We start from the raw sequence: 71427 nt of genomic DNA on the forward strand, positions 1-71427 counted from the left end.
TGTTTCGTAGAGCATGAGTTTTGGGTGTATGTTCGTGGCCTCTGCATGCATATCTAACTTGGCTTTCACTTTATTTACCCGATGACTTTATTTCCACCAATTGCCTCCTTTGGTTTAGAGGAATCTTGTAGGAATTTCACATGATATGATTTCTATAGGAAAAATTCCTTTAGAGCCCTTTGGTTTGTAGGAATGGAATCCTATTCCTATGGGGGAATTCTTCCTATCCTCTACGTTTCATAGGAAAATAAACATTAGCCCAAAGTCAATGAAAAAAATCTTATGATGTGAATCAAAGGACATCTCTTTTCCTATTCCTATTCATAGGATTTGAGATACATGTCATCTCATTTTCTATGACTTTCCTATTCCTACGATTTTCCTATCCTATGAAACAAAGGAGGCCTGAAAAGGTAGATCTCCTCTCCATTGTCGAAAGAAAATATCATAAAGATTTCCATTTTTCATTCTTTTGGTTAGGACATCTGAATTCCATCTTCTTAGTGTGACCTCTGAATTTCATAAGAAGGATTCGAGCCAACAAATCCTAGTTGGCGTCAACTAGCATGCGAGCGACTTGGGCAGGGCCAGTCTACCTTTTGATGTTGTAGGATTTTTTTTCTTTGTTTTTTCTATTGTGCATTTGTTAACTTTTTATTCATATTTCTTTTTTCTTCTGATTAGGTTTTTCTCTTGGTTTTTTGTTTAGGGTTTTTTTATGTGGTTCCCTCTTTTATAAAATGTTTGGAAATTCCATTGTTTTCTTAATTTTTAATAAAAAATTGTTTCAAACAATATGCCGAAAATTAATATAATTTTGATGCTCTCAAATTTTCAGAATTAAAAAACATTTCATAAATTGTTAAAAAATACAAAAAATGTCCCTGCTTTCAAGATTTGGTCACAAATTAAAAGATGTTTTCTTTTTTTTAAATATCCAAAAAATCATAAAATATTCATGTTTCAAAAAATGTTAGGATTTTTTTATTTGTTAATACTCGATGAACAATTCTTTAAGAATGATGAGTATTTTCTAATAAAAGTTAAAGGTTTTTGTAATATATATTGAAGATTGTTTTTTAAACACCCAGAACATTTTTACTCCCTCCGTTCCTAAATATAAGTCTTTTTAGACATTTTAAATGGACTACAACACAGGGATGTATGTAGACATATTTTAGAGTGTAGATTCACTCATCTTGCTCTGTATGTAGTCACTTGTTGGAATCTCCTGAAAGGCTTATATTTGGGAACGGAGCGAGTAGAATATAGAGAACTTTTGTTATTAGACGATGAACATATTTTTTGTTACAATGAACAATGTCTCTAATAAGTAGGTGAATTTTTTTGGTATACACTAAACATTTTTTCAAATTTATTAGTATTTCTTGAAAATTTGAACATTTTTTAAGTCAAAACATTTCTTCAAGTCTGTTAATTTTCTATTTTGAAATTTGGAACAATTTTTAAAATACAAGCTAAAATATTGTGAAGATTTTATTTAAGCACATTTTTAGAATAATAAACATTTTCAAAAATAAAAAATAAAAAAGTAAGAAACAACAAACTCACAGATAAGTTGGGCCGGCCATTGACCCTCGCTTCAGCGTCATCTTGACTTTTTCAGCCATAGAGGGCATTAGTTGTAGAATCGTGCAGGGGTGGCCTATTATTTATTGCCCATCAAACTCATGTTCCGACTTCGTTAAGATGAAGGCCATAAGTAATAGGCCACCCTACACGATTTTGTATAGCAGGCAGGGATGTCTCAAGAAAAAGTTAAGGTGAAGGCCACAAGTAACCATGCGCCCGTTCGGTCTGAACGACCAAACAATAAAGTAGTTGCATTTAATAGAGGGGGCATTCTATATGACGTAATATGTGGACATTTTTAAAAATTACAAACAATTTTATTAAACCTGATTTTTAAGAAAATTCTGAACATTTTCTAAAACATGTACTCCCTTCGTCCCAAAATAAGTGACTCAACTTTATACTAATTTTAGTAGAAAGTTAGTACAAAGTTGAGTCACTTATTTTGAGATAGAGGGAGTATAATTTTAGGAAAACAAACTTACAAATTCGAGCAATTGTTGAAATTTGGAGCATTTAATAGAATTATGAATTTATGTACATTTTTTGAATATGTTGAACTTTTTAATTATGTGATTTTTAAAATGAAATGAGAAAAAATGAACGAAGAAAAAATAATCATTAAAACTCAAAGAAAACATAGAATAAAAAAGGAAAACCAAAAAAGAAAAAACATAAAAAAAGGAAAGATAGAAAAAAAACTAGTAGAGAAAAGAACCAGGAAAAGACCAAGAGTGTTCCTAAAACCGGGGTAGCTGAAGCTACTAAATGGGTCAGTCCACATCCCTGCCTGCTATGTGAATCGCACCCTATTTGATACAGAACGCGTCAAATAGGGAGTTCCAAACATTATTTCTAATTCAGAACATTTTTAAAATCTGAAACATATTTCAAATATGTGAATAGTTTTCTTAATTTGGAAGCACCATTTTTAATTTGAATGATTTCTTTTGAATCCTAAACATATGAAATTTAGATACTTTTTCCAAAATGAAAAAAAAAATGTGCTGAATTGGGCCGAGACATTGGGAGTTAGTTCAGCGTCGTCTTTGACTTTTCAGGGCATTAATTGCGGAATCTTGTATTGGTGGCCCATTATTTATGGCCCATGAAGCTCCTCTTGCTGCTCTGTTAAGGTGGAAGCCGCATAAGTAAATGTGTACCCGGTCGGTCTGGAAGACAAAACCAAAAGTCCTTCTGTGTGGCGAAATCACTAACTGAGGGGTACCTTTTGTAAATCTCACTCTCACCTTCCCGGATTGCGACAAGTGCACCACTTGTTACCACCTGCGAGTTTTTCCTTTTTCGTAGATTCTTTTCTTTAAAAGTTTTATCTCTTAAACTGTGCATTCAAATCCGGAATCATTTTCATCTTTTAATTTCTCGCATCGATATCTTTGAAACTAGATCCCATGTTAATAGGTTTTAAAGAAAAAAAACACGAATACCTCGAGAAAAAACAGACAAAAAATCCGAGCCGGAAGCATGGGCTTTCTCCACTTTTTCCCTTTCCGAAGAGGTACAATTGTGCCTCTTGCAAAACAAATATGTGCATCTATGAGAAACAGGTCTGTGCATCTCGTGGAAGCAAATAACATGTTTTCTTCCATTTCCGAGAGGCCCGACAGCAAACATGTGTCTCCATAAGAAGCAAATCTATGCATCCTGCGGAAGCAAAAAAAAGTGTTTTTTTTCTTTACAAGATGTCTCTCACGGAAGCAACATATGCCTCCACGAGGAGCAAATATGTGCCTCCCGTGGAAAACCAAAGTTGTGCCTCTCATAGAATCAAAAAAATTACGCGCATTCTTTTTTGAGTTTTTTTGTCCAAAACCTAGGAAAATCAAGGGAAAAACAAAAAAAACATCTAAAACCCAAAAACACGTACAGAAAAATCAAAATAAAATCTCGACGGAGCGCTAAACACGCGACACGTGGCGGCGACCAAGAGCGCGTCAACTGGCGCGCTTTTAGCCCATCATAAGTGACCCTTGCGGGGCTCCCGCACGGGGTACCCCCTTTGTTAGTTGCTCTACCTACTTAGCCACCTGCAGAGGGGACAACTCACAAACATGCCACCCCTCACCTGTGAAAGATTATAGAAGATTCCGAAAACCTGTGGGAACAAAAAGGAAGCGGTAGGGGAAGGGCGCGTGTTAGCTGACTATCCACCGATCTACGCGATAATTAAGATCGGTCATAAGAGAGCAATTCCTCGTCCGCTCACCGGCACAAATATTATGTACCGCTCATTGCAGGTGTAGACGGTGCAATACGCTAGGAAGATGGGTCTGACCATTATAACCGAAGCATACAATCATGACAACTTGTTTTAGAAGAAGGTTCCAGGCCAGTTTCGGTAACGTTCTACAGGTTCCTCAACTGTTTTTCTTTCCTGGTTTTTCCTTTTTATTTATTTCCTTTCCTTTTTTCTTTTTTAGCAAAATTGCAAATTAAAGAAATGATTTCAGAATTTGTTCACATATTGAGAGGGATTTAAGAAAAATGTTCGGAATTTTAAAAAAAATCCTGTTTTTTAAATTTTGTTCACATATTCAGAAATTGTTTGTAATTTAAAAAATTATTCATTTTGGAAAACAATTGCACATTCAAAAAATGATTGGAATAATTTTCAAAAAATTGTTTGGGGAGTTAAAAAACCATATTTTTTTTAAACTTATTCTGAATTTCAAAAAATGATGTCGTTTTCAAAATTTGCTCACATTTTCAAAAAAAATTCTGTAACTTTTAAAAAATATTCACATTCTCAAAAAATGTAGGAAATTTCATAAAAAAATTCATTTTTAGAAATTGTTCACAAATTACGGAAATGTTCAGGAATTTTCAAATTTTGTTCATGTTTTAAAAAAACTATTCAACATTTTGGATTCATTCTTTAATACAATGAACATTTTTTAGATTAATAAACTTTTTTGGTTCATGACTTTTTAAAAATTCGTGAACTTTTTCCAAATTGGTAAACTTTTCAAAATCATCATTCTTTAAAATTTTAAGTTTGTAAGAAAAAGAAGGTAAAAAACCTAAACATTTTTTCGAGGGAAAAACTTAGATGAGCAGGTGAGCGGTTGCAGCCAGTAGCCAGCGAGCGGGGCACCCTAATGGGCTGGCCCACCATGCTAGAGATCTCTTGGGGGCTTTAGGTGCCGCAAGTTGTTTTTTTAGTAACGCGAGTTGTATTGCTCGCAACGAGAAATACTTAGCAGCACCCTCTCACCAGTACGAGCATGCGGGCGGCGTAAAGACAGAGCCGGTTGATGCGGCTACTTTAGAAGCAATAGCATGCAGGGAAGCTTTGTCACTTGCGGAAGACCTCGGGTTGCAACATCTTCACGTTGCATCTGACTGCAAGGCAATGGTAAATGGAATCCAGGATGGTGCTGGACGTGCCTTTGGAGGACCATTAGGGTAATAAAACAAAGAGAAAGATCATGCAACTAATTATGAAGCTCATTAGATAGCTAGGCTTGGTACTGCCCTACCTCAGGGGGAACGTATTTGGTTGTCAATGTTGAAGCACATAGTTTAGCTCGATTATCTCTTTCTCTAGCACCTGGTTGTTATGTGTGGCTTGACCAACCTCATGATATAAATTGTATCGCACTCCATTTGGCTTTTGATGAATAAAGTTGGTCTTAAACCTAAAAAAATACAAACAATTCATCCATTCCTCCCGTTTTCGGAAAACAAGTCGCCAACCCATGGCATGAAGTATCTACCATGTACTAGCAAGAAGCCCGTGCGTTGCACGGAACATCAAGATGCATTTATATGAGTAGTTTATTTTGTGGGAGAAAAGGTTGAACGAGGGAAGGTCTTATCTGCAAATGTGGAGAGAAGTGCGGGTAAATTGTCATAGTGGTGATTCACAGCAAACGCCTCCCCGAGGCCGACCTTATCCTCTCGCCCGACCTGCTCCCGCGAGCGGGGGGGGGGGGGGGGGGGGGGGGGGGGGGCGATTCCCTCGACCGGCCGCCGCCGGCCCCCTCTCCCCTCGATCTCCTCCCCCCGCCGCCGCCGGAGCGCGCCGCCGGGCAAAGCCCGGCCGGCGGCGGCGGCGGCGGGCCTTCTCACCCTTCGCGCGGGGCAGTCTCCTCGCGTGCTTGCGCGGCGCTGGGAAGGGCGCGGCGGCGCGGCGTTGACGGCCGTCCCGGCGATGGCGGGGGCTGTTGGCGTCGCTCTGTGGGCTGCTGGGCGGTGGTATGCCCTGTCGCGGCCGCGGCGGCGAGATCCGGCTCGGCCCTGGCCGGATCCTGCTCGTGGCGGGTGGTGGCGCGGTGGATGTGCCTGCTGGAGTCGGGGACGGCGGCTGGCAAGGCGTAGCTCAGCCAGATCTGACCTCCTGCGGGGAGGGCCGTGGTCGGCGCGGGTCAAGGAGGGCGGTAGTGGTGCGAGCCAGGGGTCGGGGATGGCGGCAAGTGGCTCGGCCAGATCTGACCTCTCGGAGGCGCGGGCCGCGTTCGGCTAGGGCTGCGGGCGGCTGCCTCGACCGGGGCCATCTCGGGTGGTCGGGGTGGCGGCGCAGTGGCGGTGGTTGCGGATCTGCCCGCGGCAGCGGCCGGCTTCTCCGGCGTCGGCTCGTCTGCTGTCGGACCGTCTCGACCTTCGCCCCATCTCCTCGTCATCTGGGCGCTACTCCCATCAAAGGGCTGGTCCTCACCCAGCTGCGGTCCACCGCTCGTCTCGCGCCCGGTGCTGCAGGACCGAGCTCGTCTCGCGCACGGTGCAGCGGGATCGAGCTCGTCTCGCGCATGGTGCAGCGGGATCGAGCTCGTCTCGCGCACGATGCAGCAGGACTGACCTCGTCCCCCTCTCGGTGTTGCAGGACCGCGCTCGTCTCGCGCTCGGGGCAGCAGGACGGGTCGGTGGATGCCAGTTATGGCCGGCCTATCGGGTCTCGACGCTGGTGGTCGCCCAGGGGTGCGAAAGGGGGGACCTTTCCGCTCGCCTCTTTCGTTGGGGTGGAGGCGGGTCTCGTGTGAGGTGGTGTCAAGATCTTGGATGCCGGGGCGGCGGCCCTGGTGGTGGTAGCACGGTGCTTTTGGACAGAGCCCGTGCTATGGCGCTGCCCGGTCACCATGGCCGTGTGGGCGGCGTGGTTGCCGGGATGTGGCGTTCGGTGGCGGTGAGTGGTGGCCGAAGTGAAAACCTGTTCTATCTTCGGACGGACCGGCGGCGGCGAAGATCGTTCCCTTCTTGAAGGCGTCATCGCGGCTCTCATTGCCCGTCATGCGGCTCCAGGGAAAACTCTGATCCTTGGATCGGGCGGTGGCGGCGCTCCGGTGTCGTACCCTTCCTGGAGGCTCCGCCTTGGAGCCCATGGTCCGTCATATGTAACTTCATCTCTTCGTTGTAGTTTTGCTAGGAGTGGTGTTGTTGCGCTCAGCGCCTATGTATCTTGTCTTGGGTGTGTGCGTGTGTTGCGGTGACGTGTGTTTGTACTGGATGCTTGTTGGTCGGTGCTTTATATATAAAGCGGGGCGAAAGCCTTTTTCGGTAAATTGTCATAGTTTCCTTCCTATCCGTTAAATATAGATCGGACGGCATATATTGCAGGATGGCAGACACTCCATCATCACCAACTCTGCTTTTTATAAGAATACAGATATGGGATTGTGGGGTAAAAGCCCCATTAGATTTGAACGTCAGGAGCAAACAGCCGGGTTCAGACTCCAAAGCTCAGCTTGGACGCTTTGATCGTTTAGGTTGGTCATAGTGGGAGTATCATAAGCGGTATCATGCATGACAACTAGACTTTTTGAATGATGTGGCACACAATTAAATGAGGAAAGAGAGGATGTGGTATCATACTATAATACCGTATCATAGTAAATGTTGTACTAGTTTGTGTCATGCATGGCAATTAATAAGACAATCTAAGATACTAACTTATGATACTACGCATTACGGAAGTAGTATCATATACTAGTATCGTATGCATGATAATAGTATATATACTTCTCGTTACAACCAGACTTACTCACTCTCCATGCTTTTCGTCATACGTGTCCATCGCGTTTGAATCTTCGCGCAAAATCGATCGATTCGCCATGGCCATGCATCGCGACTCGGCCGGGTGTCTTGGTCCACGACTCCCACAGCCCCGCACTCCCACGTGCCACGGCTCAGTCCGCATGCCGAAACACCCGCGATCGTCCACCCGCGCAAGACAAGCTGACATGTGAACCGCGCACAATTTCACCTTGCCGATCGCCCTCCGGCAGCGGCCGGCAGCCGCGGCGGCGACGTGCGTGCGCCGTGCTACCACCACTGTGCCTGCACCGTCGCCGTCGATCGCCTTTGGCGTCAATGCGGAGCTCGCGCCCCACACGGTTGACCGGTGTGCAGTGCGGCTGGGGCAGCCCAGCCCGGTGCCGAAAAGGAAACCGAGGATGGGGCTCATGTGTCGCCCCCTCGCCGTGCAGCGTCCTCTGTTGCGTGATACGCCACTGTGGCGTGTCGAGGAGGGGCCAATCATTGTAAGGACGTAAATGGCGACCAGCAGTGGCATTCGAAACCTCCAGCTTTTTGTGATGTGGTGGACGTGGTAAATTCAATCCTTGCTGCTGTGGCTTCAGCGCTTGCCAACAGTTGACTTGGAATGATACGATGCGATGCGGTAGCCGACATGTTTTGAAATTTGTCCGGGCGCAAGTGCTTTGGCTGCTGGTCGAGCTCAAATAGAGCCGGATTCCGAGTCCTCTTCAGGAATTTTACAAGCTTGTAGTAGCTCTAAGGCCAACTCCAACACGTGACCCAAACCGACGGCCGCTTCATCTTCTTTTCGTCCGTTTGGGGATGACAATGGGGCCGTGTCCGTCCGGATTTGTGGATGCGGCGGCCGTGCGCCCAACGCGCGGTTGCATTTTGGCTGCATCTCGTCCGTTCACCAGCACACTAGAATGAAAATGTGATGCATATGAAATGGTTCAAATCAAACATAGCTCCGAAATAGTCTTACAACCCAATCAAATTTTGTTTGCATGATAAGAAAACAATATCAAGTAGTCTTACAACCCAAGCGAAATTTATTTGCAAGACAAGAAATTAAACTGATAGATATACTGATTGCCAATGTGAGCCCACACGTGCTCAACCAAGTTATCCTGGAGCTGGACAGGAGTATGCCAATCACGCAATTCATGTTGGGGAAGCAGACGGATACTGCACGCCCTGCTCCCCTCGCAGACAGCAAAGCAAGGTTTTGGGGTCGGTGGTGCTGGAGGGCGCCCTGCGTCACCGAACGGCCGGCTGGAAGAGGTTGGGGATGACGGGCGACGCCGGCGGCCGTAGATTCTCTCTCACCGGCAACAAGGAGAACGCCGGCCAAATGCTTTCCGAAAAGCCGGTGCAAAGACAACTATGGCATGGCGCGGTGCTGGTTGGGACGGCCCTTGTGGAAGACGACGCGGCCGGGGAGGATGGTGGCGGTGGCAATGTTGGGGCGCGGAGGGAGGTAGAAGAAAAGAAAGGGGGGGTCTGTCTCCCCGACAGGCGGGCCAGGGCAGGACAAGGGCACGCGCCGCTCGCGTCCACACATGCCCGTTCTGCCGCAAACTTGGCCCAGACTTGGGCCGGGAATGGGTCGAAAGCGCACAGAAAACGGACACCGTCCGTTTGCGGCCACATGTTGGAGGGTCTGCTTCGTCCGTTTATCCTTAAACGGAAACGGACGTGGACGGACAGGATGAGGTCGAGCATTGGAGTTAGCCTAAGTGTTGAAGCATGCCATCCTGATTTGCTGTCATCTGTCCCATGCGCATTTGCAGCATCTAATTAAGATGAGCAGCATCGTGCCAAAGAACAGATTACTTCTGCTGTAAACGAGCAACAAGCTCATCATCGTGCAGCAGTACAACAGTCAACAGCATAGTGGAGTTGGTGAGAACCAGATGCTTAGGCCGTTAAGGGGACACTGTTCTTCGGCCAGTGTGCTGTGGCTGTGTCGCTGTCAAAAAGGCAGCGCGTTCTACTGCTCATGGGAGGTGAAAGTGTTCGCACACCAAGACGCCAATAATTTATCGCACTGGAATGTGCGAATATCTTGGCAAAATAACCCTAGCACGCCCTCGCTGGCGCTGATGTGTTTTGAATTGGGATCTCTGAATTTCTGACTCTCCGGCTTACCGCCTCGAGCTTCGGATCAGTTCGAGGAGAGAGCCATACGTACATGTAATGTGCTCGCCGGCCACCATAGAGGAACTGCTCTCTCCACATGGATCAACGATTGTGTGGTGATCAAAGCAACGGCCCATTTTTAGGTAACTCGTATAAGCCCCACTATTTTCTTTAGAAAAAAAAGTAATCTATTCATTAAACATCATGATAGTACAAAGAACAATAGAAGTAACCGAAATTACACAAGGTTCATAAATCATCTAGAGACGACCCCAAGCACTGGAGCAAGCCGAAGACGCATAGTTGTCATCGCCCCTCCCTCACCGAAGCCGGGCAATTCTTGATGTATGTTGCAGTAAATAGTCGAAAAGTCGTCGTGCTAAGACCCCAAATGACCATCACGCACAAATAGCAACCATCACTATTGATGAGAAGCGTAGATCGGAGGGATCCAACCTGTAAATACACAAGCACAAACGAACAATTACGGAATCCATATAGACCCACCGAAGACAAACACCGGCCGACTCCCGTGAGATCCGCTGGAGGCACAACTCCATACGCCCTCTGACGACGCTAAACGCACCGCCGGGCAAGGGCTAGGCTGGGAGAGCCTTACTCCATCTTCAGGGAGCCCCACCGCCCCGGCCTCTGAGCAGGACATAAACCCCAAACATACTCAGCAAAAACACCTAAAAACGGAGTTGGAGCCCTCCCACCCGCGAGGGTTGGGATCCACCGACCACCGCACCTCCATGGCCGTAAGGCCGGAGGAAACAAGGAAGATCGGCGGCAGCGCTGTCGGGAGGTGTGGAAACCATAGTTGCTAGAGTCGCTAGTGGGCAGAAGGAAAATGATTTGTGAGAGGCCCCAATATTTACAAAGGTATCATACATTATTACTTAAAATTATTTCTTTTTAGAAACCTTGAATACAAGTGCATATTTCGTTGTTAATACATCATCCTTTCGAAAAAAAAGGAATTTCTAGATTTATCCTTAGTCACACTCTGTTTGCTTTGATCAAGTTTGTAGAAAAACATACTAATATCCACAACATCAAATATATATAGTATAAATATATATTTTATGATGAATGTAATGTGAAAGTAATTTGGGTTGCATATGTTGATATATTATTTTATAGACTTGGTCAAACCAAAATAAAATGACTTAAGACAAACCTAGAACATTAATTATTTGGAACAAAGGAAGTATTTAGCGAAGGAAAATAACTAATATTCTCAAAAAAATGTATGTGCCCAGCTTTAAATTAAAGAAGCCCTTACAACTAATAGTACAACACAACACTATCGCAGTAAAGAAAGAAAAACATTGACATGATGTAAGGGTGCTCAGGAGCAACAACAAATCCTAAAAGACAAAAACAAAGAGTCACTGAGGCCTTCCAACATGATCGGAGGACTGACGTAGAGAAGGAGGCCAACTCGGGGAGGATACTAGCAATCAATGGAGGCCATGCCTTTGCCAACACCTGGGCGTCCGGCACAACATCACCATCCAGTTCCATCGCTGAAGGGACCCCCTCTGCTCCCTCGCCATGGCTCGAAGGGCAGTGCACCGTCAAACGATGGGAAGGATCACCCTAGAGCCTAGATGGACACCGACGCCAAGACCCAATGGGAGGCATCCGAACATAACCAATGATCTAGTGTAACATGTAAAACAATGATGAACAGTGGTCAAGTCACAAATTTCATGTCAGCTATATATGATCATGTAAAGCAAATGAGAATGAAAACATAAGTCATGTAAAGTAAAAAATGGAAGTTGCAAGGCAATATGTCTCGGCATAGCTATGGAAATGCCATAATAGGTAGGCAGGCATGTATCCCGCGCATGTATAGAATGCACGGCTACACAGGGCCCAACGGGATTGGGGCCCCACTTTTATCAATTCAGCTAACACTACTCTGTAGTACTCCCTCCGTCCCACAATATAAGACATTTTTGCAAGCTATGTTAGCTTGCAAAAACGTCTTTGTTGGGAAACATAGTAGAAAACAAAAAAAATATCGATATACGATCATGATCCTAGGAACACTATGAAGATGCATTAGAGGTTTAGATCGGATCGTTGCCAACTTCGAGTTGCAGCAGAAGAAGAGTTGGTGTAGATCATTGATGAAGTCCCACGAACCGTTCACGAACGATGCCTCGAACCAAGACCGAAAGCACAACCTGTCTACGGATTGCAGGCATACGGGCTTCACGATCCGGCAGCGCTTCGCCGTCCAGAGCTAATCGTCCCCAAAAAATTAAAGGGAGAAGAAGAGAACCGCACAAGGCTTCTCTATTATGAGGGTTATAGAGAATTAGGTCTAGCTCTAATCTAGATCAACTCTAAATTAGAACTAGAACTAGAGAACTAGAGGAGGCTCCAAAACTTGTGTGTCTCAAGGGGCAAAATCCTCTAGTATATGGGTGTAGGGAGAGAGCGAGGGGCGCCACCTCAAGGGAGGAGGACTCCCCTCCTTGGTGTGTCGGCCTAGGGGAGAAGGAGTCCTCCCAATAACTCTTCACCACTAAGCCTTTTAGTATTTTCTTTAGCCCGTTTATATTAAATATATTATAAAAGCCTCCTAATCAATATTAGAACATTTTAATATTTTCTTTAGCCCTTTGCATAGAAGATCGCAACCCACAACTCAAAACACTTTACTAATACTTTATAGTCTACACCGGGCTTACTATGAGACCATTTACCATCTACGGGAAGTGTTTTGCCAAGCCTAAGCCCGTTGTGCACTCCCGACCCATGCTACATGAGCGGTTACTTACAATGTCCTTCAATTTAGACCCCTTACAACCAGCTCCACTAAAATGAATAAAGAGTATTGACGTGTATGGCCTTCCAACACCTCTTCACTACTCTACTCAAGTAATTCTACCGACACATTCATTAATTACTCACATGTTATCACAAAACAATTGCAGGGAATCCATTTATAAACATCAATGGTCTACAAGCTCATGCAAGTTTACCACCGATGTATACCTATTATTCTTAGTACCAACATATAATTCATGCAAACAACCAATTGCTATTCAGATCTCTAAAGGGATATAAGTGAAGCAAGAGAGTCCTAATCTTTTCAATAAAAGTATGATTTTCCACCGTGCTCCAACATATATAAGTGAACAAAAATAGCAATATTATAATTACCACAACTCAAAAGATATAAGTGCAGTGCATAGAGAATTCTAAAAATTTATGACTCAAGTATGTCTCTCCCAACCTGTATGACCACAACATGATGATTCTAATGATGTAGGCAGTCCTTGCAGACACGGAGCGTGCGGAAGAGCATGTTCTCAATTTCAAGGGATCGATCAAGGGTCATTGAGAGCTCAATCGTAACAGGGAACGCGGCCATTTGACGTTGATGGACAACTACTTTGCCCATGATGCCCTATCCGCTGAGAATTTTTGTCGGTTCTTTCGAATGTGAAAAAGTGCCTTTGATGGTCTCTACCATGGCGTCCAGTCCTTTGACGTTCATCTTGAAGAAGGGTGTTGTAGGGAGGATTGAGTTATCTGGTTATCAGAAGTGCACGACCGCATTACGGATGCTTCCATATGGCACGCTCGCTGATTTGTGGGACGAATACCTATGGATGTCTCAGAGCACATGCAGAGACACCATGGTCATATTTACTACCGCCGTAGTCTCATTGTTTGGACCTCAGTACCTGAGAGAACCAACTGTCACAGATATTGAGAGGATCTCAACAACGCCTGAAGCGAGGGTGGCCAGATTTGCTCGGATCTCTTGAATGCATGCATTGGAGATGGAAGAATTGCCAAAAAAAGCTTTACAAGGGCAATATCAGGGTCATGTTAAGAAGCCCACCATCATTTTTGAAGCAGTTGCATCACATGATCTTTGAATTTAGCACGCGTTCTTTGGCATGCCCGGGTCTCACAATGACATTAATGTGATGCGGTGATCACCATTGTTTGCTAGGTCGACTGAAAGAAAGCTCCTCCTTGACACCATACAGTTAATGGGCATGAATACAACATGGGCTACTATCTGGTGAACAGTATCTATCCATCGTGGGCTACCTTTGTCAAGACCTCTCGGATCCAGTTGGTCATAAAGCTCAAAGACAAGAAGCAGTTAGAAAGGATGTTGAGAGGGTATTTGGAGTTCTGTAGGCCCGTTTTGTAGTTGTTCGTGGACCTGCTAAACAATGAGATCCGGAGACCTTGTGGGAGGCGATGACATGTTGTGATCATACACAACATCATCGTGGAGGATGAGGCTGAGGATGTTGTCACAACTCTTGTATTTGAGAACATGGATGAGCCTATCAAACTTCTAGAGCAGAATCTGGCCACATTTGATGAGTTTGTTCAAATGAATCAACAAATTTTGCATTGAGCAACTCATGAGCAACTGAAGGAAAATTTGATTGAGTATTTGTGGGCGGTTAAAGGGGACAACAAGTACCATGTGCTAGTTAAATTCAAGTTTAATACTTTTGATGGACTGTAATATTTAAATTGGAACTATTGTTGCATTTGAATAGTTTTTAGCTAAACTGAAACGAGATATTCGGTTATTTTGAGTGTGCGGACTAAAAAAATGGGGGCGGATGTATGCAGCTACGGTCCGCGAACGGATGCGTTGTTCGATAGTATCTTCTTTTGCTCCAAGTTCTTTTTCGTGCATTGGAGCAAAAGAAGATGCTATCTCAAGAGTTTTTACACTACCACTTAGCATCTCGAAAGATCCGTCAACGACGGAAGGATCAAGTGATCTGATCGAAGCAACCCCAATAGAAAGGCCAAGCCATCTCTCAAAACGATTATTGGTTGGAAGGACTATTTAGAATGAAAGGATCTGGCACGGCGGCCAGATGGCGGCGCGAGCGGGCGGCCAAGCCGTGGCGGTTGCGCGCGGGGTTGGCTCCGGGGCGGCGGCGCGGGCACGGATCCATCGCGGATCTGGTCCTGCAGGCGCGGTCTGAGCCTCCCCTGCTCGGCCGGCAGGTCTCGGTGGGGGGACTTCTCCTTGCTGAGATCTGGCAGCGGCGGCCTGGATCATCCAGTTCCCGGCAAGGATGGCGGCGACCCGTGCACGAGAGATGGAGGTCTTCGATCAGATCTGGGTGAAAACCTGCTATTGGCTATTGCCAACGCCAGCGATGGCGACGTTGTTTGCGTCGTTCCCTTCCTGAAGGCATCGCCGTGGAGAAGTTCAAGGCCACTCTCTGCTACCTCCGGGGGAAGCCCTAAATCAGTAGATCGGATGACAGCGGCTCTCTGGTGTCGTTTCCCCCTTGCGGGCGTCATTCTTGGAGGTGCACACGGGCTCGACGGACCGGAGGACGACGTCTTTGGTGGAGCGGTGCTTCATCTTACACATTGATGGTGACGGATCTCGGCGGCGTGGCGCTGTGGAGACTCCGCGTCTGATGCGCTGAGATGAACTCGCGCAGGAGGAGGAAGCTGTATGGCGTCACGGTGGCGTTGATGGCAGAGAGGCCTGGCAAGGTCGGTGCTTCAGTTCTGATCTGAGGATGGACCGAGGGATGATGGAGGTGACGGCTCTTGCAGCGTGCGGTGCGCATTAGGAGTGTGCCAGACCGGTGTGGGACCCAATCTAGGTAGTGGCTTGGATGGGACACCCGACTTAGATGTTAGGCTTTGGTGTGATGTTTGTTTGGTATTAGGCCCGGACATTCGGCATGCCTTCATCAAGGGGATAGGAGTAGCAACGGTGTTGCCAAGATGATGGCTTCAGGCTTATTGATGTATCACCTTGTATGATCTTTGTGAATAATAATAATATTGCTGCATGCATCGTCCAGATGCAGAGGCCGGGGATACATCCTCCTTTTCTAAAAAAAATAAGAATGAAAGAAACGTCCGGATCTTTCGCCACAAGAGCGGGCACCCGAATGTCTGGTTAAATAAAAGAGTCAGTTACACCACAAGTGTTGCAACTTTGGCACGAAAAATCAGTTTAGTGCTAAAACTTGCAGCATGTATTGAACTAGTGCCACAACTTGGTTTTGACGTGTATATATGATGAAAATCACGTTTCTATATGAAGAGAGTGCTGATTAGGCATGCGGGCTTTATATGACATGTCATATTCACCGTATAGGAAGGCATGGTTAACAGCGGGCTGCAGTCCCAACATCCCATTTTGCACTTTTTTCAGAAATTTATAGAGTATATGTAAATTATAATAGTGTGTTATAAATAATATATATATATATATATGTTTAAAATAAATTACTTTACAAAACAATCACGTATGGATTTATCATTTATCTATATAATAAATTCTAAATTACAAAGTTGTTCATGTAATAATTTGTATATTTAATAAGAAGATATATTCAATAAATTCCTACATAAGTTTAAAATTGTTCACAGTTTTAACAAAAAAATAATGTAATATACAAATGTATTCATGCTTTAAGTAAGTGTTTAAGTTTTTACATATTTTAGTAAATGCGTATATAAGTTTAAAAATGTTCACAATTCTAAAAAGATATTCATGTAGTGTATAAAAGTGTTCTGCTTTAAGAAAGTTTTATTATTATACTATATATTTTCATAGATTCTTAAATAAGTTTTAAATATTCAAAGTTCTGACAAAATATTCATGTAGTATATGAAAGTGTTCATACTTTAAAAAACATATATTCATATAATGTAAAAATAGTTGGCTAGGATTAGAAGCAGTGACACGTAGTCATCATGTGCGAGTGGCCACCATCCAGCAGCAACCTTTTTGTAGGGATTTATAAATATATATTTTATTCCAATAAATTCTAATATAAGTTACAACTGTTATTTAAAAAATTATTTTATTTTAACACACAGTTACAATTTAGATGTTTTTTTTACAAAAAATAATAGTGTAAAATTGGTCGCTGGTACTCCAGCCCACTTAAGTCAGAATGGAACGATGTTGGGTAACATGATCGAATCCCATGGCGAAATTTTTTCCACAATACTATAGCCTCCATCTGTGAGGAAAATATGGGTCCCTGCTAGGGGCTTTTTCATGAGAAAAAAACACGAGGTCCAGTCAACGACAGCGGGGCCCATGCCATGTTGGCGTGCCTAATCAGCACCGTGTTCGTATAGTATCGTGATTTGCACTGTATTTGCACGTCAAAAACCAAGCTGTGGCATCAATTTAATGTATGCCGCAAGTTTTAGCACTAAACTGACTTTTCTTGCCAAGTTATGGTATTAGTGGTGTAATTGACTCTAAATAAAACTGAGGACGAGGTCGAACTATGGATCACCGCCGGCGCGAAAAAAACTGGGAATAATTGTACCAGGAGAGTAATTCCTTTTGTTTCTGGGGACTTGTAATGAAACCCTTTTCTCCTCTTCAGTAATATATGATGCACATCTTTTACCTCCATTTTCATAAAAGGATTAGTGATCGGTGAAACGAAGCAAGAGACTGTTTCGAGATTAGCAGTCAATGCAATTCATTTATCGCTTCAGAAACAAGCCGACATAGATTATAAGTATTGAAAAGTTGAAACTATAAGAAAGCTCGGTACAACAGTGGCGGCAGGGGATGCCTAATTACTCGAGTTACTAGTGGCCATCGGTGGAGATGATGAGCACTATAGGATAGGCTTGGGTTAAGACCATAAGGCGACACTGTTCTTTAGGCTGATATATAGCGTGACTGTGCGAGTGTGAAAAGTCGTGCGTTCTACTAGTACTGCTCATGGCAAAAGGCATTGCGTGGTGGAACTTGTCAATAATTTCGTGCCAATTCCCACAAACATCCTCTGAAACGAAGAATCTACGGACATCTCGGCAAGCGGTAAGAATGCTCTACCCCGTCGGCTTCCGTCCTGTACGTCGTAGCCCCGGTAACAATTCATTAACCTTCCCCCCTGGACTCTCCCCGGCGCCCAGCATCCTTCCAAAAATCGGGATTCGTGAGCCGTGACTCCAAGAACAACTGCGAGCGGCTCCCCAAAAACAACAGCAAAAGGTTACATCTACAGCCCTGAGTAGCCACCCATTTGTAAATGACACGGAGGCGATCGACGGCTCACCTGTCACCACTCATGCATGGAGCACATGGGGGCACAATGTAGTAGTACTACCTAGATTAGAGCACGAGTACATGTGTCGCCGCCGAGCACCGCACAGGGCGCAAGAAGGCCTTTTCCCCCGGCCGCGCTACCGCTGCCCCTCCTCCACATAGGTCGCCACCAGTCAGTCCTCTAGCGCCAACGCATCGCCCAATCATCAACTGGGCAGGTAAGTAAAGGCCATGGCAAGGCAGCAAGATAGACACTCCTACTCCACTGCGCCAACGTTTTCACCGAGACGCGGATGCGCAGCAGCAGCAGCAGCAGCACGAGCAGCTTTGCAGGGGCCAGCGCAGCGTAGAGCCCGAGTGGTCACAGCAGCCGAGCCGAGCTAGCTCCTCTCGCAGCGTGCACAAAGGCGAGTAGATAGATAGATCGATCGATATGGAGGTGACTGGCGAGCGGTGAAATTTAGCCCCTTTTTGCGCGTGTTTGCATTGACCGAGCGAGCAAAGATGATGAGGATTAGGGGGTGGAAAAGGGTCATCGAGGAGCTCTCTGCGGCCTCGACACGGGGGAAAAGCGAGATCGGTCGGCTTATGGATGCGTGTCAGTGCTAAGTACTACTGTTTTGGTCCCGTTTTTTGACCTCCTTTAGGGGGCTCGCTCTGTCCCAGGATGGTTTGGTCACTCTTTTCCTTTGGACCGCGCTTTGCCGATCCATATGCCTGATTCATCTCGATGCATGTTACAATAAGCTGTAGAGTACTACTAATTCAGACTTGAGAGTTCAGAGCGCTCTTCTTTTGATCCTTCCCTCGCTTCGATAGATTGACTGATCAGCATGGATACAATCAATCCATCCATCCATCCATCTTTAAAGTGGTAACAAAATCTATAACGTCAGAAGGCCACTCTCCAAGAAAATCTTTAACGTGGCAAGAAAAAACTACCCTAAATCTCCCTTGCTAAATCCGATCGAACTCTTTAGCACCCCAACAAAGCACATTTTTCAGAAGCAATCTGCACCGAAAGACCAAGAACCTTGCCCTGTTTCCTCTCTAGATAGATTCGGGGAAATTTCGTAGCATGCATGCTGATAGTCATAACACTCCTACTACTACCACTTCTGCAATGTTTCAAACACAAACAATCCAAGTAAGCAACTGGTCCATCCGATCATCATTATTGGTGATAGATATGTGAACCCCAGCAACAGCAAAGTAGCTGGGCCGCCAAGCACTCCGGAGTACATGGATCCATGATGAGATCGTCGCAGTGGCTGTACTAGGATCGCAGTCGCAGCAGCAGACTGCTGCGCAAAACTTATCCTCAAGTAAACAAGAGAGGGAAAAATATATGAAAGAAAACAGAAATTCCTGGCCTCCCCCAAAGATTTTCATGGAACGACGCTAAAGCCACTGGCGCTGTCCCCGTCTGCTGCGGCACGAGGATACGACCAAAACTCCAAACAGTGTGCATGCTATGCCATGCTCGCAACTTTGCTTCTTTTTACCCCTACCCGGCACATTTAACTCCACTCTCACGTGAACAGTGTCGACCACGGCTTGACAAAGGACGAGTTGAACGTGGAGTGCCGCAGAATCTCTCTAAAATGACCCATCACACAATCTATATATATATATATATATATATATATATATATATATATATATATATATATATATATATATATATATACTGTAAATCTTGCATTTCATAGATTTACTTTAGAATTTTTTATGATGTTCATTCCGTGGGAGACGACATCTCGTCGACTATAAAATGCAGGTGGTGACTTCATCGAAGGTGCTCATAGGGGTACTATGTGTTCATCAGGTTGAGTATAATCCACGTTGATAAAAGAAGCATCTACTCCCTCCGTCCCAAAATATAAGAACGTTTTTAACACTAGCATAGCGTCAAAAACGTTCTTATATTCTGGGACAGAGGGAGTAGTTTTCTTGCGAGAAGAAATTGTATTGTATTTACATGGTTTTTAATCAAAATCGCTTTCCGCTTTCAATCAGCCCGAAAACTTTTGTGCATACTCGATGGGCCCGTAAACATCCGTCCACCGATGCCGATGACGATAGAAAAGGCCAATCAAACGCAACGAATCACGAGGAACGAGCCAACATGCATCAAACCTTTCCCCCTTTTCTCTTTTGTTCGCCCGTTTATTGTTATTCCTTCTTTTCCCATTGACCGCTTGCCTGCTTTGCTTTGCTTCCGTTCGAGAAAAAACACGATCCAAGCCGCTTTGCATGGAGGCGGCAGCCATTTCGTGTCGTCGCCCAAGTTGAAATGGACGCGGCTTTTGGTTTGGCGCATGCCACGAAAGCAGCGGCCCCGGGAGAAAGCCCGGCCTATTTAAGCCCGTCGCCGGCCGCGTGGGAGGGAGGAGTGGAGAGGGCGCGGCCACATCACTTCACTCCACTCCAGTCCCAGACTCCCGGTCACCTCACGCGGACGGACGGACGCAGACGCCGCCCATGGCGCTCCAGAGCTGCCACCACCACGACGACTGCCGCGTAGCCCCTCCCCCTCTCCCGGACTGGGGCTGGGAGTGGGAGTGGGACTGGGAGGAGCTGGTGCGCTGCCAGCTCGGCGACGCCGCCCGAGACGGCATTCACGGCGCCCTCCCGGGCTTGCCCTCGTGTAAGAAACCTACCGCCAACCTTAACTTCACTGCGTGGGACGCAAGACTAGACTAGTCTAGTCCACTGCCACACGCATACGTACGTGCGTCCGTGCGTGCCCGTGATGGTGCTGGCCTTGGCCCTTGGATGTTGTCGGTATTTACTGAGCCTTGGATGTTTGCGGCGCAGTAGGTGGCGGGGAGGAGGAGTCGCCGGTGTCGTCGTCGGAGGCATCGACCGGCGGGGGCGGCTACCTGGAGGACGCCGTCGCGCAGTGGGGCGACCGGAGCAAGCGGCAGAGGACGGCGGTAGAGGGTCCGCCGCGGTGCCCGGCCATGGCGAGCGAGGACCTGCAGTGCCTTCTTCAGGTGAGCTCTCGCTCCGCTTCCCATGGCCGATGATGATCTCTAGAGGTGCATTAGTAGTAAGAACCTATGCATGTCCACTCGCCATGGCTCGCTCGGCGCTGGAGCTAGCTGCTCGAGTATTCACTGCTGAAACTTTGGATGCATCATCTCCTAGACTACAAGTAGAACAGCATTGGCCGTGTGACGAACATTGAAATTTTAACCCGAATCCTTCGTAGGAATGTAGCCTATTTTGCTTGCTTTTTTTATTGAGGGAAAAAAAAGGACCAGTTCAGTCGATAGACACAAAGGTGTCCGGTCTCACGTCAACCAGAGTACATATTCTCTAATTATTAATCCTGGGTAGTGCTACTTTAGACACAAGCACAGTTAATTAAAGGTTGTAACCTCACTGTCACGCTCACGCTAATGGACGTGAAAAAGAAAGTGCCATACTACTCTTGAGTCGTGTCCGTGTCTCCTCGCAGAGAGCGGGCAGGCAGTGCAGTGGTGCATGCTGTCTTGTTCCACCCTTTTTCTCTAACCCGTCGTCTTGTGCTTGTCTCTTGCTCGGCACGACGCCAACGCAGAGCTTCTGGGATTCCAGCAGCGGCGAGGGAGCCCTCCTCCATGATCTCAACACCATGGCCCCGGCCCCGGCCCCGGAGACCAGCGGCTTTCTCTCAGGTGATTAAGCCAAACTTCCGTCTCATTCGTGGTAACAGCAAAAATCCCAGAGCGGCATTCATGATTCACTGGGAGCACTGATGAAGATCAGTAGTAGTCGGAGACGATGATGGCAGGGCGCGCTCTACTGTAATAATGCTGTATTCAATAACTGCTAAATGGAGCGACGTTGTCTTTGCAGAGGAGGGCGCCGCATCGGGCAGGGGGCAGCGGCAGGGGGAGGAGGGGGGCCGGAGCGCGCCAGCGGCAGCGGGGCAGGGAGAAGCTTGTGGAGCGGCGGCAGGGCCCCCGCCTCCCTCCTCCGCCACGGCTGCTGCTGCTCCCCGGCCACCGCTGCAAAAGGCAACTACAGGGAGCGGCAGCGGCAGCGGCAATAACTGCGGCCCGGCGACCTCCTCCTCCTGCTCCTCGCTGGCAGGTGGGTGTGGCCGACCGGCGAGCAATTAGCACTCGCGCATGTGTGCAGCTGAGCCACTGAACTGGCCCTGCGGCGCCAGGGGCTGGCCGGCTTCTAGGATGGGCCGCCATCTCTTTTTTTTTGTTTCGACGTGGGTGGCTGACGACGGTTTTTTCTTTCTTTTCTTTTCTCTGGCGCAGGGAGGAGGAAGGAGGGGGTGCTGTACCCGTTCGCCGTGGTGAAGCCGCTGGTGCTGGACGGCGACACGCTGAACGACGTCAACCGACGGATCCTGAAGCGGCCGGCGAGGCCGGTGCGGCACCCCGTCGGCCAGTTCGCGTGCGGCCCCGCCGTGTCGTCGCCTCACGGGCCGGGTCTGTCCGGGAAGGCGGTCGTCAGCCTCACCAAGATCAGGACCGGGGGGAAGGGCACGATCACCATCATCAGAACCAGAGGCTAGCTAGGCCGACTGACTCTAGTTTTTCAACAAGAAGAAGATGGTGGTGGAGCGGATGGGTTAGATGAAGTGGACAAATCTTCTCATGGTAAACCTAGTTCTTGTAAATACATAGGTCTTTCCCTAACCTCTCTCAAAATAAGAAGCAGCCTAGCATTACGGTGTGTTTGGTTCGTGGGAATCAGAGATGAAGAATGGGAGTTTTGATCTCAAACCAGACACCGTATCGGTCCCAGAGCCCGTCATGCAAAGTTGTCTTCTGAATATTCGTACGGTCAATTTAAAATTTAAATTAGCCTGATCACATAGCTCGCTCCGGATCACATAGCTACCGAACATTAAAAAAAACGTAAGTATTATAGTTTTTACGAACCCGGTCAAAAAAGAATATCAGTCCAACAGTCTGTGCAAAAAATTGGATATTCTGCCCTGTCAGACCGGCAATCCAAGCCTCCACGCCCACTCTGCCACCGCTGCCGTCTCGGACGCCTCCTTCTCTGCCCTGTCTAGCTGATCCTTCGTGTGCTTCAACATCTTAATTAAGACGGACGGCTTGCACAATCATTCTTGCATCGTCATCCAAATCCCTCATCTTCAAGGTCAACATCTTCACGTCCTTCGAAGCGGTTGTGATCTCTTCTTCTCATCGAGAATGGCTTCTTCTCTTTGAGTTTGATCTTCCTGGTCGTCGTCATCAACATGTTAAACCTTTTGGACCTTACATGCCTCCTTGACGTCAGAGCGCTTGATGTATGCCTCATCTCTCTTCGTCAAGATGTCCTCGAACCTCTCCGTCTCCTGGGCAACCGCCCCTTCTCACTTCGGTCTCTCCTCCTCCCCCTTCTTTTCTCAAAACCCTCTTCTAACCTTCTTGGGCGGCTCTTTTGTTGGGTAGATCGGATCACCGATTTCTTCCTCAGTGTCCATGCGTGTGGTCTTGGCAATGAATATATTTCACTTGGGTTGCCCATTCAAGTTCAATCAACAACACATGTCAGTTAAGTTCTTATTCTCCAACTTCAAGAACACATTGCACACACGGGAAGGCTACCAAATAAAACATTGTCAAATGACCAACACAACAATGCGAATCCGGCCAACAAGTTGCATATCCGGTCAAATGACCAACACAAACAATGCATATCTGGTCCAATGACCAACACAACAATGCATATCCGACCAACAAGTTGCATATCCGGCCAAATGATCAACACATATTAATTGCTTACTTGCTTGAAGATTTGTGCACCACTTGCCACTGTCCGATGAGTTGCCAAGTGGTCGCAATACTTAGACACGACCTCTTGGATGATATCGATGGTTGATAGACTTCACCCCATGGTTGTGGGTGAGACCGTCGGCGTAGGGCTTGAAATACTTGTGTTCATGGAACCAAGTGTGAATGTTGGTCCAAAATGTTGAGCCTTTTGTTCTGTGCCATGGATCAAATCGATGCTAGTGTCCAAACACGCATCACACAACAACTCGTCTTCCCGCATGATGAAGCTTTCTCCTATCCCCTTCTTCTTTGGATCGGTAACAAATTCATCATGATCATCGTCATCACTGTCCTCCTCCTGCTCCTGCTGGTCGGTGGCCCAATCCGGATGTTGTGTGTTTGTTCCCGTTTGTGTGTACGTGTCAGGCTGCGTGTACGTACCCGGCTGTGAGCCTGGCTTGGTGTACATGCCCTGCTGCGTGGACTTGAGTCATCCACCTGCCCGTCCTTGCAGCAACCTCCGCCTCCGTCCCTATCGTGGATCATCTCAAACATGTGCCTGTCTGCATCATCGTACGACGGCTCGCCCGCTTGAGGCCTACCGGCGAACAATGTGTGGGCACCCAGATGCTCCACGCCCGACGTCCGCACCCGGACAAGTGCAGCGATGCAGACTCTAAGAAAAGGCAGCGGCACCACGTTAACGTCCACACAGTAAGGAACGTGCCCAACAGTGGGCGTCCGGGACTGCCTACCGAGCTGCTTGGCGGCATAGAAGTGGGGAGCCTTGTACTGCTCCGTCCAGGGCGGCGTCTGCACGGACGGCGACAACGCGCCGAGGTTTCGCGCTGCACCACTTCCGCCACCTGCACGTCCACCACCTCCACCTCTGTCGGCCTTCTGCTTCTTGAGCCGCGCCACCTTTGCGTTCGCTTTCAGGCGGTAGTTTTGCCGTGTATTCTAGTTGATCTTCCGGGAGAGCGTGTTTCTCAGATCCTCCACCACCGCCATCTCTGGCATCTTTTCATATGGGTCCATCTCTGGCATCTTTTCATATGGGTCCATGTGGCGGTGATAGGAAAAAGGGCAGGAATTGGATGGAGAGGGGCGGGATGGAAGAGGAGAGTGTTGAGAAAGGGGGATTTTGCCACGAAAATAGTGCGGTCAACTACAAAAGCGCGACTCCACCTTAGTTTTGGGTGGGCCTGAGGTGTCAAGGACCTAAGACCTACGTGGTTGATGTCCGGACTCCACAAAGCCCTCTTGTTTGGTTCCGATTTGCGGAAAACGGTGCTCCAGACTCCCAAAAGCCCTCCCTGGTTTGGTTCCGGGTTTGGGAAAACAACATTGCAGACTGCTCCGCGGACCGTTGAGGGACGCCGTTGGATGGCTTGCAGGGTCCAAACAGCTGGGTCAGGACGGATGTGGGAGGTTTGGGGTTCGGCGTTGGAGATGCCCTTAAAGGGTGTGGAGATTAAAAGTCCATTGTGAAAAGGGAATGTGAGTTGAGTGAAACAACTCTCGCCAATTTCTTTCCATGAGGGTCCTTTTTTTGCAGGGATTTCCATGAGGGACCCTTGTCAATTCATGAGCAAGTTGCCATCCCGCATTAATTTCCACGGGCACCAAACAACTCCCTCCATCCCGGCGAACCAACCTGTGATTGAATGGTTAGGAGGACAGTGGTATCCCCTGCCCACCAGAGTTCAAGTCCCAGTCTTACATTGGTGCCCGCATTTTTCTGGATTTATTTTAGGCCTTTCAACGATGTGCGTTCAGTGGGAGTACACGTCCCCGTTGACTACGAAGATGTCTGTAGCGAATTCGCCAATCTCAAGATGATGTGCCGCTCATTCTCTCAAAGGAGCTCATAGGAATAGGTTTTGCGTGCTTCCATAGGGGTGAGTGTATGTGAGCGACTTCTATTATACTGTCCTAAAAAAACCACCTCCGTCTCAAAATGTAACATGTTTTTTTGACACCAGGGAGTATTTCCCATGCCTAATCCCTCCATAAAACCCCCATGCAAACTCCTCATGTAATCAACATGATTGGAGCTTCCACCTTCAGAGGCTCACAATTTGGCATCTGGAGACTGACTGCATTGCGTTGCCTGCCAGTGTATCAATGCCCCTATCTCAATATCATGTCTGAGTACCAAGCTGACATGAATTGCGAGTTCGTAAAATACAACCACTGTTTCTGTACCTAGAACCAAAGCTCTGACGAGGCTGATTGAACTGTGCACGCCCAGGCGAGCAATAACAAGCCAACAACCGTGTATGTGTGTGCGCGCGCTGAACTGCTGAACTTCTGGTATCACTGAAAATCGGGACCATCAAGTAGGACGATATCTGTCTACCGTATACGCACAGGTGAAGCGGTGGTACGATACCACATGGTGTGGCGCATACAACTTTACCCTCTCAAAAATTCTACCCCCGTTCCTACATATAAGTCTTTTTAGAGATTCCACTGCGGACTACATACGAAGTAAAATGAGTGAATCTACACTCTAAAACATGTCTATATACATCCGTATGTCGTCCGTAGTGAAATCTCTAAAAAGACTTATATTTAGGAACTGAGGGAGTAGATTTCATGCAATAAACCCCCAGAAACGCAGCACTTTTGATGAGGCAGATTGCTTCCCATTTCTTTTGCAGTTAGATCCATCTCCCAATGCTTAATATATGTGGTGCCCCATAGTGATGAATGGAGCAAAAGCAGGCAGAATTAGGAATCCAATTAACAGTCGTAAAAGAATGCACACCCGTCGTCTAACCATGGCACCTAAGCTCACATCAGGACATGAATTTGAGTTCGTAAAATCCTGCAACCTACGCTCTGACGAGCATGATTGAACTGTGCAGGCACAGGTGAGTAGTAATAAGCCAACAACCCTGCGCACTGAACTGAACTTCCGATATCGCTGCAAATTGGGGCCAACCGGGACCAACAAATAGTACTATACCTGGCTACCGTCTATGTACAGGTGAAACAGCGGTACCACATGGTATGGTGCATACAACTCAACAACCCCATGAAGTCGCAGCACACATTCCTACAAGAAATTGAAGTCGCAGCACACATTCCTAAAAAAAGTTGAAGTCACAGCACACATTCACTTACTGAAACAGCTCGGTTAACAGTCACGAGGGGGCGCACACTCGTCATCTAGCCACGGCTTTTCCTTTTCCTTTTTATTCCTTTTCTTGGTCTCAAAAGGTCTAATTAAGTGGACCAGTTAATTCATTGTAATATGGAGTGGCATTCTATTATTTCATTTCATCAGTTACACGCAGAACCCAATGCCCTCCATTTTAGTTCAACCAGGGGCCGATTCAGGTTAGCGCAAAACTAGTGATGTTACAAGCAAGTGATTTTACAAATTTGCAGAGAAACCAGGCCTTCGGCAAACTAAGATTTTCTTTCGACAGCCAAGATCCTGGCATACCTCACGAGGCCCGCTTAACCTGATTCACCAGCAGAACCATAAGAAAAATGTAAAATGTAGCCAGGCAAAGAAAAACAGGAAACCGTGCCCCCTGCAAGATACATGACTCACTCACTTGCCTGAGGTTGCAGTAATTTTGCACTTTGTGAACACGAATCTCTAGCATATTTTGTTGCTCCATTCTTGCAAAACAATCTGAACACCAAATTTATATTCACTGTGCTTTGTAATTGCCTTCAGCAGTTGCCATAAGACATTTTCAGATTGATTATGTCCTGTGGTTTAAACAGCCTAGTGAAGCCATTGTGTAGCTTCAATAACCAAGGATCACATGGGAGTGTTGAAGTGGCAACAAACCTGGCAAAAATGTCTTGGAAGGAACAGAAAGTAAGGGACAGTTAAACTCAGCAACATTGACGGTCCAAAGATGTAGCCTTTTATAAGATGCATCCATATCTCATTGGATGCATTGTGAGCTCAAGACTGCAAGGTAGAACTGACACTGGTTGACGGCTGTGATCTTGGAATCTACCAGCTCAAATGATTGCCATGAGGGACAGATTTGGAATTTCGAATACGCATCTAATCATATGTCATCTTCATCTTGTAACAGTATCTCATAGATATCAGTGCGAATGAACAATTCCTTGCCATGCATTACTTCCTGGAGATCTGATAACTCTTTCATAGTCAGAACTGAGCTCAATTTTTGGAACCCATCAAGCCATAATCGTTTAGACCTGCGAAGTACAGAGTGTTAGACACTTAGATGTCAAACACAATCATCCATAACAGCAAAATTAAACCACAAGTCTAAGCCCAAGAGACAATAAAATATACAGTTTAAAACTTTAAATAGTGGCTGCTAAGAGAAATATGAGAGAATACACATGGAACAAAAAACACTTATGCATTCACATGAGAAAGCAAAGAAAAGAAAGCAGAAGCTGCTAACATTTCATAAACTAGTCAAATTTTGTGACATCGCCAACCAAACTTGGAAACACTGTTTGTCTAAGATGCGCTTTGTTTAGAATACATGCTCATTATTCTTACATATTGATATACAAGGGATTGAGTGGATAGCAATAAGTAAAATGACATCATTAAGCTCTGATATCCATGTTTATGTGACTCACATACCATGGGCAAGCATGTATAGCTCTGAAGAACACACGTCGTGCCGCAGAAGTATTACAGGCTATCTCTGCCTCATAAGCTAGATAACAGCGCCACAACAGAACAGACTTCTGTAACTTATCATCAGCTAGAGCTCTCTCAAACAGACTGTGGATTCTATTGTAAGATCCTGCTTTACTCCATTCAAAGGACAAAGCGAACAGCAAGGCAACTATGGAAGGGTCCCTGTTGAAAAAATAATCAGTCAATAGAAAGCAGCACGGCCATCTACAGTCATACATGCACACAACAAAATTGCATGAAGACAATAAAAGCTCGTTTATATTATTTCCATCTTTAAACACCATATATGAGTACAGACAAAAAAATATGATAGAGGATCCACATTAAAGGAGAACTAGACGGGCATATCCTTTAGAAGTTATATTCATATCACACTATACTAGATATACAACACAGAGTGTTTTCATGGAAACAAAGCACCCTTACCTTTGACTGCATTTGTCAAGTGTAAGACGCAGATTGTTGGGAACACTGTAAAGACAGCTCAGAGTTAACATGGATGCATATGATTTTGGATTGTATGGATATGTTTGTACTCCTTTCAATATGCTCGGCCAAACCCTTGAGAGACTCAACTGGTTCAGATTCTTCTGAAGCAGTTTGATGTAATACATCCACAACTCTTCAAATTCCAAGGTATGGCTCTCTGAAAAAATCAAGTTCACATAATAAGAGAATGCTTTGTTGAATGCAAATTTGACAAAAAAATAATTATAATTATAAGCATGCAGAAAAATACTTAAGACTTTATCCGATTCAAAATAACAGCAGAACAACAAATGCAGAGGTTAAACATAAAGGTAAGTTCAACAGTAAAATACAACAAGGTGATTTTAACTTCTAGTGAAAACTGAAAAAGACCCTTGAGAACAGTCAAAAGGATGCATCCATCTTGACCCTTGAGAGCAGTCAAAAATAGGCTGTTACGTCGGGTATAACAACAGTATAATTTGTTTATGCAAGATAAATGAATAAATAAAATATCTTATAGCTTAGACAAATACATCTAATATAATTTAGTACTCCCTCCAACCCATATTACTTGTCTTAGATTTGTCTAGAAACGGATGTATCTAACACTACCATATTACTTGTCTTAGATTTGTCTAGATACGGATGTATCTAAGATTTGTTTAGATACAGATGTATCTAGACACGTTTTAGTGTTAGATACATCCGTATCTAGACAAATCTAAGACAATTAATATGGATCGGAGGGAGTAGTAAATAACAATTGATAACAAAAGTGAAATTGCACTAACAGAACCCTAAAGATAAGTGCATATTTCGTTGCCAATACTCAATAGTTAACAAGGGAGGATAGCCAATATACATCAGCAGAAGGAATAGAAATTAGTATGCATGACATAGGACCAAGGTGGCAGTTATTAAGTTGTTGCTTCAGCAGCAGTTTCGACCAACAGTAACTGACATTGACAAATAGAGGTGGCAAGCAAAAGAATAACAAGAATAATTACCATTTTGTAAATGATAGAATGATAAAGTAAAGCCACTTCACACAGGAGCAGAAAAACATAATGGTTTGAAACGATATCATCCATATAGATCCAGAACAAAAAAAGAGAGGATGAAGAACCTGAAAATGGACAGGCCTCCTCTATCACTTCAAGACCAGAAGAATAACCAGAAGTCATACTCTCGAACAAGGAAGCACAGCAAATCAGAGCAACTGATTCTTCTTTCAAACAACCACTTGCAAATGCAGACCGCAGGCTTCTAATCTGCTCTTTAAATCCTTGACGAGCCCTTAATACCAGCGGGCGTGATATAGGACCGCCAAAAGAAGAATACTTGATATTGCTACCCAAGCAGGAAAGAATGTATATTGCACGATGTGCCGAGTCAGAATTGTTTCTTGAAGTAGATATTGATATTTCCATCTCAGCATACCAAAAATAAAGAATAGGAACCTTCCTGACGAGATCCTGTCAACAACAGCAACAACCAGAAGAACCTTAACAACAGAAAGCCGGTCTCTTAGTTCTTACTACATCCGAAGTCATCACGAAACGCATGCAATAAAACTCTAAAAGCTTGGCCACAAATAAGTATTTAAAAGTTTCACATGGAAATGATCGCATAAGGATGATTGTGTCATAACTTATTTCCAAATCGTTATTTTCTAATATAATTGCTGACTAACATACAATTAGAAAAAATATTGGGCAAACTTGTACATGGGAGATAATGTCAATGTCTAAAGGCATCTATTTTAGACTGGAGATGGTAGCATGCATTCGAGAGGCAGATCTATGTTTATGCACACACCAAAGATGCTAGAACAACAGCATTATGCATTATACAACTAATATCAGTAGCGACTAATACTGATTGGAATGAATAGATATTAAAGCTTCCATAAAATATATTCGTTTTATGGTTCTATAATACCTGTGTAGCTCCTTCTGTAGATAACAGTGCCATGTCAAATATCTTCCTTGCTTGGTCAATGTTCCCATGCCTAGCCTCAATTCGGCCATATATACCACAAAGCAGAAGATCCTGACCACAAGAAAGGTCATGGTTTACATTTCTTCTAACAATACGCAATACTCCAAGTTACATATGATAAGACTGATAACTGATACAAGTAACTCATACATAAAAACGAAACATAGACACGGAGAATTCTCAGAAGAACACCACTTAAAACAAGATAATGGATGGAGCATTAACTTGGTTAATGCAAAATATGAGTAACCGCTATTGAACTGAGGACTTCTGCTATATTTACGGATTGCCTTGGCTTAATTTTGGTTCCATAACTGCATGGTGTGTTTAGTTTGCTAACTGATGCAGATTACGCTGAGTGATATCACTCGGCAAAACTGTATCGTGTGAACTAGGTGGCTACTGGCTAGAAATACATGAGCATACTTCTTTGTGGTTTATTGCACAACTAGCTAGTTGCTTATAACTTTTATGCCCCACGAAAAATTTATGTGAAAACAAAGAAAAAGGAAAGAGGATAAAGCATACCTGTCTGTCTTTCTTCAGCAGGTTTTTGGCCAAAGCCCGCGATGCATTAGCTGGAGTAGACAAAGTGTTCTCTTGTGCCGTATACATTTGGGTGGTAACAAGGACAGCTTCCTCCAAGATATGATTACGAGGGAATATATCAAGGGAAAGCAATATTGCATTTTTTAGAAATTTCACCAGGCCAGGTCTTTGAGAAAGATCATGCATACTTCCTAATAAAGACTCCAAACTACAATGACTTGAATTTTGTGTCTTGTTTGCAAGGTCAGATATAGCGATAAGATCTTCCGAAATATCATTTGAAATCATCTCAAGGCTCATAATTCTATCAAGCCAACTTGAACTGTTGCTGGATGTCCTGGAATTTAAGAACATTGATTAAAACTGAAGGATGAGTCCTGGAATTTAGGAATATACTGTAGTTAACACCAAAAGCTAATTATACAAAAAATATAGAAATCAAAATAACAACCGCAACCAACTTTCCATCGTGCAACCCAGTGCACAACTTCTCAGTAGGTTTTCAGGATGAACAAGTTGGTGTAAGTTCTGTATAACCAGGATAAATTTCAAATCCCCCAGCTGTCGACTCAGAATCCACTCTAGGATGCTGAAATGTTCGTGATGAATTAAACTAAAAGACTAACATGCTACATGACCAAAATAATGAGGAAACCCAGCTGGGTAGCTGCAGGTATAGCCATACATCTCATAATTCCCATTATATGGTAACAGATTTGATCAAATTGTACTATCCAGTTTTCTTGTCAGGCTTAGTTATAAGGAGTTGCACACTGAGCAACAAAAATTGAAACAAGTTACAAGGCAATAAAAATATACTACTCCCACTGGTCCAAATTAATTGACGCCGCTCTAGTACAACTTTACTAGAGCTGCGACAATTAATTTGGATCGGAGGGAGTATTTAGTTCTGTTCACATGAGGAGGATGACCAAAGCTTAACAGGATAGAAGTGCAAGAATTTACCATCTAGAAATTTTGCCACCATAGAAATCAATAAATTGGCATATCAAGGAAAAACGAGCCTCTTCTGACGATAAAGAGAACAGAAACTCAGTTACATCCTCAAACAAGATTACTCTGGAAAGCTGATCATTGACTTCTCCAGATGAGGCATCATTAGAATGATTTGGTCCTGCTCCTGGAAATAGCATCCCAGTGTTAGAATTGAGTTACCTAAACAAATCTCAAAGTCACTTCTCAATCTTACCAACAAAGGGGGAAAGGGAAGTACCAGAATTTTCACGAAGGGGCATCCATTGTTCATTCTCCCTTGACAGCTCCATTGTGGACCATCTATTCCATGTTTTTGCATCCTTAACTTCGCTACTGTACTCAGTCTCTACATCAATGCCGAGCTTTTTTAGTAAAGATTCAACATCATCTTGTGCAGGTGTGTCCTCAGTATCAGGGTCTTCTGGATCAATTCCATCAGCAGCTAATTCTTCTATTGATTGGTTAGACACATCATTTGTTTCAGCATTTGCTACAGATGGATTAAACCAACCACTCCAGCCTCCCCCTTCAGGCTCTTGAGGATTTTCTTGCATAACCATGTTTTGTCGACTCTCCTCATCCTTTGCTAACCATGTAGACCATCCAAGAGCCCCATCTTCTCCAATTCTGGCACCACCACTATTCCAGAAGTGCTCAAAGAGTCTTTGCTTACTGCTTGTGGACAGGGAAAGGGGAGGCGAGAATAGGCTAAACTCAATTTGAGCTTGAAATAACCCAGTTGCTAATTCTCGATGTCCTGTTTGCCATTCAAACCGGCAAAGATTCACAAATATATCCACTAAACCAAGTTCAACCTGAACTAAGGAAGGATGTGCTTTGAGATCAGCATTTTCACAATCCTGTGGAAAATTCCAGAACAAAACATTTTAATGACTATAGCAAATTCATGCAAAGAGAGGGAGAGAAGGGAGAACAGTTATGCTGAAATATGTTCAATGAGACACTAAACCTGCCTACATAGCTTTGTGCAAGCTGCAGATAGAGCCTGTACTGCATATGAGTAAGACTTCCGTGTATCAGATACTTTGAATCTGGAGAATTCCCCTTGGCACAGAAGTAGATACTGTTTCCACAACTTACAACTGTCAGGGTGTTCCATAAGTATTTTCTCCCATTTACCAAAGAGACTCTCAGAGCTATCCCTCTCACCATATGACTTCAGAAGGCAAAGCAACAATTCCTCGTTATCTGGATTGAGCTCCACAGCCTTCTCCAATATACTAATTTTTCTTTCAGTTGTTTGCAAACGTGCTGCTTTTTGTGGCTGACTACTGGCAACTTTGTCCTGCAATGCAGAAGCAGAGGAAATCAATTCACTAGATTTCTTAACAACTATAAGGTGGAAGGGGGAAAGGTTAGCTGAAGTAAAACTCTAGTCAACAGTTTCATAGCTTAAGATTCTGTTAGTGACTTAACTGTATGCTGTAAAAAAAATCAACTGTGCACTACGCAATGTGATAGCCTGGTGAAAGAAATATTCTTCTAAAACTGTGATACCTGAAACTGAGCGAAGGCCAACCAGATTTTTTCATCATGAGGACATTCTCGTGTCATCTTATTGAATTCTTTTGTCCTCCGAAGTATTTCATCTTCCCAAGATTCCTCAAGCTCCTGTTGCACGGTTGTGCTTTTCACAGCAAGGGATGATGTCTCTACAGGGATAAAATCTTCAGGGAGAATTGCAATCATATCACTTTTCAAAACTTTCAGGTGCTTGAAACCCTTGTTTCTTTCTAAAACGGCATGTTTTGCTGAAAAGTAACGCCCTCCCACTTTTACTTTGTTATCCAGTCCATCCAAATCTGAATCTAGATCCATCTGCGATGAAGCATGTCCATAATTATAGAAACGTCGATTAAGCCCACGTGTCTCCAGTGTGTTTTGAGGCTTGTAACGTGCAATGTCCATTCTGCATATTACCATGTGGTGTTAGACTTGATTAGAACAAAATCAGTTACCTGAATAAGTTCGGCTTACAGAATGAAGTCTCTGCAGCAGGTAAAAACTGGAAAACTTCAACATGTTATTAAGCATTGATATTCTGAACAAAGTGACTACATTTAACTTTTCCAGCTTGATGATATACTAATTCCATGTATTGTTTACATTGTTACCATTGACAATATCAGCCGAATTGCTCCCCTGTGCAAGCTTCCATTGGCACATATATTGTTTATACGTTAATTTTGATGTAGCAGCCCAAGTTTGGACGCATCTACTTGAAGAAGAAATTGTTGAAAGAACAGAAAACAAATACTTCCTCCGTCCGGAATTAGTTGACGGTCAAACGGATGTATCTAGAGCGTCAACTAATTCCGGATGGAGGGAGTACTAACTAACGTCTAACAAAGGGTCGGGTGTATCATTTGGATAGCAGCTACAGGCCCGCCTAAGCCTATGTTGTTCTCTGACATTGTACACAAGTAAAATACTGAACTGGCAATCACAAGACACCACAGAATACTAAGCTACATAATGTTGCAGTTGATAAAAAAAATCTTCACAGTAACCGCGTAGATATATTCTACAATGTTTTGAAACAGACTGATATTAGTAACTTCCAGATGTGCAGCAAGTCCCAGAAGATAAATGACTAACTAGACAATAACAGAGAGTTGAGCTTTAGGTATAAAAAAACTGACAGAATATAAGAATTTCCTGTTTAACAAACTGATCTGATTATTCTAAAAATAAAATTGTTCCAACCCAGCTTCTAAGTCAGCATGGGATTAAACATGTGAAACTATAAGTATCTACACTGGGTTTAAAGCTTAAACTATCAGTCCATGTCCATCACTATCATTAACTCCACCTCACGATTTTTTGCAACTTAATTCCAAACTGCGCAGTTAGCGCTCTGGAAATTTCAAATACACGAGTTTAACCATATAGTTTATGCATCTAGGAAATCAAACTTGGTGCTAATAACTTTGATAAGACGCTAAACATAAGCAACTGTACACAACCTCTTACACAGGCCTTTGGCATGTGATCTACCACACCTGCATCCAATTGCAAAAATGAACAGACACTCTAATCGTTTCCTACTAGAACAAAATCGGTGAAATGTAGCTTTGACACCAATAAATTCACATGTGAAAGCATAAACAGTCTGCCCAGCATATTTCAGTACGACATAAGCATGAATTTAACACAACAGCTTCGCTATGCAACAATCCGTACATAAACATAAGCAAATACTGACCTGTAGATTGATCCAAATGCCAAGTTATCCTGGTCGCCCTTGGCGTCGACGTAGTAATCCTTGACCAGCTTGGTCTCCGACCCAGCCCAGGCACGAACCCCCGGCTTCCGCGAAGAGGCGCCCCCCTCATACCGCTCCTGGTCCCTCCTCCGCTTCCTCCTCTTCCTGTCGTCCCGCCTCGACCCCCTCTCCTCGTCGGACGGCGAGGACGGCAGCAGGTTGTACTTCGCGGGAGCAGGCTTCGGGGCCGCCTCCTCCTCGTCCGAAGAGGGGCTCAGCGGCGGGAGGGACGAGGAGGCAGTGGGTGGGATGTTGAGGGAGGAGGCGTCGAAGGAGAAGCTAGGGTTCGGGAGACACTGGGAAACCTCGGTGGGGGCAGAGAGCGGGAAGAGGGGGAAGAGAGAGGAGGAGTTGGAGGGCTCGTGCCCTCCTCCAGCGGCGGTGGCGGTGGTGGTCGGCGGCGAACGCTCCGGCGATGGCTCCATGACGGCGTTGCGAGAACCGAGATTACTGTTGGGCGAAGGAAAGCAAGAAAGTTCTGGCCGCTGACGAGGTGGAGCCCGCGGTCGGGTCGGGAATTGTCGGGCCAACCAAAACATGGCCTTGAGAAGTTGAGAGTTCTTTTCTTTTCATCATGAAGCGGCCCAATTCATACTGTATTTTGTAGTAAGAGGAGTTAGGGCTTATTTTTCACGCGAGGACTAGTTAATTCTCAAAAAAAAAAAACGCGAGGACTAGTTCTCAAGCAAAAATATTCACGCGAGGACTATATCTCGCATAAGCGGGCGCATTCTTCCATCTCGTCGAAGCTTTCCTCACATAATGTAGCAACTGGGCCCGCCCGTTTTCGCCTGATTTTTTCACTGGGTTCATTTGATCAAGTAATTTCACTGGTCTTCCAAAAAAATGGTGAGTTCGTTGATTCACTCACATCCTGTTTTTTTTTCATATTTCTTTCCTTTTTCTTTGTTTCCTCACAATTTTTATGTTTTTCTTTTTTTTAGTTTTATTAAATTTTTTATCGGTTTTCTTCCTTTCTTTCCTTGTTTTCACCTGTTTTTGTTGTTTATTCTTTGTTTTTATTTTACTTTTCTTTTCTTGGTTTTCATTGATTTTTCGTTTTCCTTTTTTCTTTGGTTTTTATTTGTGATTTCTTGGTTGTTATCAGTTTTCTTCCTTTTTTCTGTTTTCATCGGTTTTGTTGTCTTTTCTTTGTTTTTACTTGTTTCTTTTCTCGGTTTTTATTGGTTTTTCTTTTCTTTCTTTTTTCAGTTATTTATTTATTTATTTCTCGGTTTTCATCGTTTTTCCTTTTTTCAAATTTTTCCATTTGTTTCTTTCATTTTTTATTTCATTTTTATTTGGTTTATTACTTCTTTGGTTTTCATTTTTTGCATTTGTTTTCACGCTACATTTCTTGTATACATCAACAACAATTTTCTAATACTTGTTTAACATTTTCAAATATAAATTTAACATTTCTTAATACATGGTCAACATTGTTTCTAATAGACATTTTAAACATTTTTTAAATGCTTGATTGGCATTTTTCAAATACAAGATTAACATATTTTGAATACTTCATCAACATTTCCCTATACACGCTTTAAATCTTTTTAAAATGTTTGATTAAAAGTTTTTAAATAAAAATATCAAGGTTTTTTAATACATGATCAACATCTTTTCTATACATATTTAATATTTTTTCAAATGCTTGATTGAAATTATTCAAACATTTGTTCAACATTTTCAAATGCTTGATTAATATCTTTATATACATGGTCAAGTTTTTCCATCATTTTTATTTTTTTCAAATTCTTGATTAACATTTTTTAGATGATAAAAATATTCATCATTTTTTAATACATGATCAACAACTTTTGTATACACATTAAATATTTTCCAAATGCTTGATTAACATTTTTCAAATACTTGTTATCATTTTTTGAATTCTTGATTAATTTTTTTTCCAATACTTGTTCAACATTTTTCAAATACTTGTTCAACAATTTTGATACTTGTTCAACATTTTTCAAATACTTGTTCAACATTTTCCAAATGCTTGATCAACATTTCCAAGTACTTGTTCATAAATTTTGAAATGTTTTTATGTGTGTGTGTGTTGTATTGAAAATGTTTTAAAGTATAAACAAAAGTGCAAAAATAAAGCAAAAAAATGAAAACAAAAAACGTAAAAAAAGAAGAAAAAAAGAGGTTGTAGCCTCCCGTGCTTATGGACCGGCCCATCTCGTTCTCCCGTTCGGCGAGGGTTCCTCCCCTCCCACTGAACGCGAGATACAGGGCTGTCCTGTTTTTCAAGCTGTCAAATGAATTGGACCTTAGTAGAGGCATAAAATAGGCTTTCCCAAAATATATAACCATGTTATTTTGTTTTAAGTTAAACTTGTTTAAATTTATAATCAAGTAAATTTAGACAGGCCTATGATGGCTAAATTGCTATTTGTGTCATGCACCTTGTGTTGTCGCATGTTTGTTTAGATGCCTCGTGCTCATAGAGGGCTACTTTTTCGGAAAGCTTAGCAGAGCTATTCCCTCTATTTTGGTACTTGTTACTTGTGGTGGATCCATCCAAAGAAAATACAAATAATGAGCACCTTCATTGAAAAAAATGCGAGAGCTACTCGGACATGTGGTTCGATGGATTGCCCCGGAGCCTTGACAAGTAAAACAAACTCCGATGGTGCTTTTTATCCTTATGACGGTGTGGGTGCCTCTACTGCAGCCTTATGTACCTAGTGATTACGGTGGTTGAGGCAATGATGATGTGCAAGAGAGATCAGGTGCAAACACCTACATGCATTGTCCAAGATAGACGAATGAGGTGGCCCATGAATTAGTTATGTCTTGCTTTCTTGATAAAGTTTATATTAATTGCTACAGTGAACCCCTAGCTTTATTTTGATTTTTGAGCAAACTTATGAGTGTCATAATTATTGTTCTTAATCAATAAAATTGTGCCATGAAAGAATTCCCCTAAAGGAACCATTTTTCTATAACTTAAAGATGCCTTTTCAGCAACTTGTACTAGTTGTTTGTATACTAAGAGATGGCAAATTATTATAGGGTTTTTTCTACATTTGTGCGACTAACTCAAACCCACTACTCATATTGGAAGCATGCTCAAATTTACCCATCTGCTGTTAGTTGCACTCATAGAAATGTCGTTCTGTGCCGTTACCGTCTACTCAAAGGGCTTTGACCGTTTTTCTGGGCGTTTGCTGCACATTTTGCCCTTGAAAAAATAAAACAAAAATTGAGAGAGAAGAGAAGAGGGAGAGAGAGAGAGCTTACCTTTTGGCCTAGGATGGCCCAGCCCGCTGGTTGGTCATCTTCTCCCTCTGCCGAGGCCTAGGGCCTATCGATGCGCTCACCCGAGCACCGCCATTCCCATGGCCAACAACGTCGAGAAGCTACACCGCCATGTTTTCTAAGCCCTGTCGTCAAGCAAAGCACCACCACACCAACAATCGCGATCACGGGTGCCTTGCAACTCCGCAACCGATACCATCTTCGTTGCCTCTTCCTGCCGGCCGTCGACTTCCATTCACCGTTTCCCCAGCATCCCCGATGCTCCCTTACCATCACAAAGAGCCATCTGGTGTCGCAGATCTTCCAGACACGTCGCCGAGGAGCTCCTGTTCGTCCAGCCCCCACCCCACCACACCTCGCTCCGACGGCCATAAGAGAGGTCCATGAGCTCACTATCGGCCCTCGCGAGCTCCTTCTACCACTCTAGCATGCTCGAGGTGAGTCCCTGATGTCGATGCACCTCTATCGCCTCTTCCCTGTGCCTTCTAGCCCCTACCACCAAGCTTCGATTGGCGCCGCTGGAGTCCTTGGTCATGGCCGTCCCCACTCGCCCTACCACCTTCGTTCGATGTGGAGCGAGCCCATGAGCACATAGGACGAATTCACCGGCCGTTTTGGTCGGTAGACAAAGCTCATGCCCTTTGTCGTGGCTTGCCGACGGCTTAACATTGGCGGGTTGATTAGGATTAGTGGGCTTCCTATGACATGTGGGTCCATTAATTAATTTAGCCCTAATCCTAGATAGTGTTAACACTATGTATGCTTATTAGTGAGACTAATCTGTGGTCCCTACCAATTAACAAAACAACCAAATCATTTAAAAAATAACTAGGCACTTACATGTGGGGTCCCACATGTAAGTGAGAGTGAGGGGTTTATAATTATTATTTCAGTGGGCCCATGTGTAGGTGAGTGAGAGGGTGGATAGGTTTCTATTTTTCTTGTGTGGGTCCCAATTGTAAGTGAGAGGGTGGATAGGGTTTTTACTTTTCTTCAGTGGGTCCCACTTGTTAGTGAGTGAGAGGGTGGATAGGGTTTTTGTTTATATTTTTCTTTAGTGGGTCCCACTTGTGAGTGACACGTGAAGAGACGGGCAAAAACGTCCAGGAAACGCCCAAAAAACGGTCAAAGCCCTTTAACTAGATGATAAATACACATAAGAGCATTTTCATAAGCGCAACTAACGATAAATGGGCAAATTTGGGCATGCTTTGAAATTAGGGCAAATTTGAATAGTGGCGAGTTAGGGGCACAAATGTAAAAAATTCATTATTATATTATTTACTGAACTAAAACCGAATGTTGTGCTTGTTGCTCCTTATAACATAATACAATGTTTTTTTGCAAAAACATAATATAGTGCTTTTAGCGGATGCGGGTTCAAAGCACATCTTCTTTGATGAGTTGTTATATGGAACCAGACGTTGATTCCCTTTCTTCCTTTATAATTTTTTCAATTAGATAACTAAAGACTACAAGAGGATGCAAGTCAATTTAGTTTAAGGGAGTACAAGACTACAACACAACAGGTCTGAAAGTAAAAGAAAATACTTCCTCCTTCCCACAATATAAGATGTTTTACATCTTATATTATGGACGGAGGGAGTACATTGATGTTATCGTATTAACTTACCGACACATGCCGTGATGGGTAGTCGCACTAAATGAGAACCTTCCCTTCTATCCTTAGTCCGTCCTTTATAAAGGAAGATAGTGTGAAGAAATTATAGAAACACATGTGGGGCTTAGACAAGGATCCAGTGCGAGCTTTAAGCTTTCTATGGCTATGTTGGCAATAATATACAAAAATATTTGTAGGCTTCAGAGGCATAGGGAAAGTAGTGACGATCCAGGCCCAGCCTCGAGGGGGGCAACAGGGGGCAGCTGCCCCGGGCCCCCGGAACGAAGGGGCCCCCACCCAGGGATGCACGCTTATGAGATAGGCCTGATGCTACATGGACTGAAAGAAACGTAGCCATAGAAAGACGCTAGGTAATAACGCGACGACTATTTATCGCGATTCGATAGAAAGTCTCACATAGAGATTTCATGGTTGTTGTTGTTACTGGACCGGCCCATTTTCGCGAACTGTTAAATAAAAAGAGAAGGAAAAGGGGAGCTTGAGGGATAGAAATCTGGTCGCAGTAAAGAAAGATACCACTACTACCTTGCCATCCTATCGTTCGTGCTAAGTAAAGGGGCGCGCTTACTTGAAGCGGGTCGAGCCATTTCTTTCCTTTTTTTCGTCCTGGTTTTCTTTCTTTTCTCTTCTCTTCTCCATTTTTTCACTCTTTTTGCATTTGTTTCTTCATTTTTTCTCCTATTCTCTTTGGTTTATTTTGCTTATTTTTCTCTTTTTGTTTTTTGACAGGGCTTGTCTTCGTTTTTCCTTCTTTTTTGTTTGGTTCTTTTCTCTTCTCCATTTTTTGTTTGTTTTTTTCTTCTCCATTTTTTGTTTGGTTTTATTTTTTCGTCTCCATTTTTTTCTTTTGTTTTTTCTTATGCTTGTTTTCGTTTTTAATCTACATTTTTCGTATATCTCAAAAAAATAATTAATAAGTGATCAACATTTTTTGTATACACGTTCAACATTGTCCGAATGCTTCAACATTTTTCAAATACTTTTTCAACCTTTTAATATTTATTGTGCATTTTTAAAGCACTCGTTCAACATTTTTTAAATACTTGTTCCACATTTTTAATATTTATTCAACATTTTCAAATATTTTTGTTCAACATTTTTCAAATACTCTTTCAACATTTTTATGCCATGCTTAATTTGCTAGGAGTTTATAATGGTTCACCTTGCGTGCCAACATGTTATTAAAATGGTTATGATGTGGTATGATAGGGTGGTATCCTCCTTTGAATGATTCGAGTGGCTTGACTTGGCACATGTTGACGCATTTAATTGAAACAAAATCAACATAGCCTCCACAATATTTATGTTCATGGTGAATTATATCCTACTCATGTTTAATTTTTCAAAAATTTAAATAATTATTCAAAAATTTCAAATACTCGTTCAATATTTTTCAAATATTTGTTCAACATTTTTATTAATTATTTCACATTTTCAAATACTTCTTCAACATTTTTTAAATACTTGTTCAACATTTTTTAATACTTATTCAACATTTTTAAATAATTATTCAACATTTTTGAAATGTGTTTTTTGTAATATATATATGTAGAATATTTTAAAGTATAAATAAATGTAAAGCAAAAACCAAGAACGGAAAACAGATAAATAAATAAATAGAGGCCCTGGTCCCCCGCGCGGCTGGGCCGGCCCATCTGGGGCTGTCCCCACGCGAGGCTTGCCCCTCTCTCGCGTAAGGCGACAAATAGGGGCGCCCAGCTAACAATGCACGACCAAAAGGGCGTGGCTAACGCGCGCGCGTATCCCAGCCGGCGTGCTCGATTTCCGACCAGGGCGATCCGACAGCAAAACAACAACTTAGCGAACCGGCGCACGCGTCCTATTCCCTTTCGCTGACCCATTCTATTCCCTTTCGCGATCGATCCCAGCCTTGGCCCAATACCTCACCTAGCCTCTATTCCCTTTTCACGTCCTTTTCTTTTGGGCCTGTGTTTTCCTATTCCGCCTATTCCCTTTCTGGGCCAGCGGTTTTTCAGGGACAGTAATGGGCGGGAAATCTCACTTCTAATTGAAATGAACTAGCACTTTCAACTAAAAAAATTTACTACTTTTACACAGAAAAAATAAATTGGCCTAACCCTCTATTCCCTTTCGATTAATACTTTCCAGGAACATAATTTTATTAAACAAAAATTAACGTAGTGAATTGAATAGATCCACAGCTTTTTGGTTGAATAGAAATGTTCATTAAATTGATCTACTATGAACAACATTTAAAATTAATAAGAAAATTTCAAAACAAGAACATATTTACAGAAACAAACAACTTTTGAATTCATGAAATTTCTTGAAAAACAAGAACATTTTCTGAAATATCTGACATTTTTTTTAAAAAAATAGGAATTTTTTTTATGTCAATTTGACGTGACATGCTAGACCACGTCCGCCTCGACTTCTAAGACAGGGTGACAGTGGTGTCACGCGCTCGTCTCGGCGTCCGTTGTCGCTACCGTGACGACGTCCGCCTCGACTCGCGTTACCCTAAGATCGACAGGGTGGCCCTAGTGTCACGTGCTCGTCTCGGCGTCCGTCGTCGCTACCGCGACGACGTCTGCCATGACTCGCGTTACCCTAAGATAGACAGGGTGGCCTTGGTGTCACGTGCTCGTCTCGGCGTCCGTCGTCGCGACCGCGACGACGTCCGCCTCGACTCGCGTTACCCTAAGATAGACAGGGTGGCCCTGGTGTCACGTGCTCATCTCGGCGTCCGTCGTCGCTACCGCGACGACGTTCGCTTCGACTCGCGATACCCTTAGATAGACAGGGTGGCAGTGGTGTCACGTGCTCGTCTCGGCGTCCGTTGTCGCTACCGCGACGACGTCCGCCTCGACTCGCGTTACCCTAAGATAGACTGGGTGGCCCTAGTGTCACGTGCTCGTCTCGGCGTCCGTCGTCGCTACCGCGACGAGGTCCGCCTCGACTCAAGTTACCCTAAAATAGACAGGGTGGCCCTGGTGTCACGTGCTCGTCTCGGCGTCAATCGTCGCTACCGCAACGACGTCCGCCTAGACTTGCGTTACCCTAAGATAGACAGGGTGGCCCTGGTGTCACGTGCTCGTCTCGGCGTCCGTCGTCGCTACCGCGACGACGTCCGCCTCGACTCGCGTTACCCTAAGATAGACTGGGTGGCAGTGGTGTCACGTGCTCGTCTCGGCGTCCATCGTCGCTACGGCGACAATGTTTGCCTCGACTCGCGTTACCCTAAGATAGATAGGGTGGCAGTGGTGTCACGTGCTCGTCTTGGCGTCCGACGTCGCTACCGCGACGACGTCCGCCTCAACTCGCGTTACCCTAAGATAGACAGGGTGGCACTGGTGTCACATGCTCGTCTCGGCGTCCGATGTCGCTACCGCGACGACGTCCGCCTCGACTCGCGTTACCCTAAGATAGACAGGTTGGCCCTCGTGTCACGTGCTCGTCTCGGCGTCCGTCGTCGCTACCGCGACGACGTCCGCCTCCACTCGCGTTACCCTAAGAAAGACAGGGTGGCAGTGGTGTCACGTGCTCGTCTCGGCGTCCATCGTCGCTACCGCGACGACGTCCGCCTCGACTCGCGTTACCCTAAGATAGACAGGGTGGCAGTGGTGTCACGTGCTCGTCTCGGCGTCCGACGTCGCTACCGCGACGACATCCGCCTCGACTCGCGTTACCCTAAGATAGACAGGGTGGCAGTGGTGTCACATGCTCGTCTCGGCGTCCGACGTCGCTACCGCGACGACGTCTGCCTCGACTCGCATTACCCTAAGATAGACAGGGTGGCCCTCCTGTCACGTGCTCGTCTCGGCGTCCGTCGTCGCTACCGCGACGACGTCCGCCTCGACTCGCGTTACCCTAAGATAGACAGGGAGGCAGTGGTGTCACGTGCTCGTCTCGGCGTCCGTCGTCGCTACCGCGACGACGTCCTCCTGTACTCGCGCCTCGACTCGCATTACCCTAAGATAGACAGGGTGGCAGTGGTGTCACATGCTCGTCTCGGCGTCCGTCGTCGCTACCGCGACGACGTCCGCCTCGACTCGCGTTACCCTAAGATAGACAGGGTGGCAGTGGTGTCACGTCATCGTCTCGGCGTCCGTCGTCGCTACCGTGACGACGTCCGCCTCGACTCGCGTTACCCTCAGATAGACAGGGTGGCAGTGGTGTCACGTGCTCGTCTCGTCGTCCGTCGTCGCTACCGCGACGACGTCCGCCTCGACTCGCGTTACCCTAAGATAGACAGGGTGGCAGTGGTGTCACGTGCTTGTCTCGGCGTCCAACGTTGCCTCGACTCGCATTACCCTAAGATAGACAGGGTGGCAGTGGTGTCACATGCTCGTCTCGGCGTCCGTCGTCGCTACCGCGACGACGTCCGCCTCAACTCTCGTTACCCTAAGACAGACATGGTGGCCCTGATCTCACGTGGTCGTCTCCGCGTCCGTCGTCGCTACGGCGACGACGTCCGCCTCGACTCGCGTGACCCTGAGATAGACAGGGTGGCCCTGGTGTCACGTGCTCGGCTCGGCGTCCATCATCGCTACCGCGACGACGTCCGCCTCAACTCGCGTTACCCTAAGATAGCCAGGGTGGCCCTGGTGTCACGTGCTCGTCTCGGCGTCTGTCGTCGCTACCGCGACGACGTCCGCCTCGACTCGCTTTACCCTAAGATAGACAGGGTGGCCCTCGTGTCACGTGCTCGTCTCGGCGTCCGACGTCGCTACCGCGACGACGTTTGCCTCGACTCGCGTTACCCTAAGATAGACAGGGTGGCCCTCGTTGCACGTGCTCGTCTCTGCGTCCGTCGTCGCTACCGCGACGAAGTCCGCCTCTACTCGCGTTACCGTAAGATAGCCAGGGTGGCCCTGGTGTCACGTGCTCGTCTCGGCGTCTGTCGTCGCTACCGCGACGACGTCTGCCTCGACTCGCGTTACCCTAAGATAGACAGGGTGGCCCTGGTGTCACGTGCTCGTGTCGGCGTCCGTCGGCGCTACCACGACGACGTCCGCCTCGACTCGCGTTACCCTAAGATAGACAGGGTGGCAGTGGTGTCATGTGATCTTCTCGGCGTCCGTCGTCGCTACCGCGACGACGTCCGCTTCGATTCGCGTAACCCTAAGATAGACAGGGTGGCCCTGGTGTCACGTGCTTGTCTCGGTGTCCGTCGTCGCTACGGCGACGACGACTGCCTCGACTCGCGTTACCCTAAGAAAGACAGGGTGGCAGTGGTGTCACGTGCTCGTCTCGGCGTCCATCGTCGCTACCGCGACGACGTCCGCCTCGACTCGCGTTACCCTAAGATAGACAGGGTGGCAGTGGTGTCACGTGCTCGTCTCGGCGTCCGACGTCGCTACCGCGACGACGTCCGCCTCGACTCGCGTTACCATAAGATAGACAGGGTGGCCCTGGTGTCACATGCTCATCTCGGCGTCCGTCGTCGCTACCGCGACGACGTCCGCCTCAACTCTCGTTACCCTAAGACAGACATGGTGGCCCTGGTGTCACGTGGTCGTCTCCGCGTTCGTCGTCGCTACGGCGACGACGTCCGCCTCGACTCGCGTGACCCTGAGATAGACAGGGTGGCCCTGGTGTCACGTGCTCGGCTCGGCGTCCGTCATCGCTACCGCGACGACGTCCCCCTCAACTCGCGTTACCCTAAGATAGCCAGGGTGGCCCTGGTGTCACGTGCTCGTCTCGGCGTCTGTCGTCGCTACCGCGACGACGTCCGCCTCGACTCGCGTTACCCTAAGATAGACAGGGTGGCCCTCGTGTCACGTGCTCGTCTCGGCGTCCGACGTCGCTACCGCGACGACGTCTGCCTCGACTCGCGTTACCCTAAGATAGACAGTCTGGCCCTCGTGTCACGTGCTCGTCTCTGCGTCCGTCGTCGCTACCGCGACGAATTCCGCCTCTACTCGCGTTACCCTAAGATAGCCAGGGTGGCCCTGGTGTCACGTGCTCCTCTCGGCGTCTGTCGTCGCTACCGCGACGACGTCTGCCTCGACTCGCGTTACCATAAGATAGACAGGGTGGCCCTGGTGTCACGTTCTCGTGTCGGCGTCCGTCGGCGCTACCACGACGACGTCCGCCTCGACTCGCGTTACCCTAAGATAGACAGGGTGGCAGTGGTGTCACGTGATCTTCTCGGCGTCCGTCGTCGCTACCGCGACGACGTCCGCTTCGATTCGCGTAACCCTAAGATAGACAGGGTGGCCCTGGTGTCACGTGCTTGTCTCGGTGTCCGTCGTCGCTACGGCGACGACGACTGCCTCGACTCGCGTTACCCTAAGAAAGACAGGGTGGCAGTGGTGTCATGTGCTCGTCTCGGCGTCCATCGTCGCTACCGCGACGACGTCCGCCTCGACTCGCGTTACCCTAAGATAGACAGGGTGGCAGTGGTGTCACGTGCTCGTCTCGGCGTCCGACGTCGCTACCGCGACGACGTCCGCCTCGACTCGCGTTACCATAAGATAGACTGGGTGGCCCTCGTGTCACGTGCTCGTCTCGGCGTCCGACGTCGCTACCGCGACGACGTCTGCCTCGACATCCTTACCCTAAGATAGACAGGGTGGCCCTCGTGTCACGTGCTCGTCTCGGCGTCCGTCGTCGCTACCGCGACGACGTCCGCCTCGACTCGCGTAACCCTAAGATAGACAGGGTGGCAGTGGTGTCACGTGCTCGTCTCGGCGTCCAACGTTGCCACGACGACGACGTCCGCCTCGACTCGCTTTACCCTAAGATAGACAGGGTGGCAGTGGTGTCACATGCTCGTCTCGGCGTCCGACGTCGCTACCGTGACGACGTCCGCCTCGACTCGCGTTACCCTAAGATAGACAGGGTGGCCCTGGTGTCACGTGCTCGTCTCGGCATCCGTCGTCGCTACCGCGACGACGTCCGCCTCGACTTGCGTTACCCTAAGATAGACAGGGAGGCAGTGGTGTCACGTGCTCGTCTCGGCGTCCGTCGTCGCTACCGCGACGACGACCGCCTCGACTCGCGTTACCCTAAGATAGACTGGGTGGCTCTAGTGTCACGTGCTCGTCTCGGTGTCCGTCGTCGCTACCGCGACGAGGTCCGCCTCGACTCAAGTTACCCTAAAATAGACAGGGTGGCCCTGGTGTCACGTGCTCGTCTCGGCGTCAATCGTCGCTACCGCAACGACGTCCGCCTAGACTTGCGTTACCCTAAGATAGACAGGGTGGCCCTGGTGTCACGTGCTCGTCTCGGCGTCCGTCGTCGCTACCGCGACGACGTCCGCCTCGACTCGCGTTACCCTAAGATAGACTGGGTGGCAGTGGTGTCACGTGCTCGTCTCGGCGTCCATCGTCGCTACGGCGACAATGTCCGCCTCGACTCGCGTTACCCTAAGATAGATAGGGTGGCAGTGGTGTCACGTGCTCGTCTTGGCGTCCGACGTCGCTACCGCGACGACGTCCGCCTCAACTCGCGTTACCCTAAGATAGACAGGGTGGCAGTGGTGTCACATGCTCGTCTCGGCGTCCGATGTCGCTACCGCGACGACGTCCGCCTCGACTCGCGTTACCCTAAGATAGACAGGTTGGCCCTCGTGTCACGTGCTCGTCTCGGCGTCCGTCGTCGCTACCGCGACGACGTCCGCCTCCACTCGCGTTACCCTAAGAAAGACAGGGTGGCAGTGGTGTCACGTGCTCGTCTCGGCGTCCATCGTCGCTACCGCGACGACGTCCGCCTCGACTCGCGTTACCCTAAGATAGACAGGGTGGCAGTGGTGTCACGTGCTCGTCTCGGCGTCCGACGTCGCTACCGCGACGACATCCGCCTCGACTCGCGTTACCCTAAGATAGACAGGGTGGCAGTGGTGTCACATGCTCGTCTCGGCGTCCGACGTCGCTACCGCGACGACGTCTGCCTCGACTCGCATTACCCTAAGATAGACAGGGTGGCCCTCCTGTCACGTGCTCGTCTCGGCGTCCGTCGTCGGTACCGCGACGACGTCCGCCTCGACTCGCGTTACCCTAAGATAGACAGGGAGGCAGTGGTGTCACGTGCTCGTCTCGGCGTCCGTCGTCGCTACCGCGACGACGTCCTCCTGTACTCGCGCCTCGACTCGCATTACCCTAAGATAGACAGGGTGGCAGTGGTGTCACATGCTCGTCTCGGCGTCCGTCGTCGCTACCGCGACGACGTCCGCCTCGACTCGCGTTACCCTAAGATAGACAGGGTGGCAGTGGTGTCACGTCATCGTCTCGGCGTCCGTCGTCGCTACCGCGACGACGTCCGCCTCGACTCGCGTTACCCTCAGATAGACAGGGTGGCAGTGGTGTCACGTGCTCGTCTCGTCGTCCGTCGTCGCTACCGCGACGACGTCCGCCTGGACTCGCGTTACCCTAAGATAGACAGGGTGGCAGTGGTGTCACGTGCTTGTCTCGGCGTCCAACGTTGCCTCGACTCGCATTACCCTAAGATAGACAGGGTGGCAGTGGTGTCACATGCTCGTCTCGGCGTCCGTCGTCGCTACCGCGACGACGTCCGCCTCAACTCTCGTTACCCTAAGACAGACATGGTGGCCCTGATCTCACGTGGTCGTCTCCGCGTCCGTCGTCGCTACGGCGACGACGTCCGCCTCGACTCGCGTGACCCTGAGATAGACAGGGTGGCCCTGGTGTCACGTGCTCGGCTCGGCGTCCGTCATCGCTACCGCGACGACGTCCGCCTCAACTCGCGTTACCCTAAGATAGCCAGGGTGGCCCTGGTGTCACGTGCTCGTCTCGGCGTCTGTCGTCGCTACCGCGACGACGTCCGCCTCGACTCGCTTTACCCTAAGATAGACAGGGTGGCCCTCGTGTCACGTGCTCGTCTCGGCGTCCGACGTCGCTACCGCGACGACGTCTGCCTCGACTCGCGTTACCCTAAGATAGACAGGGTGGCCCTCGTGTCACGTGCTCGTCTCTGCGTCCGTCGTCGCTACCGCGACGAAGTCCGCCTCTACTCGCGTTACCCTAAGATAGCCAGGGTGGCCCTGGTGTCACGTGCTCGTCTCGGCGTCTGTCGTCGCTACCGCGACGACGTCTGCCTCGACTCGCGTTACCCTAAGATAGACAGGGTGGCCCTGGTGTCACGTGCTCGTGTCGGCGTCCGTCGGCGCTACCACGACGACGTCCGCCTCGACTCGCGTTACCCTAAGATAGACAGGGTGGCAGTGGTGTCATGTGATCTTCTCGGCGTCCGTCGTCGCTACCGCGACGACGTCCGCTTCGATTCGCGTAACCCTAAGATAGACAGGGTGGCCCTGGTGTCACGTGCTTGTCTCGGTGTCCGTCCTCGCTACGGCGACGACGACTGCCTTGACTCGCGTTACCCTAAGAAAGACAGGGTGGCAGTGGTGTCACGTGCTCGTCTCGGCGTCCATCGTCGCTACCGCGACGACGTCCGCCTCGACTCGCGTTACCCTAAGATAGACAGGGTGGCAGTGGTGTCACGTGCTCGTCTCGGCGTCCGACGTCGCTACCGCGACGACGTCCGCCTCGACTCGCGTTACCATAAGATAGACAGGGTGGCCCTGGTGTCACATGCTCATCTCGGCGTCCGTCGTCGCTACCGCGACGACGTCCGCCTCAACTCTCGTTACACTAAGACAGACATGGTGGCCCTGGTCTCACGTGGTCGTCTCCGCGTCCGTCGTCGCTACGGCGACGACGTCCGCCTCGACTCGCGTGACCCTGAGATAGACAGGGTGGCCCTGGTGTCACGTGCTCGGCTCGGCGTCCGTCATCGCTACCGCGACGACGTCCGCCTCAACTCGCGTTACCCTAAGATAGCCAGGGTGGCCCTGGTGTCACGTGCTCGTCTCGGCGTCTGTCGTCGCTACCGCGACGACGTCCGCCTCGACTCACGTTACCCTAAGATAGACAGGGTGGCCCTCGTGTCACGTGCTCGTGTCGGCGTCCGACGTCGCTACCGCGACGACGTCTGCCTCGACTCGCGTTACCCTAAGATAGACAGTCTGGCCCTCGTGTCACGTGCTCGTCTCTGCGTCCGTCGTCGCTACCGCGACGAAGTCCGCCTCTACTCGCGTTACCCTAAGATAGCCAGGGTGGCCCTGGTGTCACGTGCTCGTCTCGGCGTCTGTCGTCGCTACCGCGACGACGTCTGCCTCTACTCGCGTTACCCTAAGAAAGACAGGGTGGCAGTGGTGTCACGTGCTCGTCTCGGCGTCCATCGTCGCTACCGCGACGACGTCCGCCTCGACTCGCGTTACCCTAAGATAGACAGGGTGGCAGTGGTGTCACGTGCTCGTCTCGGCGTCCGACGTCGCTACCGCGACGACATCCGCCTCGACTCGCGTTACCCTAAGATAGACAGGGTGGCAGTGGTGTCACATGCTCGTCTCGGCGTCCGACGTCGCTACCGCGACGACGTCTGCCTCGACTCGCATTACCCTAAGATAGACAGGGTGGCCCTCCTGTCACGTGCTCGTCTCGGCGTCCGTCGTCGCTACCGCGACGACGTCCGCCTCGACTCGCGTTACCCTAAGATAGACAGGGAGGCAGTGGTGTCACGTGCTCGTCTCGGCGTCCGTCGTCGCTACCGCGACGACGTCCTCCTGTACTCGCGCCTCGACTCGCATTACCCTAAGATAGACAGGGTGGCAGTGGTGTCACATGCTCGTCTCGGCGTCCGTCGTCGCTACCGCGACGACGTCCGCCTCGACTCGCGTTACCCTAAGATAGACAGGGTGGCAGTGGTGTCACGTCATCGTCTCGGCGTCCGTCGTCGCTACCGCGACGACGTCCGCCTCGACTCGCGTTACCCTCAGATAGACAGGGTGGCAGTGGTGTCACGTGCTCGTCTCGTCGTCCGTCGTCGCTACCGCGACGACGTCCGCCTCGACTCGCGTTACCCTAAGATAGACAGGGTGGCAGTGGTGTCACGTGCTTGTCTCGGCGTCCAACGTTGCCTCGACTCGCATTACCCTAAGATAGACAGGGTGGCAGTGGTGTCACATGCTCGTCTCGGCGTCCGTCGTCGCTACCGCGACGACGTCCGCCTCAACTCTCGTTACCCTAAGACAGACATGGTGGCCCTGATCTCACGTGGTCGTCTCCGCGTCCGTCGTCGCTACGGCGACGACGTCCGCCTCGACTCGCGTGACCCTGAGATAGACAGGGTGGCCCTGGTGTCACGTGCTCGGCTCGGCGTCCGTCATCGCTACCGCGACGACGTCCGCCTCAACTCGCGTTACCCTAAGATAGCCAGGGTGGCCCTGGTGTCACGTGCTCGTCTCGGCGTCTGTCGTCGCTACCGCGACGACGTCCGCCTCGACTCGCTTTACCCTAAGATAGACAGGGTGGCCCTCGTGTCACGTGCTCGTCTCGGCGTCCGACGTCGCTACCGCGACGACGTCTGCCTCGACTCGCGTTACCCTAAGATAGACAGGGTGGCCCTCATGTCACGTGCTCGTCTCTGCGTCCGTCGTCGCTACCGCGACGAAGTCCGCCTCTACTCGCGTTACCCTAAGATAGCCAGGGTGGCCCTGGTGTCACGTGCTCGTCTCGGCGTCTGTCGTCGCTACCGCGACGACGTCTGCCTCGACTCGCGTTACCCTAAGATAGACAGGGTGGCCCTGGTGTCACGTGCTCGTGTCGGCGTCCGTCGGCGCTACCACGACGACGTCCGCCTCGACTCGCGTTACCCTAAGATAGACAGGGTGGCAGTGGTGTCATGTGATCTTCTCGGCGTCCGTCGTCGCTACCGCGACGACGTCCGCTTCGATTCGCGTAACCCTAAGATAGACAGGGTGGCCCTGGTGTCACGTGCTTGTCTCGGTGTCCGTCGTCGCTACGGCGACGACGACTGCCTTGACTCGCGTTACCCTAAGAAAGACAGGGTGGCAGTGGTGTCACGTGCTCGTCTCGGCGTCCATCGTCGCTACCGCGACGACGTCCGCCTCGACTCGCGTTACCCTAAGATAGACAGGGTGGCAGTGGTGTCACGTGCTCGTCTCGGCGTCCGACGTCGCTACCGCGACGACGTCCGCCTCGACTCGCGTTACCATAAGATAGACAGGGTGGCCCTGGTGTCACATGCTCATCTCGGCGTCCGTCGTCGCTACCGCGACGACGTCCGCCTCAACTCTCGTTACACTAAGACAGACATGGTGGCCCTGGTCTCACGTGGTCGTCTCCGCGTCCGTCGTCGCTACGGCGACGACGTCCGCCTCGACTCGCGTGACCCTGAGATAGACAGGGTGGCCCTGGTGTCACGTGCTCGGCTCGGCGTCCGTCATCGCTACCGCGACGACGTCCGCCTCAACTCGCGTTACCCTAAGATAGCCAGGGTGGCCCTGGTGTCACGTGCTCGTCTCGGCGTCTGTCGTCGCTACCGCGACGACGTCCGCCTCGACTCACGTTACCCTAAGATAGACAGGGTGGCCCTCGTGTCACGTGCTCGTGTCGGCGTCCGACGTCGCTACCGCGACGACGTCTGCCTCGACTCGCGTTACCCTAAGATAGACAGTCTGGCCCTCGTGTCACGTGCTCGTCTCTGCGTCCGTCGTCGCTACCGCGACGAAGTCCGCCTCTACTCGCGTTACCCTAAGATAGCCAGGGTGGCCCTGGTGTCACGTGCTCGTCTCGGCGTCTGTCGTCGCTACCGCGACGACGTCTGCCTCTACTCGCGTTACCCTAAGAAAGACAGGGTGGCAGTGGTGTCACGTGCTCGTCTCGGCGTCCATCGTCGCTACCGCGACGACGTCCGCCTCGACTCGCGTTACCCTAAGATAGACAGGGTGGCAGTGGTGTCACGTGCTCGTCTCGGCGTCCGACGTCGCTACCGCGACGACATCCGCCTCGACTCGCGTTACCCTAAGATAGACAGGGTGGCAGTGGTGTCACATGCTCGTCTCGGCGTCCGACGTCGCTACCGCGACGACGTCTGCCTCGACTCGCATTACCCTAAGATAGACAGGGTGGCCCTCCTGTCACGTGCTCGTCTCGGCGTCCGTCGTCGCTACCGCGACGACGTCCGCCTCGACTCGCGTTACCCTAAGATAGACAGGGAGGCAGTGGTGTCACGTGCTCGTCTCGGCGTCCGTCGTCGCTACCGCGACGACGTCCTCCTGTACTCGCGCCTCGACTCGCATTACCCTAAGATAGACAGGGTGGCAGTGGTGTCACATGCTCGTCTCGGCGTCCGTCGTCGCTACCGCGACGACGTCCGCCTCGACTCGCGTTACCCTAAGATAGACAGGGTGGCAGTGGTGTCACGTCATCGTCTCGGCGTCCGTCGTCGCTACCGCGACGACGTCCGCCTCGACTCGCGTTACCCTCAGATAGACAGGGTGGCAGTGGTGTCACGTGCTCGTCTCGGCGTCCGTCGTCGCTACCGTGACGACGTCCGCCTCGACTCGCGTTACCCTAAGATAGACAGGGTGGCAGTGGTGTCACGTGCTCGTCTCGGCGTCCGACGTCGCTACCGCGACGACGTCCGCCTCGACTCGCGTTACCATAAGATAGACAGGGTGGCCCTGGTGTCACATGCTCATCTCGGCGTCCGTCGTCGCTACCGCGACGACGTCCGCCTCAACTCTCGTTACCCTAAGACAGACATGGTGGCCCTGGTCTCACGTGGTCGTCTCCGCGTCCGTCGTCGCTACGGCGACGACGTCCGCCTCGACTCGCGTGACCCTGAGATAGACAGGGTGGCCCTGGTGTCACGTGCTCGGCTCGGCGTCCGTCATCGCTACCGCGACGACGTCCGCCACAACTCGCGTTACCCTAAGATAGCCAGGGTGGCCCTGGTGTCACGTGCTCGTCTCGGCGTCTGTCGTCGCTACCGCGACGACGTCCGCCTCGACTCGCGTTACCCTAAGATAGACAGGGTGGCCCTCGTGTCACGTGCTCGTGTCGGCGTCCGACGTCGCTACCGCGACGACGTCTGCCTCGACTCGCGTTACCCTAAGATAGACAGTCTGGCCCTCGTGTCACGTGCTCATCTCTGCGTCCGTCGTCGCTACCGCGACGAATTCCGCCTCTACTCGCGTTACCCTAAGATAGCCAGGGTGGCCCTGATGTCACGTGCTCGTCTCGGCGTCTGTCGTCGCTACCGCGACGACGTCTGCCTCGACTCGTGTTACCATAAGATAGACAGGGTGGCCCTGGTGTCACGTTCTCGTGTCGGCGTCCGTCGGCGCTACCACGACGACGTCCGCCTCGACTCGCGTTACCCTAAGATAGACAGGGTGGCAGTGGTGTCACGTGATCTTCTCGGCGTCCGTCCTCGCTACCGCGACGACGTCCGCTTCGATTCGCGTAACCCTAAGATAGACAGGGTGGCCCTGGTGTCACGTGCTTGTCTCGGTGTCCGTCGTCGCTACGGCGACGACGACTGCCTCGACTCGCGTTACCCTAAGAAAGACAGGGTGGCAGTGGTGTCATGTGCTCGTCTCGGCGTCCATCGTCGCTACCGCGACGACGTCCGCCTCGACTCGCGTTACCCTAAGATAGACAGGGTGGCAGTGGTGTCACGTGCTCGTCTCGGCGTCCGACGTCGCTACCGCGACGACGTCCGCCTCGACTCGCGTTACCATAAGATAGACTGGGTGGCCCTCGTGTCACGTGCTCGTCTCGGCGTCCGACGTCGCTACCGCGACGACGTCTGCCTCGACATCCTTACCCTAAGATAGACAGGGTGGCCCTCGTGTCACGTGCTCGTCTCGGCGTCCGTCGTCGCTACCGCGATGACGTCCGCCTCGACTCGCGTAACCCTAAGATAGACAGGGTGGCAGTGGTGTCACGTGCTCGTCTCGGCGTCCAACGTTGCCACGACGACGACGTCCGCCTCGACTCGCTTTACCCTAAGATAGACAGGGTGGCAGTGGTGTCACATGCTCGTCTCGGCGTCCGACGTCGCTACCGTGACGACGTCCGCCTCGACTCGCGTTACCCTAAGATAGACAGGGTGGCCCTGGTGTCACGTGCTCGTCTCGGCATCCGTCGTCGCTACCGCGACGACGTCCGCCTCGACTTGCGTTACCCTAAGATAGACAGGGAGGCAGTGGTGTCACGTGCTCGTCTCAGCGTCCGTCGTCGCTACCGCGACGACGACCGCCTCGACTCGCGTTACCCTAAGATAGACTGGGTGGCCCTAGTGTCACGTGCTCGTCTCGGTGTCCGTCGTCGCTACCGCGACGAGGTCCGCCTCGACTCAAGTTACCCTAAAATAGACAGGGTGGCCCTGGTGTCACGTGCTCGTCTCGGCGTCAATCGTCGCTACCGCAACGACGTCCGCCTAGACTTGCGTTACCCTAAGATAGACAGGGTGGCCCTGGTGTCACGTGCTCGTCTCGGCGTCCGTCGTCGCTACCGCGACGACGTCCGCCTCGACTCGCGTTACCCTAAGATAGACTGGGTGGCAGTGGTGTCACGTGCTCGTCTCGGCGTCCATCGTCGCTACGGCGACAATGTCCGCCTCGACTCGCGTTACCCTAAGATAGATAGGGTGGCAGTGGTGTCACGTGCTCGTCTTGGCGTCCGACGTCGCTACCGCGACGACGTCCGCCTCAACTCGCGTTACCCTAAGATAGACAGGGTGGCAGTGGTGTCACATGCTCGTCTCGGCGTCCGATGTCGCTACCGCGACGACGTCCGCCTCGACTCGCGTTACCCTAAGATAGACAGGTTGGCCCTCGTGTCACGTGCTCGTCTCGGCGTCCGTCGTCGCTACCGCGACGACGTCCGCCTCCACTCGCGTTACCCTAAGAAAGACAGGGTGGCAGTGGTGTCACGTGCTCGTCTCGGCGTCCATCGTCGCTACCGCGACGACGTCCGCCTCGATTCGCGTTACCCTAAGATAGACAGGGTGGCAGTGGTGTCACGTGCTCGTCTCGGCGTCCGACGTCGCTACCGCGACGACATCCGCCTCGACTCGCGTTACCCTAAGATAGACAGGGTGGCAGTGGTGTCACATGCTCGTCTCGGCGTCCGACGTCGCTACCGCGACGACGTCTGCCTCGACTCGCATTACCCTAAGATAGACAGGGTGGCCCTCCTGTCACGTGCTCGTCTCGGCGTCCGTCGTCGCTACCGCGACGACGTCCGCCTCGACTCGCGTTACCCTAAGATAGACAGGGAGGCAGTGGTGTCACGTGCTCGTCTCGGCGTCCGTCGTCGCTACCGCGACGACGTCCTCCTGTACTCGCGCCTCGACTCGCATTACCCTAAGATAGACAGGGTGGCAGTGGTGTCACATGCTCGTCTCGGCGTCCGTCGTCGCTACCGCGACGACGTCCGCCTCGACTCGCGTTACCCTAAGATAGACAGGGTGGCCCTGGTGTCACGTGCTTGTCTCGGTGTCCGTCGTCGCTACGGCGACGACGACTGCCTCGACTCGCGTTACCCTAAGAAAGACAGGGTGGCAGTGGTGTCATGTGCTCGTCTCGGCGTCCATCGTCGCTACCGCGACGACGTCCGCCTCGACTCGCGTTACCCTAAGATAGACAGGGTGGCAGTGGTGTCACGTGCTCGTCTCGGCGTCCGACGTCGCTACCGCGACGACGTCCGCCTCGACTCGCGTTACCATAAGATAGACTGGGTGGCCCTCGTGTCACGTGCTCGTCTCGGCGTCCGACGTCGCTACCGCGACGACGTCTGCCTCGACATCCTTACCCTAAGATAGACAGGGTGGCCCTCGTGTCACGTGCTCGTCTCGGCGTCCGTCGTCGCTACCGCGACGACGTCCGCCTCGACTCGCGTAACCCTAAGATAGACAGGGTGGCAGTGGTGTCACGTGCTCGTCTCGGCGTCCAACGTTGCCACGACGACGACGTCCGCCTCGACTCGCTTTACCCTAAGATAGACAGGGTGGCAGTGGTGTCACATGCTCGTCTCGGCGTCCGACGTCGCTACCGTGACGACGTCCGCCTCGACTCGCGTTACCCTAAGATAGACAGGGTGGCCCTGGTGTCACGTGCTCGTCTCGGCATCCGTCGTCGCTACCGCGACGACGTCCGCCTCGACTTGCGTTACCCTAAGATAGACAGGGAGGCAGTGGTGTCACGTGCTCGTCTCAGCGTCCGTCGTCGCTACCGCGACGACGACCGCCTCGACTCGCGTTACCCTAAGATAGACTGGGTGGCCCTAGTGTCACGTGCTCGTCTCGGTGTCCGTCGTCGCTACCGCGACGAGGTCCGCCTCGACTCAAGTTACCCTAAAATAGACAGGGTGGCCCTGGTGTCACGTGCTCGTCTCGGCGTCAATCGTCGCTATCGCAACGACGTCCGCCTAGACTTGCGTTACCCTAAGATAGACAGGGTGGCCCTGGTGTCACGTGCTCGTGTCGGCGTCCGTCGTCGCTACCGCGACGACGTCCGCCTCGACTCGCGTTACCCTAAGATAGACTGGGTGGCAGTGGTGTCACGTGCTCGTCTCGGCGTCCATCGTCGCTACGGCGACAATGTCCGCCTCGACTCGCGTTACCCTAAGATAGATAGGGTGGCAGTGGTGTCACGTGCTCGTCTTGGCGTCCGACGTCGCTACCGCGACGACGTCCGCCTCAACTCGCGTTACCCTAAGATAGACAGGGTGGCAGTGGTGTCACATGCTCGTCTCGGCGTCCGATGTCGCTACCGCGACGACGTCCGCCTCGACTCGCGTTACCCTAAGATAGACAGGTTGGCCCTCGTGTCACGTGCTCGTCTCGGCGTCCGTCGTCGCTACCGCGACGACGTCCGCCTCCACTCGCGTTACCCTAAGAAAGACAGGGTGGCAGTGGTGTCACGTGCTCGTCTCGGCGTCCATCGTCGCTACCGCGACGACGTCCGCCTCGACTCGCGTTACCCTAAGATAGACAGGGTGGCAGTGGTGTCACGTGCTCGTCTCGGCGTCCGACGTCGCTACCGCGACGACATCCGCCTCGACTCGCGTTACCCTAAGATAGACAGGGTGGCAGTGGTGTCACATGCTCGTCTCGGCGTCCGACGTCGCTACCGCGACGACGTCTGCCTCGACTCGCATTACCCTAAGATAGACAGGGTGGCCCTCCTGTCACGTGCTCGTCTCGGCGTCCGTCGTCGCTACCGCGACGACGTCCGCCTCGACTCGCGTTACCCTAAGATAGACAGGGAGGCAGTGGTGTCACGTGCTCGTCTCGGCGTCCGTCGTCGCTACCGCGACGACGTCCTCCTGTACTCGCGCCTCGACTCGCATTACCCTAAGATAGACAGGGTGGCAGTGGTGTCACATGCTCGTCTCGGCGTCCGTCGTCGCTACCGCGACGACGTCCGCCTCGACTCGCGTTACCCTAAGATAGACAGGGTGGCAGTGGTGTCACGTCATTGTCTCGGCGTCCGTCGTCGCTACCGCGACGACGTCCGCCTCGACTCGCGTTACCCTCAGATAGACAGGGTGGCAGTGGTGTCACGTGCTCGTCTCGGCGTCCGTCGTCGCTACCGTGACGACGTCCGCCTCGACTCGCGTTACCCTAAGATAGACAGGGTGGCAGTGGTGTCACGTGCTTGTCTCGGCGTCCAACGTTGCCTCGACTCGCATTACCCTAAGATAGACAGGGTGGCAGTGGTGTCACATGCTCGTCTCGGCGTCCGTCGTCGCTACCGCGACGACGTCCGCCTCAACTCTCGTTACCCTAAGACAGACAAGGTGGCCCTGATCTCACGTGGTCGTCTCCGCGTCCGTCGTCGCTACGGCGACGACGTCCGCCTCGACTCGCGTGACCCTGAGATAGACAGGGTGGCCCTGGTGTCACGTGCTCGGCTCGGCGTCCGTCATCGCTACCGCGACGACGTCCGCCTCAACTCGCGTTACCCTAAGATAGCTAGGGTGGCCCTGGTGTCACGTGCTCGTCTCGGCGTCTGTCGTCGCTACCGCGACGACGTCCGCCTCGACTCGCTTTACCCTAAGATAGACAGGGTGGCCCTCGTGTCACGTGCTCGTTTCGGCGTCCGACGTCGCTACCGCGACGACGTCTGCCTCGACTCGCGTTACCCTAAGATAGACAGGGTGGCCCTCGTGTCACGTGCTCGTCTCTGCGTCCGTCGTCGCTACCGCGACGAAGTCCGCCTCTACTCGCGTTACCCTAAGATAGCCAGGGTGGCCCTGGTGTCACGTGCTCGTCTCAGCGTCTGTCGTCGCTACCGCGACGACGTCTGCCTCGACTCGCGTTACCCTAAGAAAGACAGGGTGGCAGTGGTGTCACGTGCTCGTCTCGGCGTCCATCGTCGCTACCGCGACGACGTCCGCCTCGACTCGCGTTACCCTAAGATAGACAGGGTGGCAGTGGTGTCACGTGCTCGTCTCGGCGTCCGATGTCGCTACCGCGACGACATCCGCCTCGACTCGCGTTACCCTAAGATAGACAGGGTGGCAGTGGTGTCACATGCTCGTCTCGGCGTCCGACGTCGCTACCGCGACGACGTCTGCCTCGACTCGCCTTACCCTAAGATAGACAGGGTGGCCCTCCTGTCACGTGCTCGTCTCGGCGTCCGTCGTCGCTACCGCGACGACGTCCGCCTCGACTCGCGTTACCCTAAGATAGACAGGGAGGCAGTGGTGTCACGTGCTCGTCTCGGCGTCCGTCGTCGCTACCGCGACGACGTCCTCCTGTACTCGCGCCTCGACTCGCATTACCCTAAGATAGACAGGGTGGCAGTGGTGTCACATGCTCGTCTCGGCGTCCGTCGTCGCTACCGCGACGACGTCCGCCTCGACTCGCGTTACCCTAAGATAGACAGGGTGGCAGTGGTGTCACGTCATTGTCTCGGCGTCCGTCGTCGCTACCGCGACGACGTCCGCCTCGACTCGCGTTACCCTCAGATAGACAGGGTGGCAGTGGTGTCACGTGCTCGTCTCGGCGTCCGTCGTCGCTACCGTGACGACGTCCGCCTCGACTCGCGTTACCCTAAGATAGACAGGGTGGCAGTGGTGTCACGTGCTTGTCTCGGCGTCCAACGTTGCCTCGACTCGCATTACCCTAAGATAGACAGGGTGGCAGTGGTGTCACATGCTCGTCTCGGCGTCCGTCGTCGCTACCGCGACGACGTCCGCCTCAACTCTCGTTACCCTAAGACAGACAAGGTGGCCCTGATCTCACGTGGTCGTCTCCGCGTCCGTCGTCGCTACGGCGACGACGTCCGCCTCGACTCGCGTGACCCTGAGATAGACAGGGTGGCCCTGGTGTCACGTGCTCGGCTCGGCGTCCGTCATCGCTACCGCGACGACGTCCGCCTCAACTCGCGTTACCCTAAGATAGCTAGGGTGGCCCTGGTGTCACGTGCTCGTCTCGGCGTCTGTCGTCGCTACCGCGACGACGTCCGCCTCGACTCGCTTTACCCTAAGATAGACAGGGTGGCCCTCGTGTCACGTGCTCGTTTCGGCGTCCGACGTCGCTACCGCGACGACGTCTGCCTCGACTCGCGTTACCCTAAGATAGACAGGGTGGCCCTCGTGTCACGTGCTCGTCTCTGCGTCCGTCGTCGCTACCGCGACGAAGTCCGCCTCTACTCGCGTTACCCTAAGATAGCCAGGGTGGCCCTGGTGTCACGTGCTCGTCTCGGCGTCTGTCGTCGCTACCGCGACGACGTCTGCCTCGACTCGCGTTACCCTAAGATAGACAGGGTGGCCCTGGTGTCACGTGCTCGTGTCGGCGTCCGTCGGCGCTACCACGACGACGTCCGCCTCGACTCGCGTTACCCTAAGATAGACAGGGTGGCAGTGGTGTCATGTGATCTTCTCGGCGTCCGTCGTCGCTACCGCGACGACGTCCGCTTCGATTCGCGTAACCCTAAGATAGACAGGGTGGCCCTGGTGTCACGTGCTTGTCTCGGTGTCCGTCGTCGCTACGGCGACGACGACTGCCTTGACTCGCGTTACCCTAAGAAAGACAGGGTGGCAGTGGTGTCACGTGCTCGTCTCGGCGTCCATCGTCGCTACCGCGACGACGTCCGCCTCGACTCGCGTTACCCTAAGATAGACAGGGTGGCAGTGGTGTCACGTGCTCGTCTCGGCGTCCGACGTCGCTACCGCGACGACGTCCGCCTCGACTCGCGTTACCATAAGATAGACAGGGTGGCCCTGGTGTCACATGCTCATCTCGGCGTCCGTCGTCGCTACCGCGACGACGTCCGCCTCAACTCTCGTTACCCTAAGACAGACATGGTGGCCCTGGTCTCACGTGGTCGTCTCCGCGTCCGTCGTCGCTACGGCGACGACGTCCGCCTCGACTCGCGTGACCCTGAGATAGACAGGGTGGCCCTGGTGTCACGTGCTCGGCTCGGCGTCCGTCATCGCTACCGCGACGACGTCCGCCTCAACTCGCGTTACCCTAAGATAGCCAGGGTGGCCCTGGTGTCACGTGCTCGTCTCGGCGTCTGTCGTCGCTACCGCGACGACGTCCGCCTCGACTCGCGTTACCCTAAGATAGACAGGGTGGCCCTCGTGTCACGTGCTCGTCTCGGCGTCCGACGTCGCTACCGCGACGACGTCTGCCTCGACTCGCGTTACCCTAAGATAGACAGTCTGGCCCTCGTGTCACGTGCTCGTCTCTGCGTCCGTCGTCGCTACCGCGACGAATTCCGCCTCTACTCGCGTTACCCTAAGATAGCCAGGGTGGCCCTGGTGTCACGTGCTCGTCTCGGCGTCTGTCGTCGCTACCGCGACGACGTCTGCCTCGACTCGCGTTACCATAAGATAGACAGGGTGGCCCTGGTGTCACGTTCTCGTGTCGGCGTCCTTCGGCGCTACCACGACGACGTCCGCCTCGACTCGCGTTACCCTAAGATAGACAGGGTGGCAGTGGTGTCACGTGATCTTCTCGGCGTCCGTCGTCGCTACCGCGACGACGTCCGCTTCGATTCGCGTAACCCTAAGATAGACAGGGTGGCCCTGGTGTCACGTGCTTGTCTCGGTGTCCGTCGTCGCTACGGCGACGACGACTGCCTCGACTCGCGTTACCCTAAGAAAGACAGGGTGGCAGTGGTGTCATGTGCTCGTCTCGGCGTCCATCGTCGCTACCGCGACGACGTCCGCCTCGACTCGCGTTACCCTAAGATAGACAGGGTGGCAGTGGTGTCACGTGCTCGTCTCGGCGTCCGACGTCGCTACCGCGACGACGTCCGCCTCGACTCGCGTTACCATAAGATAGACAGGGTGGCCCTCGTGTCACGTGCTCGTCTCGGCGTCCGACGTCGCTACCGCGACGACGTCTGCCTCGACATCCTTACCCTAAGATAGACAGGGTGGCCCTCGTGTCACGTGCTCGTCTCGGCGTCCGTCGTCGCTACCGCGACGACGTCCGCCTCGACTCGCGTAACCCTAAGATAGACAGGGTGGCAGTGGTGTCACGTGCTCGTCTCGGCGTCCAACGTTGCCACGACGACGACGTCCGCCTCGACTCGCTTTACCCTAAGATAGACAGGGTGGCAGTGGTGTCACATGCTCGTCTCGGCGTCCGACGTCGCTACCGTGACGACGTCCGCCTCGACTCGCGTTACCCTAAGATAGACAGGGTGGCCCTGGTGTCACGTGCTCGTCTCGGCATCCGTCGTCGCTACCGCGACGACGTCCGCCTCGACTTGCGTTACCCTAAGATAGACAGGGAGGCAGTGGTGTCACGTGCTCGTCTCGGCGTCCGTCGTCGCTACCGCGACGACGACCTCCTCTACTCGCGCCTCGACTCGCATTACCCTAAGATAGACAGGCTGGCAGTGGTGTCACATGCTCGTCTCGGCGTCCGTCGTCGCTACCTCGACGACGTCCGCCTCGACTCTCGTTACCCTAAGATAGACAGGGTGGCCGTGGTGTCACGTCATCGTCTCGGCGTCCGTCGTCGCTACCGCGACGACGTCCGCCTCGACTCGCGTTACCCTAAGATAGACAGGGTGGCAGTGGTGTCACGTGCTCGTCTCAGCGTCCGTCGTCGCTACCGCGACGACGTCCGCCTCGACTCGCGTTACCCTAAGATAGACAGGGTGGCAGTGGTGTCACGTGATTGTCTCGGCGTCCGTCGTCACTACCGCGACGACGTCCGCCTCAACTCGCGTTACCCTAAGATAGACAGGGTGGCCCTGGTGTCACGTGCTCGGCTCGGCGTCCGTCATCGCTACCGCGACGACGTCCGCATCAACTCGCGTTACCCTAAGATAGACAGGGTGGCCCTGGTGTCACGTGTTCGTCTCAGCGTCCGTCGTCGCTACCGCGACGACGTCCGCCTCGACTCGCGTTACCCTTAGATAGATAGCGTGGCAGTGGTGTCACGTGCCCGTCTCGGCGTCCATCGTCGCTACCGCGACGAAGTCCGCCTCTACTCGCGTTACCCTAAGATAGACAGGGTGGCAGTGGTGTCACGTGCTCATTTCGGCGTCTGTCGTCGCTACCGCGACGACGTCCGCCTCGACTCGCGTTACCCTAAGATAGACAGGGTGGCCCTGGTGTCACGTGCTCGTGTCGGCGTCCGTCGGCGCTACCACGACGACGTCCGCCTCGACTCGCATTACCCTAAGATAGACAGGGTGGCCCTGGTGTCACGTGCTCGTGTCGGCGTCCGTCGGCGCTACCACGACGACGTCCGCCTCGACTCGCGTTACCCTAAGATAGATAGGGTGGCAGTGGTGTCACGTGATCGTCTCGGCGTCCGTCGTCGCTACCGCGACGACGTCCGCCTCGACTCGCGTAACCCTAAGATAGACAGGGTGGCCCTGGTGTCACGTGCTTGTCTCGGCGTCCGTCGTCGCTACGGCGACGACGACTGCCTCGACTCGCGTGACCCTAAGATAGACAGGGTTGCAGTGGTGTCACGTGCTCGTCTCGGCGTCCAACGTCGCTACCGCGATTACGTCCGCCTCAACTCCGTTACACTAAGATAGACAGGGTGGCCCTGGTGTCACGTGCTCGTCTCGGCGTCCGTCGTCGCTACCGCGACGACGTCCGCCTCGACTCGCGTTACCCTAAGATAGATAGGGTGGCAGTGGAGTCACGTGCCCGTCTCGGCGTCCATCATAGCTACCGCGACGACGTCCGCCTCGACTCGCGTTACCCTAAGATAGACAGGGTGGCAGTGGTGACGCTAGGTAATAACGCGACGACTATTTATCGCGATTCGATAGAAAGTCTCACATAGAGATTTCATGGTTGTTGTTGTTACTGGACCGGCCCATTTTCGCGAACTGTTAAATAAAAAGAGAAGGAAAAGGGGAGCTTGAGGGATAGAAATCTGGTCGCAGTAAAGAAAGATACCACTACTACCTTGCCATCCTATCGTTCGTGCTAAGTAAAGGGGCGCGCTTACTTGAAGCGGGTCGAGCCATTTCTTTCCTTTTTTTCGTCCTGGTTTTCTTTCTTTTCTCTTCTCTTCTCCATTTTTTCACTCTTTTTGCATTTGTTTCTTCATTTTTTCTCCTATTCTCTTTGGTTTATTTTGCTTATTTTTCTCTTTTTGTTTTTTGACAGGGCTTGTCTTCGTTTTTCCTTCTTTTTTGTTTGGTTCTTTTCTCTTCTCCATTTTTTGTTTGTTTTTTTCTTCTCCATTTTTTGTTTGGTTTTATTTTTTCGTCTCCATTTTTTTCTTTTGTTTTTTCTTATGCTTGTTTTCGTTTTTAATCTACATTTTTCGTATATCTCAAAAAAATAATTAATAAGTGATCAACATTTTTTGTATACACGTTCAACATTGTCCGAATGCTTCAACATTTTTCAAATACTTTTTCAACCTTTTAATATTTATTGTGCATTTTTAAAGCACTCGTTCAACATTTTTTAAATACTTGTTCCACATTTTTAATATTTATTCAACATTTTCAAATATTTTTGTTCAACATTTTTCAAATACTCTTTCAACATTTTTATGCCATGCTTAATTTGCTAGGAGTTTATAATGGTTCACCTTGCGTGCCAACATGTTATTAAAATGGTTATGATGTGGTATGATAGGGTGGTATCCTCCTTTGAATGATTCGAGTGGCTTGACTTGGCACATGTTGACGCATTTAATTGAAACAAAATCAACATAGCCTCCACAATATTTATGTTCATGGTGAATTATATCCTACTCATGTTTAATTTTTCAAAAATTTAAATAATTATTCAAAAATTTCAAATACTCGTTCAATATTTTTCAAATATTTGTTCAACATTTTTATTAATTATTTCACATTTTCAAATACTTCTTCAACATTTTTTAAATACTTGTTCAACATTTTTTAATACTTATTCAACATTTTTAAATAATTATTCAACATTTTTGAAATGTGTTTTTTGTAATATATATATGTAGAATATTTTAAAGTATAAATAAATGTAAAGCAAAAACCAAGAACGGAAAACAGATAAATAAATAAATAGAGGCCCTGGTCCCCCGCGCGGCTGGGCCGGCCCATCTGGGGCTGTCCCCACGCGAGGCTTGCCCCTCTCTCGCGTAAGGCGACAAATAGGGGCGCCCAGCTAACAATGCACGACCAAAAGGGCGTGGCTAACGCGCGCGCGTATCCCAGCCGGCGTGCTCGATTTCCGACCAGGGCGATCCGACAGCAAAACAACAACTTAGCGAACCGGCGCACGCGTCCTATTCCCTTTCGCTGACCCATTCTATTCCCTTTCGCGATCGATCCCAGCCTTGGCCCAATACCTCACCTAGCCTCTATTCCCTTTTCACGTCCTTTTCTTTTGGGCCTGTGTTTTCCTATTCCGCCTATTCCCTTTCTGGGCCAGCGGTTTTTCAGGGACAGTAATGGGCGGGAAATCTCACTTCTAATTGAAATGAACTAGCACTTTCAACTAAAAAAATTTACTACTTTTACACAGAAAAAATAAATTGGCCTAACCCTCTATTCCCTTTCGATTAATACTTTCCAGGAACATAATTTTATTAAACAAAAATTAACGTAGTGAATTGAATAGATCCACAGCTTTTTGGTTGAATAGAAATGTTCATTAAATTGATCTACTATGAACAACATTTAAAATTAATAAGAAAATTTCAAAACAAGAACATATTTACAGAAACAAACAACTTTTGAATTCATGAAATTTCTTGAAAAACAAGAACATTTTCTGAAATATCTGACATTTTTTTTAAAAAAATAGGAATTTTTTTTATGTCAATTTGACGTGACATGCTAGACCACGTCCGCCTCGACTTCTAAGACAGGGTGACAGTGGTGTCACGCGCTCGTCTCGGCGTCCGTTGTCGCTACCGTGACGACGTCCGCCTCGACTCGCGTTACCCTAAGATCGACAGGGTGGCCCTAGTGTCACGTGCTCGTCTCGGCGTCCGTCGTCGCTACCGCGACGACGTCTGCCATGACTCGCGTTACCCTAAGATAGACAGGGTGGCCTTGGTGTCACGTGCTCGTCTCGGCGTCCGTCGTCGCGACCGCGACGACGTCCGCCTCGACTCGCGTTACCCTAAGATAGACAGGGTGGCCCTGGTGTCACGTGCTCATCTCGGCGTCCGTCGTCGCTACCGCGACGACGTCCGCCTCGACTCGCGATACCCTTAGATAGACAGGGTGGCAGTGGTGTCACGTGCTCGTCTCGGCGTCCGTTGTCGCTACCGCGACGACGTCCGCCTCGACTCGCGTTACCCTAAGATAGACTGGGTGGCCCTAGTGTCACGTGCTCGTCTCGGCGTCCGTCGTCGCTACCGCGACGAGGTCCGCCTCGACTCAAGTTACCCTAAAATAGACAGGGTGGCCCTGGTGTCACGTGCTCGTCTCGGCGTCAATCGTCGCTACCGCAACGACGTCCGCCTAGACTTGCGTTACCCTAAGATAGACAGGGTGGCCCTGGTGTCACGTGCTCGTCTCGGCGTCCGTCGTCGCTACCGCGACGACGTCCGCCTCGACTCGCGTTACCCTAAGATAGACTGGGTGGCAGTGGTGTCACGTGCTCGTCTCGGCGTCCATCGTCGCTACGGCGACAATGTTTGCCTCGACTCGCGTTACCCTAAGATAGATAGGGTGGCAGTGGTGTCACGTGCTCGTCTTGGCGTCCGACGTCGCTACCGCGACGACGTCCGCCTCAACTCGCGTTACCCTAAGATAGACAGGGTGGCACTGGTGTCAGATGCTCGTCTCGGCGTCCGATGTCGCTACCGCGACGACGTCCGCCTCGACTCGCGTTACCCTAAGATAGACAGGTTGGCCCTCGTGTCACGTGCTCGTCTCGGCGTCCGTCGTCGCTACCGCGACGACGTCCGCCTCCACTCGCGTTACCCTAAGAAAGACAGGGTGGCAGTGGTGTCACGTGCTCGTCTCGGCGTCCATCGTCGCTACCGCGACGACGTCCGCCTCGACTCGCGTTAGCCTAAGATAGACAGGGTGGCAGTGGTGTCACGTGCTCGTCTCGGCGTCCGACGTCGCTACCGCGACGACATCCGCCTCGACTCGCGTTACCCTAAGATAGACAGGGTGGAAGTGGTGTCACATGCTCGTCTCGGCGTCCGACGTCGCTACCGCGACGACGTCTGCCTCGACTCGCATTACCCTAAGATAGACAGGGTGGCCCTCCTGTCACGTGCTCGTCTCGGCGTCCGTCGTCGCTACCGCGACGACGTCCGCCTCGACTCGCGTTACCCTAAGAAAGACAGGGAGGCAGTGGTGTCACGTGCTCGTCTCGGCGTCCGTCGTCGCTACCGCGACGATGTCCTCCTGTACTCGCGCCTCGACTCGCATTACCCTAAGATAGACAGGGTGGCAGTGGTGTCACATGCTCGTCTCGGCGTCCGTCATCGCTACCGCGACGACGTCCGCCTCGACTCGCGTTACCCTAAGATAGACAGGGTGGCAGTGGTGTCACGTCATCGTCTCGGCGTCCGTCGTCGCTACCGCGACGACGTCCGCCTCGACTCGCGTTACCCTCAGATAGACAGGGTGGCAGTGGTGTCACGTGCTCGTCTCGGCGTCCGTCGTCGCAACCGCGACGACGTCCCCCTCGACTCGCGTTACCCTAAGATAGACAGGGTGGCAGTGGTGTCACGTGCTTGTCTCGGCGTCCAACGTTGCCTCGACTCGCATTACCCTAAGATAGACAGGGTGGCAGTGGTGTCACATGCTCGTCTCGGCGTCCGTCGTCGCTACCGCGACGACGTCCGCCTCAACTCTCGTTACCCTAAGACAGACATGGTGGCCCTGATCTCACGTGGTCGTCTCCGCGTCCGTCGTCGCTACAGCGACGACGTCCGCCTCGACTCGCGTGACCCTGAGATAGACAGGGTGGCCCTGGTGTCACGTGCTCGGCTCGGCGTCCGTCATCGCTACCGCGACGACGTCCGCCTCAACTCGCGTTACCCTAAGATAGCCAGGGTGGCCCTGGTGTCACGTGCTCGTCTCGACGTCTGTCGTCGCTACCGCGACGACGTCCGCCTCGACTCGCTTTACCCTAAGATAGACAGGGTGGCCCTCGTGTCACGTGCTCGTCTCGGCGTCCGACGTCGCTACCGCGACGACGTCTGCCTCGACTCGCGTTACCCTAAGATAGACAGGGTGGCCCTCGTGTCACGTGCTCGTCTCTGCGTCCGTCGTCGCTACCGCGACGAAGTCCGCCTCTACTCGCGTTACCCTAAGATAGCCAGGGTGGCCCTGGTGTCACGTGCTCGTCTCGGCGTCTGTCGTCGCTACCGCGACGACGTCTGCCTCGACTCGCGTTACCCTAAGATAGACAGGGTGGCCCTGGTGTCACGTGCTCGTGTCGGCGTCCGTCGGCGCTACCACGACGACGTCCGCCTCGACTCGCGTTACCCTAAGATAGACAGGGTGGCAGTGGTGTCATGTGATCTTCTCGGCGTCCGTCGTCGCTACCGCGACGACGTCCGCTTCGATTCGCGTAACCCTAAGATAGACAGGGTGGCCCTGGTGTCACGTGCTTGTCTCGGTGTCCGTCGTCGCTACGGCGACGACGACTGCCTCGACTCGCGTTACCCTAAGAAAGACAGGGTGGCAGTGGTGTCACGTGCTCGTCTCGGCGTCCATCGTCGCTACCGCGACGACGTCCGCCTCGACTCGCGTTACCCTAAGATAGACAGGGTGGCAGTGGTGTCACGTGCTCGTCTCGGCGTCCGACGTCGCTACCGCGACGACGTCCGCCTCGACTCGCGTTACCATAAGATAGACAGGGTGGCCCTGGTGTCACATGCTCATCTCGGCGTCCGTCGTCGCTACCGCGACGACGTCCGCCTCAACTCACGTTACCCTAAGACAGACATGGTGGCCCTGGTGTCACGTGGTCGTCTCCGCGTTCGTCGTCGCTACGGCGACGACGTCCGCCTCGACTCGCGTGACCCTGAGATAGACAAGGTGGCCCTGGTGTCACGTGCTCGGCTCGGCGTCCGTCATCGCTACCGCGACGACGTCCGCCTCAACTCGCGTTACCCTAAGATAGCCAGGGTGGCCCTGGTGTCACGTGCTCGTCTCGGCGTCTGTCGTCGCTACCGCGACGACGTCCGCCTCGACTCGCGTTACCCTAAGATAGACAGGGTGGCCCTCGTGTCACGTGCTCGTCTCGGCGTCCGACGTCGCTACCGCGACGACGTCTGCCTCGACTCGCGTTACCCTAAGATAGACAGTCTGGCCCTCGTGTCACGTGCTCGTCTCTGCGTCCGTCGTCGCTACCGCGACGAATTCCGCCTCTACTCGCGTTACCCTAAGATAGCCAGGGTGGCCCTGGTGTCACGTGCTCGTCTCGGCGTCTGTCGTCGCTACCGCGACGACGTCTGCCTCGACTCGCGTTACCATAAGATAGAAAGGGTGGCCCTGGTGTCACGTTCTCGTGTCGGCGTCCGTCGGCGCTACCATGACGACGTCCGCCTCGACTCGCGTTACCCTAAGATAGACAGGGTGGCAGTGGTGTCACGTGATCTTCTCGGCGTCCGTCGTCGCTACCGCGACGACGTCCGCTTCGATTCGCGTAACCCTAAGATAGACAGGGTGGCCCTGGTGTCACGTGCTTGTCTCGGTGTCCGTCGTCGCTACGGCGACGACGACTGCCTCGACTCGCGTTACCCTAAGAAAGACAGGGTGGCAGTGGTGTCATGTGCTCGTCTCGGCGTCCATCGTCGCTACCGCGACGACGTCCGCCTCGACTCGCGTTACCCTAAGATAGACAGGGTGGCAGTGGTGTCACGTGCTCGTCTCGGCGTCCGACGTCGCTACCGCGACGACGTCCGCCTCGACTCGCGTTACCATAAGATAGACTGGGTGGCCCTCGTGTCACGTGCTCGTCTCGGCGTCCGACGTCGCTACCGCGACGACGTCTGCCTCGACATCCTTACCCTAAGATAGACAGGGTGGCCCTCGTGTCACGTGCTCGTCTCGGCGTCCGTCGTCGCTACCGCGACGACGTCCGCCTCGACTCGCGTAACCCTAAGATAGACAGGGTGGCAGTGGTGTCACGTGCTCGTCTCGGCGTCCAACGTTGCCACGACGACGACGTCCGCCTCGACTCGCTTTACCCTAAGATAGACAGGGTGGCAGTGGTGTCACATGCTCGTCTCGGCGTCCGACGTCGCTACCGTGACGACGTCCGCCTCGACTCGCGTTACCCTAAGATAGACAGGGTGGCCCTGGTGTCACGTGCTCGTCTCGGCATCCGTCGTCGCTACCGCGACGACGTCCGCCTCGACTTGCGTTACCCTAAGATAGACAGGGAGGCAGTGGTGTCACGTGCTCGTCTCGGCGTCCGTCGTCGCTACCGCGACGACGACCTCCTCTACTCGCGCCTCGACTCGCATTACCCTAAGATAGACAGGCTGGCAGTGGTGTCACATGCTCGTCTCGGCGTCCGTCGTCGCTACCTCGACGACGTCCGCCTCGACTCTCGTTACCCTAAGATAGACAGGGTGGCCGTGGTGTCACGTCATCGTCTCGGCGTCCGTCGTCGCTACCGCGACGACGTCCGCCTCGACTCGCGTTACCCTAAGATAGACAGGGTGGCAGTGGTGTCACGTGCTCGTCTCAGCGTCCGTCGTCGCTACCGCGACGACGTCCGCCTCGACTCGCGTTACCCTAAGATAGACAGGGTGGCAGTGGTGTCACGTGATTGTCTCGGCGTC

General features: G+C 50.6%; 2 protein-coding genes across 7 annotated transcripts; one reads left to right on the top strand and one right to left on the bottom strand.

Moving 5' to 3' along the window:
• Window positions 1–20191: 20191 nt before the first annotated feature.
• Window positions 20192–22617, top strand: LOC109772482 (uncharacterized). Its single transcript, XM_020331164.4, has 5 exons — window positions 20192–20444; window positions 20615–20793; window positions 21363–21459; window positions 21641–21877; window positions 22057–22617. The coding sequence occupies exons 1-5, from the start codon at window positions 20279–20281 to the stop codon at window positions 22314–22316; spliced, it is 939 nt and encodes a 312-aa protein (XP_020186753.1). The 5' UTR covers window positions 20192–20278; the 3' UTR covers window positions 22317–22617.
• Window positions 22618–26710: 4093 nt separating this feature from the next.
• LOC109772465 (uncharacterized) lies at window positions 26711–36028 on the bottom strand. 6 transcript variants are annotated; one of them, XR_012188100.1, is made up of 13 exons: window positions 35436–36028; window positions 33728–34139; window positions 33180–33515; window positions 32448–33069; window positions 32180–32354; window positions 31193–31550; window positions 30605–30715; window positions 29790–30138; window positions 28619–28838; window positions 28133–28354; window positions 27347–27729; window positions 27109–27264; window positions 26711–27008 (listed from the first exon to the last, which is right to left on the bottom strand). XR_012188100.1 is itself a non-coding variant. In XM_020331151.4 (11 exons), exons 1-11 carry the CDS (start codon window positions 35918–35920, stop codon window positions 27576–27578), a joined length of 3444 nt encoding a protein of 1147 aa, XP_020186740.3. In that variant the 5' UTR covers window positions 35921–36028; the 3' UTR covers window positions 26711–27575. The 6 variants fall into 6 exon arrangements, 1 of the variants encoding a protein (XP_020186740.3); XR_002235113.4 differs by having other exon boundaries at window positions 27105–27264; XR_002235112.4 differs by having other exon boundaries at window positions 26711–27264.
• Window positions 36029–71427: the final 35399 nt, after the last annotated feature.

Source organism: Aegilops tauschii, chromosome 6 (assembly GCF_002575655.3).
Source record: "Aegilops tauschii subsp. strangulata cultivar AL8/78 chromosome 6, Aet v6.0, whole genome shotgun sequence".
NCBI lineage: Eukaryota > Viridiplantae > Streptophyta > Magnoliopsida > Poales > Poaceae > Aegilops > Aegilops tauschii.

Coding starts and splice junctions, on each gene's coding strand:
- LOC109772482 (XM_020331164.4), top strand. CDS start 20,279: ATGGCGCTCCAGAGCTGCCACCACCACGACGACTGCCGCGTAGCCCCT. Junction 20,445..20,614: donor CCTCCCGGGCTTGCCCTCGT/GTAAGAAACCTA, acceptor TTTGCGGCGCAG/TAGGTGGCGGGGAGGAGGAG. Junction 21,460..21,640: donor GACCAGCGGCTTTCTCTCAG/GTGATTAAGCCA, acceptor TTGTCTTTGCAG/AGGAGGGCGCCGCATCGGGC.
- LOC109772465 (XM_020331151.4), bottom strand. CDS start 35,920: ATGGAGCCATCGCCGGAGCGTTCGCCGCCGACCACCACCGCCACCGCC. Junction 28,839..29,789: donor GGAGGCCTGTCCATTTTCAG/GTTCTTCATCCT, acceptor TGATTTTTTCAG/AGAGCCATACCTTGGAATTT. Junction 27,730..28,132: donor GCTATACATGCTTGCCCATG/GTATGTGAGTCA, acceptor TGTACTTCGCAG/GTCTAAACGATTATGGCTTG.